This window comes from Homarus americanus, unplaced genomic scaffold, assembly GCF_018991925.1.
Source record: "Homarus americanus isolate GMGI-L3 unplaced genomic scaffold, GMGI_Hamer_2.0 scaffold46583, whole genome shotgun sequence".
Lineage (NCBI taxonomy): Eukaryota > Metazoa > Arthropoda > Malacostraca > Decapoda > Nephropidae > Homarus > Homarus americanus.
Genome location: NW_024731675.1, coordinates 1,219,752 through 1,275,631, shown reverse-complemented (window position 1 = coordinate 1,275,631; position 55,880 = coordinate 1,219,752). Strand labels below are relative to the sequence as shown.

Here is a 55,880-nt window from a genome sequence, read left to right as displayed (position 1 = left end):
AAAAATGATTGATTTTGTGATTGGTTGAGTGATTGTGATTTTGTGAAGTGATTGTGGCAAAATGATTATGGTAAAGTGATTGTGGGTGAAGTGTTTAAGGGGTGAAAGGAATCAAAGAGGGAGGATATTATTCTGTTATAATATCGAACAGATGGGACTTGTAGCAACGGGTTTAAATTTTGGATAAGTTTGGGTTGGGAGAAGGAACTGGTTCACAAACAGGGTAGTGGGACGAGTGGTCAAGCTTACAATCTTTTGTAGTGTTAAGTCACTGAAAGTTGTAAATTCGAGGCTAGATTTGTTCATGGATGATAGAGGTGGTAGTATTTCTGGTGAGCTATGTACAGGTCCTTGCTTGTTGCAGACTCTTGTTCTTGTGGTGGAAGTGATTGTGGTGGGGTGTTGTGGTGATGGTGGTGAATTGTTCTTTTAAATTAAATAAATTCAAATGAATAACACCAAATTATTCACTAGTTATTAAACAATGACTTGGTAGTTGTTTCACGTTGTCGTGGTTCAAACTCTGTAGATCTGTTAGTCACTTGACTAATCAAAACACGCCTCTGCTCACGCTCCTGAGGAGAGGGGCCGGTCTACCAGTTAAGGGGTGAACATGTAACTTAAGTGTTCATTATATAAGGAACCTTGGAGATAATTCACAATACATTCTCTCCCCAAACTAAGTACTGTGTATATAATTTCCAACAATAAAGAAAAAGAGTGTTTTATCTCTGAGCTCCCAGTTAGGTTCCAGTAACTTATTTAAAACAATTAGGATCCTCCTTGAACTTTCCAGCATTCCAGCACTTACTACAAAGTTGCTAAGCTTGTTCCACTCGTCAACCACCCTGTTTGTGATCCAGTTCCTTCCTATCTCCCTCCTAAACCTAAACTTATCCAACTTAAATCCGTTGCTACAAGTCTTATCTTGCTCGGATACTGTAAGAACTTTATCTATATCTCTTTTATTGATTCCTTTCACCCACTTAAATACTTCTATCATATCTCCCCGCACTCTTCGTCTTTCTAGGGAATGCAAGTTTAGTTTATTTAACCTTTCCTGATACGGAAGGTTTCTAAGTCCCGAAATCATTTTCGGCATTCTTCGCTGCACCGACCTCAGTGAATTTATATCCATTCTATAATAAGGGCACCAGAACTGAACCGCATAATGGAGATGCGGCCTGACTAGCGCAAGATATAGTTGCAATAAGACCTCTGCACTCTTATTACTTACACTTCTAGATATAAAACCTAATACCCTGATTGTAATGGCCCATGTTTCATAAACATAAGAATTTTATAAATGGGTTAATTACATTTGATTTATATACTGATTCACCCCCTGTAACTTTCCACTGGCTATGAGGTGACATGTTCAATGCACGTGATAAGGTGTGCCCACGGGAAGCTGCGTCATACTATGCTGAGTAAAGGCATAAAGTAGCCGGCTCCTGGCCACCTAAAGCGGGCAGTAGCTTGATATCCTGACTAGAGGAAGACGTTATTTGAGAGCCGCAGTGGATGGCTCGTCTTCCCTCGAGGGAGGTCGAGGTGTCTATTCCGTTCTCCCTCGATGGGTCACTACTCAGAGTCTCACAACATACAAGTTGATAAAGGTATAAAAAGTAGCACATTATTTATAGAGCATCATAATTGATAAACAATGAAATTATGCTTTGAAAACGAAGCTAAAAGTTCTTAATATACTGGACTGAACTTTAGAGAACAACAAAAATAAAGAGACATTAAAAATTCTGTATGGGATGGAAAACGTGAATCTGGGCCATATTTTTGAGATGTCACGTACCACCGACACATTGGGACATGACTTACGACACAAGCATTGACATAAATGCCCACTTTTACATGATTACTGTTCTAGTGCACCTAAATACTAGTACTGTAATAGACTCAGCTTGTACACCTAATGACATGATGTGAAGTAACAGTTAGTCAGTCTTACCTCCCACAGGTCAGCAGTGTTTCACCAGTTGCCGTCATGTACCTGTATGAGCCTGGACAGTCTGTATAATCGAATCTCAACTTGTCACACAGAGATATGCTGTTGGCCCTTGAAGCATCCTGGAAAACACTGTAAAACTACTGTATTATATTATAGGCAGGGGTTATTAGATCAGTATCTGCCAGAATAACCACTGGTTATTTGACCGGGATCTGAAACTAAATATTTTTGGCCACAGAAAATTCTACAATTAAATAACAGTGTAATGACTAGTTTAATGTCCACAACCATCCTGACTAGAACCCCATTAAAATCATAGACAATCCCCGAGGAAAACCTATTTTTGTTATTTCACTCGTTGCCACAAAACGAATCTCGGGAATTTTATAGTTACAATCTTCAATGACATTTCTGGCACAAATAATGTATAAGCGAGATATTTAACACTTTACTGTATTGTTTGTTCGTACATGGCGGTACACACCCAGGTAAGTTTAGTTTAGTTTACGTTACATTAGGTTAGGTTAAATATAAAACATTTCCCGATAGTTTTTATTTTATTTTTACCTTGATTCTTTTAGCTCTGGTTTATATGAGGAGGAGAGGGAGGGTTTACAAGTGGACAACCAGGTTTATTTAAGTCATTTGAGAGAGAAACGTCATGGAGGAAAAGAGTCTTCATATTATTAATGTTAACTGATATAATACTATGAATAAATGTCTTACCAATGCTTCAGGAGGTTATTTTCAGGGCTGTCAGTCAGATCGTCGTATACTTGATCCTTCCTCTATCTTGGTTCTTTGTCTAGTGGCTGCTGGTGATGGATCCAGAACCACCAGACGAGAAACTCTCCCCTGTACCCCGTGATGAGGGTTTGGTATTGCTGTTAACTCATAGATGGCGCTCACTTCCATATCATTCCTTATTATTTTACATTGAAATTTTAAAACAGTCATTTGAATAATCATCTATTACCATCTGAGTAAGCTATATTAGCATTTAATAGAGTTTTTGATGTGAACTAACTGAAAAATCAGATTCTGTGTTCTATTTGGGACGACTACAGGCTGTTTCAGCGGCGGGATGAAATCACTCTCGGTGAAAGTGGTCAAATCTAGCTTCAGTTGGTAAAACTCCACACCTACGTTGGTCATATGGGCAGCTAAGGATGAACCCGACCGAAGTGGAAAGATTCGGATGAGTTTTGATTGCGAGTTTGGTTAAATAATACACGTATTTGTATAATAAAACCTTAAAGCCCCATTTCTTCCCTCTTCTCGACTTGTCCATGTTCTCATGAACACAAAACTTACATATGGGAAAGATAGGAGTAGGTGCCAAGATTCAGTGTATATGAGATTAGGATATAATTATTATAGGGAACTTGGAGCTGAGAGAAGTGAACAGGATAAAGAATGTAGAGTTTGTAGAACATCCAGATCCCATAACCTGCCACATTATATACTGGAATGCCCATTGCTTAATGTATATAGAAATGTCCATATAAATAATGTCCCCAAGCAAATAGAGTGGATGTATAAAAATAGGAAAATAGATGAAATATTAAAGAAATATATAAATTTTGCATCTAGAATATAACTATGTACTATAACTGATTATATGAAATATTAGGGATTTATGCGAGTCATGAGAGGGACATTCCTGTCCTGGGGTGGGGATGACTGATGTCACTTCATCCCTTTGAGATGTATTAATGTTTTTTTGTATCAATAAACGTATCGATCAATTCTCGACTTTAGACCAACCACGGCTGTAGAGTTTGACCATTCATTTTCTGGGTGTGATTTGAACAATTTTTATAACTTTATTTGGCACTTCCCTCATAACTTTTTTACTGGCATAAATAATTAAGGTTAACTTACGACCTGAATATTGGCAAATACTTTTTCTCTCTAATGAACTTGGGGGACAACTACGTGTTCTCGTTAGATGATCCTTAACCTAACCTCCCAACTAGCTGCTTACACCTACTCGGTAGTTTTGAGTACTGCAAATCTTTCATCTATTTTGTAACTTCCCACCTTGAACGAGGCTTAATTTTAACTGGTTATTGGTTCCCTGCCAAGGAAGTAACACTGAACTTGATATACCTTGCCATGAGGATAATGTACCGTTACCCCACACTAGTTCACCTGGTCCTGTGTGTCCAGGGGCTGTGTTAGGCCACCAGGAACTGTTTGTGGCTACTTGAGATTAAGAGCTATTTGTTCTGAGGGGCTGCATGATGCTCCATGGGGGCTAGTGGGAGACTAGCAGGGGCTGGATAAAGTTGCTAGTAGGGGCTTTTGATGTTATTTGTTGATGCTAGTGACATCCTTTACTCACTAGAGACTGTTACTGGTAGCTGTCATGGGGCTGGTTGAGGCTTGTCTGGTTGAACACTTTACTTAGTAGTGATTGCTGAGACGTGTCGACCAGGTTGGTAGCCTTAGTTAGGTCGCCATTATGACACCTGTGTACAAACCGGTGCCATAAAGGGGGGGGAGGGATCTAACGTAAGGCAGCCTCTCGTGTCATCAATAAATCCTGCAAGAACTTAATTTACACCAAGTAGATATAAAATAAACAATGAAAAATAATTGTTTATTATACATCCAAAGAGCCTCCTAGAGCTATTAAGAGCATATAGAGCCAATGATATGGAGGAAATGATAGTAAAATGAGGGAAAGAATGGAAAATTATTGATAATAGAAGGATAAGGGAGGGAATTGAGGTATAAAGAGTGGCAAAATATAGGGAAGGAAGAGGGGTAAATGGAGCTCGGGTTTGCACCAGGTAACTACTATAATAGTCGTCGTCTCCTTTCAACACAAGCAGTAAAGGTCATAAAGAACAAATTAACTACAGACAGTACAGAGATGTGTGTGTCAGCCGGAACAATTAGTACAGAGCTCTTTCGGGAATGACAGATTTACGGGTAACGAAACGACTCCCCCCACCCCGGGATTTCCTGGGTATCAGAGTTTTGGGTTTGAGGGATTCCGGCTAATGGAGATATTACTGATTTTCAATATGGGTCAATTAATACAAAATAAATTACAATCACTTTATTAAATTCAACAGAGCAGTTCCCTTCAGTACATTAAGATCTTATTTCAACTGATTATCTACACCTGTTGTAATAAATCCTATTTTATTATAAATGTTGCAATAAATTATTCTTTACAGGTTTGGTACAGACAGTCCCTGAGTTACGACCGCTCCAGCGACTTATCAACCACACTTATCAACGGGATCCCAATACATTCATTTAAAAAAAATTTAATTAAAATCCCCCCCTTTTTTTTTTACATAATTTTCATTATTCTATACTGTTTACCATCACTTTATTTACAATATTTATGTCTGGGATGTTTTGTATGGGCAAGGTTGTGCTTTAAACTAACCTAAAACTGTGGAATTAATGCTCTTGTGAACAGATCAAGTTACTATCAGGGCCCAGGAACGTATCCGTGTTGTAAGCCTGTATTTACAACTGACTCGGGCAACACACCATAACTAAAGCTTAGGTCTATTGGAACCCTTGAAGAGATCACGATATTTGCCCACTCCAAGGCGCTGTCTCTTCAAGTCCCGCCTCTCCCACGATGACAGGTCTCGGTGGATAGGCTGGGCGGCAGGGAAGGGGACCACGGGGGGTTCCGGCTCCAAGGGGTTTAATCCTTTAAGTCGCTGGAGTAAGATTTCTTTACTGATTTCTTTAGGGTCGCGGTGTAAGTCCAGGTACCTGTAGGATGGGGGTTCATGATAGACCCATTTATTTGTGTGGAGAATCTAGAGTTAAAGATCACATGAAGAACAGACACCCGAGCTTATTTCACCTGATAACGGAGTGTACGCTAGACCCTCTCTTTATGCGGCGACCCGATTTCTACCCACAATAACGACATTCTGAGTTAAGCTCTGAAGATTTATGCTCGTCTGTGTAACGAAGAATGTGGTGCTGAAATTGTTAGTGAATCTTTTAATGCCAGTAAAGGCTGGTTTGTTATATGTCACAATCTACATAACTGTACGTTGGGAACGAGAGTGCCGACCACGTTGCAGCTTCCAAATATCCAGAGGAACTTGAGAACATTACTAAAGAATATGGTTTCACTCCTAAGCAAATCTTTAATGCTGATGAAACAAAACTTTTTTGGGAAGAGTATGTCTAAGAGGACATACATCAGCAAAGAGGAGAACACTGTCCCAGGGTGTAAGGCAGCAAAGTACAGGCCGACACAGCTGCTGCTGTGTGGCAACGCAGACAAAGATTGCAAGATGAAGCCTCTACTACTTTACCACTCACCTAACCTACGTGCTCTGAAGAGTCTCGGCAAAAAAGGTTAAACGTTACTGGGCTGCTAACAAGAAAGCCTGGGTGACCAGACAAATGTTTGAGAGTTGGTTCACCGATCACTTGGCCGTGGAAGCTGAACGTTATTGCCGGGAACCTAACCTGACGTTCAAGGTCCTTCTACCACTGATCCTGGCCATCTGGACATGATCCATCCCAACGGTACCGTCCGTCACCTAACACTACGCCTCTGATCCAGCGAGTGATTCCCACGTTTAAGGTTGTCTACCTACGCAGGACCATCTCACAGGTGATCGAGACTACAGACGACTTGAAATATCCAGGGAGTAAGCCAACAACATGAGAATGGTGGAAATCATTCAATGTTAAATGTGTCAATAACAACATTGACAAAATCTTGGAAAGAAATTAAGTCATCAACTCTCAATGCATCCTGGCAGTCACTCTGGCTGGAGTGTGTGTACACCTTCACTGGATTCCCTTCCTTTGGTGCAACTGTGCAAGACTGTGTGGGTGGTGAAGGGCACAGGAGATGATGAAGCAGATGGAGGACGACATTATTCTGGAGGTGAGGGAGATGATGAAGCAGATGGAGGACGACATTATTCTGGAGGTGAGGGAGATGATGAAGCAGATGGAGGACGACATTATTCTGGAGGTGAGGGAGATGATGAAGCAGATGGAGGACGACATTATTCTGGAGGTGAGGGAGATGATGAAGCAGATGGATTATTCTGGAGGTGAGGGAGATGATGAAGCAGATGGATGAAGGTGAGGGAGATGATGAAGCAGATGGATGAAGGTGAGGGAGATGATGAAGCAGATGGATGAATTTGTCAAGTTTGCTGATCAACTCACACAGTGTGACCCGGACCATAGTTTAGTCAACACTTCAGCCGTAGGTCTGTCCTTACACCCTACAAACAACTTTATGCTCAGGAACAACTAGCTGCAAAACAGACCACTGTCACCCAGTACTTCAGGCCCTCGTCAACCACTCCACGCCGGGAGCATCACCTTCACCTGCTCTGAGTTTTGAGGATGACATGAACCGACCTGAGAGTTGTGTTACCTTACCCGACCTTCCTTCGGCACCACAACAACCTACACTGAGGAAAACATCTCCGACGACCACCCAGATGATCCACACCGTTAACATCATCTTTGTAGCTCCACCACGTCTGCCTTTGTGAGAATATCTCTTTGCCGTATCTCTTAATAAATGGTTTTGAAGAGAGTGGACTCCTCAATTATCAGGAGGCTCAAGACCACAGCCACCACCACAAACACACGTACACCCCTTTACATCCTCACACACACACACACTTATGTTCTATATTCGTCTTATTTTATATTATCATTATTTCTAACCCACATTAGAATATTTTAATTATTTTTCCACAATTTTATAGCATTAATGTTGACTTTTAGTAGTTGTGGAACATATCCTAATTTTCCCCATCAGATTAAGTATTAGTGTGGATTCCCATTTTGCTGTGTAATCGCAGAACACAACAAAAGGCATAAAGCGAGGGTCGGGTATTGCTAGCCCAATCTAACACTTAACCTAATGTAATCTAACATAACCTAATCTAATGTACCAATAACCAACAATAACTTAACCTAATGTAATATACTCAAACACACAAAGGGAAAAGTTAACATTACATACAAATATAATTACCTAGACAAGAAGTTTACACACAAGCAAATACTATACAGGGTGTGTCATAGGTCATGCACACACACACACACACACATATACAGGGTGTGTCATAAGTCATACACACACACATACGACACGAAAATACGTACGTGTTGAATTGTCTTCTGTGGGGGAAGTGCTTCTGGGGTGCTAGATAGGGCTCGGGGAATTGATACTCGTAAACCGGTTCCCTCATATCTGAAACGAAGACAATGATAAGACGAAGAAGAAACAGAACTAAACGTCATAATTTTGAGGGTTTCAGGAACAATATGGCTGCCTACTGTCAAAAATCAAGGGAGGGGAGGGGGAGCTATGAAGGGGTTGGTTGGTACTTCAATTCCCTGTTTACAAATGGTTTAAGACTGAAAAGGTATGTGATCTGAAGATTAAGCCCCCCACGTGCTCACCTGAAGATTAGGCCCCCCCCAAGTGCTCACCTGAAGATTAGGCCCAGTGTCATCAAAGAGTGATAACACTGGCTCAGACGACATAGTGCTGACTGGCTCTACAAAATTCCGTGCAGAAAGCTACATTCCATAAGTCAACCGTCTATCCAAAACTAATGAAGACCGATGCAGTCCTCACACAGATGTTACTAAAACCTCCAGGTGCATATTTCTGCTTCCATCAAACGATTCTCTGCCAGAATGATCAGTTGCAGATCTCATGGCTGCCTAACGAGTGATTTGGCAGAAGACTTATGCAGAATTTGAACAGTTTTGTCACTTTCCTATTGACTTGATAAAAATATTCCGAGTCCTGCCCCAAGGAGAGTCAGCACTACTGCCCTCCTTCAGGTTGTCTAAACATTCCACAGTACCTGATCTACAGTTAATCTATATGTTGACTCTATGTTTCTTATGTTTCTGTATTGAGAGCTTTTATCAATCAAGTGACCCACTCCACTATTTCACCATATGTAACCATTAATTATTATTATTATTATTAATACAGGTAAAGGAAATTACTGTCTAGAACAAATGGCTCCCTGTCCCAGCCGCCAAAATGCCGGCAACTTTAAAACTACCCGCAGACATTCTTGGGTACATCCAGGGTGTCATCCGTGAATGATAGTCAGTGAAATAAAAATCCGCAAATTATCCGGTCGTACTGTACAACTTTACTGATTATGGCAGGTTATTGTGGCCCAAAAGTTGGGTATTGAGGTGAGACATAAGACAGGGGGCATACTGCCTCTATAACTGGGGAGGGTTAGTGCCCCACATACTCCAAGTGATCAAGGTTTACTGGAGTTCTCCATGGTCACTAAATGAACCTTCTCTCTACAGCACTAACTAACTGTAGAAATAATTAACTGTACAACTCACTAACTAACTGTATAACCAACTAACTGTACAAACAACTAAGAACTTACTCAGAGTGTGATGAAAGAAGTGAGTGAGGGAAGAGTCCCAGTCTGTCTGGTACCACGAGAGGCCGGCCGGTGTGAGGTGGTCCTGCTGCTCCCTGTAGAAGGTGGACGTGGAGAAGCTTCTGTCCTTCAGCGACACACTGTCAGGGAGGATGAAGGAGCTTGTGAAGGTTCAGTGTGATTTATTTGTACATAATATTAGCCTCTGCTGTCCATTACGGGAACTAGTTGAGGATATTACTATTAAAATACAAGACGGAAAAAATATTTGGGTGGATTCTTTAAAAACAATGGCTAGTCGTACAAGAACACATAAACTATTTGACAAAATGACAGGTCACGTACACAGACAAAATATCTCTCCTGCAAAAATCCTTGTAGTCAGAACAAACAAATGTTTACCAAGATCATCCGAGAAAGTGATGCTACTGTAACACTATGTTTTGTGAGGAGTCAGATCATTACAAAGAGCCTTAAACCTTTTATTGATGGTGAGATGATACAAGAACACTTGACTGTAGTATCTGAAATATTGTGTCCTGAGAAAATTAAACAGAGAAAATATAATTGTCTCTCTGTTTACCGTTGGTCGGGGAACTGACAGTTTTAGGGATGATTCTGAGCAGTTAATAGCCAAGCAAACATCTGCTACTTGGGTTTACTCAGTGGCACCTGATGAAAGCGACATCTGTGTTAGCTGGGAAATTACCGATGCAGCTCCGGCAATGGCTGGGTTAAGCAACGGCCCGGTCGACTGGTTTAGTTAAAGGTCAAATTAAATCTCAGAATATTGATTCACCTTCACTAACTGTTTGCCATTTTATCATACATCAAGAAACTTTATATGCAAAAACACCCAAGCATCAACACGTAAAAACAATCAACTTTATCAAGTCGAAAGGTCTTAATCTCCATCAGCTTCAACAGTTGCTGGTGGACACTGAAGCAGTTTGGTGATGTGGAATACTTTTGTCAGGTCCAGTGACTAAGTAGAGCTGGAATGCTGAGGAGAGATTATGATCTTTTGGGGAAATTGTTTTGTTTTTAGATATAAAGGATAAGTGTGTCCCAGAACTGACCAATAAGGAATGAATCTGTGATGTAGCATTTCTGGTGGACATCACTCAATATCTCTGGGAGTCACAAATCATAAAGCACAATACAGCCCATTTCCCAACTCTCAACAAGTATGAAATTAAGGATGAGCAGTTTTAAAAGTACATTGATAAATTGACAGTGTTGCAGAATGAGCTCTCAGGACATGATACACCCATGCACTAGCAATGGAATTATCCGCTACACCTTTCACTGTGGATGAAGAAACTGTTCCAGAGATGCATCAGATGGGCGTGATCAACCTCCAACGGAACAATGAACCAAAGACGAAATATATTGAAGTTACCGCCCCACAGGAAGTTGATAAGAATTATTTACCAAGTGCACATTATCCACAACTTTCTGCCCCCACACACGAAATTTTTTACAAGTGTTTGGAAGTCCAGTACAGAGTAAGGTCGTCTATTACTGACGTACACCCACTAAACTCCCCCCCCGCCCCCGCCTTCATGTTGCTAAGTCTTTCCTCCAGCCAATCAAGTCACCCATCCCATTAACAACTCATCATAGTCAACACACAGTAAGTATTTTGTCTTTTGGGCTTTAAATTTATCGTTAATTTTGAATAATAAAATCAATATAATGAGCGTATGGCCCATCATGCACCAGATGATTTTATCGTGGCCCTATATTATGGCCTTCTATTATGGTCTTATATTATGGCCTTCTGTGCAAAAAAGTTAACTCTCCTCTGCTCTAGACTACATAGTGAGGATAATAGTGAGGATAGTGAGGATAACAGTGAGGATAGTAACCCACAGCCTCGACGTACACAAGACCTCCTAAGCCATCGCCAACCTACATGACATAATCCACCTTCTATACACTCACCACGGCTGTTCTCTGGTGTACCGGCTGTAGTCAATGTGTCTCTCTTGTTTATAGAGCACGAACACAAGGCGGTGATATCCAGTACCTCTCGGGGGGAAGGGCTGCAGGTAGTTACACACGACGTCTCCCGAAGTGAGGTCATTGCCTTGGATATTCCCACTGTGAAGTATAGGACATTATCTATGTGTGTAGTTCAATGCTAATACTTATTTAATTAACTGTATTTCTCTGTATTTGTGGTGAGGTGAATTGTATTTCTTGAAGTATTAAATCTTCTGTGAGTTATTTTTGTATAGAAATTCAACAGCCGTGAAATATTGAACTGATTATTTACAATTATGTGTGTTGGTGAGTTCTGTTACCTGGTGATATGGTGAGGCTGGTGAGGATGGTAAAGTCTGATCAGTTGTATGAGTCACTAGTGGCTGGAGGAAGTATAGGGACCTGCTGCCTTTATTGGTAGCAAGAGGACCTTCTCTCTGAGTGAATGGAAAGATCTACGTGGCTGGTGTGAGGAGTGTAAGGTTGTGTGGCAGTGAAACATAAGCAGTTAAAGAGGATGATGTACACAGACTTGAACAATCTGAAATAGGAATAGTGAGGTGGATGTGTGATGTAACACTGTGAGAGGAGGTCCTGTTGAGAGTGGCTGAGTACTGAGAGTGTTGGTGAAGCTCTGAGTAGAGGCAGACTGAGATGGTTGAGGAGACTAACTGGGTCAAGGGATGCAGGAGTAGGAGAGCCAGGGGCAGGTCAACAAGTACAGGGGGAGAGGTTGTAAGAAGAGTTAGGAGCCTGACAAGAGAGACTACAAGAGCCACGAAGAGCTGCCATCAGTAAAACAACAACACTTAGACTCACATAAACCAGTGGAGACATTCTGCTTCATTATCCAACAAGTTACCATCAGGGTTTGAGAGGATTAGCGTCCACAGGTCACCCGGCTCACTCCTAAACTGCACACTGGGTTCGCGAGCTGCCTGAAACACCACAAACACACACTAGTCATACTCTACTGTACGTGTCATCACTATCTACACGGGAGGACTTTAATCCTATCTAAATAGACTTGAAATATTGATCAAATGAGATAGTCTGTACAGTGCTTAACCCTTAACAGTGGCTAAAGATTCCCAGACCTTCCCTCTTAGGTACAGAAATGAAACACAAGAAGCAAGAAACTTCCACTGATGATGACCACCGTCCCTACAGTTAACTACCACTGATGATGACCACCGTCCCTACAGCTAACTACCACTGATGATGACCACCGTCCCTACAGCTAACTACTACTGATGATGACCACCGTCCCTACAGCTATCTACTACTGATGATGACCACCGTCCCTACAGCTAACTACCACTGATGATGACCACCGTCCCTACAGCTAACTACCACTGATGATGACCACCGTCCCTACAGCTAACCTAACCCCAGACCAAGATAATACCGCACCTCTCCCGGCTTGATGGTGTTTCCCCTGTGGACCGGAGACACAGTGTGATCGTCTAAGTCGTAGGTTATCCCGAGGGCGACGTACGGTACAAAGTATGCACTGCCGTAGAGGTCCCTGAAGATCCCGTAGTGTTCCGCCAGCGTCTTAACGTGGTGAGGGCCGGATGACGCCTCCCAGACCTCCTTCACCTTGTCTATATCTACGGTCACTGGAAAATTAATCGTTATTGATTTATTACCTTACCTAACTTGACCTAACCTGACCTTACTTGACCTAACACTACCTAAGGGGGGGGGGGGGTTAAGTTAGGGTGTATAATCCATCAAGTGAAATAAGCAAGGGTTCCTAATCTACTTAAGATCCTAAAAAAAAGTATCAGCCAATGAAAGATTTTTTTTTTTTTAATAGATAATAAACTGTACATTAAAGTCCGTAAGATTAAACCTGACATTTCCCGCAGCAAGTAAACAAAAAGTTCGGGGAATAACACATCAACGACTCAGACAAGTGTGATAAGCAACATGACTGATATTATTATTATTATTCTAAAATTTGCAGTGTCCATATTATCTCAGAATTTATGAGCAGAGAGCCACCCAGGTGTTATTCCGAGTTACCTTGTGTTCGTATGTCTGTTTGGGTGACGTATATCGTGACTTTCAGCAGCCAATAGACGAACAGTATGGCCAACGAAACTTGACTACATCCGTCAATTAGATTTCAATATTAATCTTCGGTGAATTAACAAATATATCGAACTTACAGTTAAGTCTCCCATGGTAGTCCTGTGTGCTGGCTGTACCATTATTAAATTAAAATTCAGAACCTATTAAAATTTTCTAATTATAAAAAAAGCTTCCTGTGAACTCTCAAAAAATGAACTTATCGCTGGGGTGTCAAATGTGACGCTGGCAACGAAGAAATGGACTCGGATTATCAAGGAAGACGGGCTGAAAAAATCAACAGGGGTAGGAAGGTTAAAATTTCTGACATACTTGAATCCTCACAGTCACAGGTCAGTGGAATTTTCTTTGCAAATACAAATGCAAATCGACCAGTGCCGGCAAATAAAGTGAGGAAAATGTGTCTGACTGCCAATATGAAAGAAAGGAACCATGAGGAATTAACAAAGACTGCCAGACTGAGGGAAGTTATGCATACCATGATTACTCTGACTCAGGAATAGGAATCAGTGGTGAGTTCTCAGCTAGACTTGTAATATTACTGAAGGGAACCCTGACGTACAGAGGTGCTAGTTAATGAACACTGTGTTGTGGACGTCCCCGGGCAAGAAACTCGTGAGGAAGGAGAAAGTGTTTCATTCAGTCCACAGAATTTAACTTTGAGCATTGACAAAGATGAATCTGATAAGTCTACAAATTACTCACAAAATATGAAATCTTGTAACAAGGATTCATCCACAATGACTTTAGATAAACCCAAACAACCGATACTTAACCAATACGATCCAGAGAAATTTGGAAAACGAGACATTTTATAGAGATTTCAAACCTGACTTGTCCCAATGGCATCCTTGGATCAAGCTATGACGGTGAGAAAAAATGGAAGAAAACTGACATGCACAGGGTCGGCATCAATGACAAAAGTGGGTAAATATCAAAAGAAATAAAAAGCAACGAACTTCAGCGATCCTTGAGCCAGCTGATGAGCAGTAAGTGGTGCAGAACAGAGAGCACCTTCAGGTAACTACTGGATGAGTTATGTATATTGCTCTTAAAGATCATGAGGAGAATACATAAAACATAGGGGAAACTTCTGACATAAATAGAGGTAACTTCTTAGAATTGCTACACTTCCCAGATGTAATAAGCTACCTTAGTTAAATATAAAAGTCATCTGGAGGAACACACCTGTGGACAACACCTGTTAGCCAAAATTAGTCGCTAGAAATCATGGCAAGTCTTGTTCTTGAACCAATTACATCTGATGAACAAAGTAGTGGACAATATGCAGTTATGTTGGATGAAATATAACACATTACCAGGACAGTGTTAGTGTTTGAGGTACTGTATGTGTTTTAAGAGTCACCTATGGAAACCTTTGCTGGGCTCTATCCATCTGCGTACTGAAGGTGAAACTCTATATGAATTACCAAAGTGAAAGGTGGCATCAAAAAACTTAATTTGGAGATGAAGAACATTGTTGGTGAATGTTTTGCCAGCTATGAGATGTAAGATAAAAGAATTTCCTGTATGGATGAAGACTTGCCAGCTATGAGAGGTAAGATAAAAGAATTTCCTGTATAGATGAAGACTTGCTCTCCACTTGGTAATTAAATCATTACTATGGGTCATCTCCTCAACCTGCCAAGCCATGATACAATGACAGATACTGAACCTCTCCCACTTGGAACAACATAGAGTCTGGCATTGAGGTTAAGGATAATGACGTCAACCTCAAGCTGAAATTAGTAAGTGTGACTAGATGATTGTGTCCCTGAGAGATATCACTGATCAAATGCCTAAAATCACCAGGAGTCTTGTTACCTTATAAGATGATTGCAGCCCCAGCACCTATTCAAAAGCTCTACTACAGACAGTATGTGACTATGAATTTGTATTCGATCTAACTTCACTGAACGTTATCTTACTAAATACAACCAGTCTGTGTAAGTATCCACAGGGTGAGAACATTGACGGTGGTGAAGCTCGGAGGACTGCTATGTCAACAATAAAAACAGTGAATGTCGAGATCAAGAAGGAAATAGATGACACAAAGAGCCGGGCCCTGCAAGCACTCATCGGGGAGTCACCGGACGTTCCCTAAGTTCAGAGTGCCGAGGACTACTGCCACGTCACAATTTATTATCGAACCCTTGACAAAGTTATTGGGGAGATGAACCTGTGTTTGACCAGGAGGTTCTGTGTGCTCTTAGTGGTTTTATATTGAGCTCTTTATTACCTTACCCTTTAGCCTTGATATTATCTGCATAGTCTACTCACCAGACACAGAAATTCTTGATACTGGGAAAAAGACATTTAATAATTTTCTGCCTGAGAACCTCGGAAAAAGATATTTAATAATTTTCTGCCTGAGAACCTCGGAAAAAGATATTTAATAATTTTCTGCCTGAGAACCTCGGAAAAAGATATTTAATAATTTTCTGCCCGAGAACCTCGGAAAATGATATTTAATAATTTTCTGCCCGAGAACCTCGGAAAAAGATATTTAATAATTTTCTGCCCGAGAACCTCGGAAAAAGATATTTAATAATTTTCTGCCTGAAAACCTATAAGGAAATGCTGATGCCAGTATAGAGTTTATGTACCAACACCAACTGAATGACACAGCTGTACAGAACTGCTACAATCCCAGACACCAGAGATGACCCGTATAGTAACATCACCATCTTGAACAGTGAGCGTACCTCTACCACAGAGTAACTAACAATAACATGAACAGGATTATTGTTATATTTACCCAAAGGAAGAACAGGTTATCACGCTTAAGTTGTCTTTACTGTCACATGTAAATAATTAAGGATTTTATTTTTTTATGAAGAATTGTTTGTTTTCTTGTTAAATAAAGTTGTCAGTAAAACATTATGGATTTCTTACTAGTCTAATTCTTCACATAACAGAAGGTAACTGACTATAATATTAATATACTGTAGTGCATTACCATAAAAAGTGAAGGGGGCTTAATCTTCATGGGGGGCACTGGGGGGATAATCTACAGGTAATCCAAAAAGGTCAAAATTACAAATGACCTCGTTTGAGTGCTGAACTACACCCCTGATCGTTATTATATGAAACGATCAGTAAACTACATTACTCGTGGGCAATCTCTAAGTAAAGTCAAGAATTTAATAGAGTTTTTCAATAAGATAAATATTACCCCAAACAAAGTCACTTACGGTCGCCTCTACGGGATCGCTGTTGTAATGATTCATTTTCTTTTAGTGATTTTCTGTGCTGGAGTCTCGTGTGCAGCTGCTCTCTGCGGGACGGTTTAGGGCGTGTGAAGCCAATGTTAACGGGAGCGTACAGCCCGGGGTCGTCTCTGGTCTGGTCCAACTCTGTAAGATATATAATCATGTTAAAACTGTATGAATGTTGTATGAGAGGATGAACACACTACACTTGGATGATCACTAACAGGGTGATCGGCTGTTTTATGAGATTTAACTTAACCTAAACATAATCTAACTTAATCTAACCTATACATAACATAACCAAATCTAACCTAAGCATAATCTGACTTAATGTACCCTAACATAAACTAACCTAACTTAAACTATCCTATACATAACCTGACCTGACCTGAACCTGACCTGACCTGACCTAACCTAACCCAAACTCACCAAACAATCCCCCCAAAATGATAACACCGAGAGGTAGAGCGGCAATGTGCGTACCTCTCACCAATATGTCATGCGTCCAAGCCTCGGCCCAGACACATAGGGGTGTTATCCAGTATGACTCACTACCAAACATCACAGGTTTCCCACACTCTAGTTCCCTCCTGTACTAACACTAGATAGACCACCGACCCAAATGTCTCTTAACTGATAAATGGTAAAAAAATTATAAAAAATAACTTATATATTAATGAAAAATAAAAATAATTAGGTAAACAAATAATTTTTTCCAATTTACATTTTGTCTTTAAGTTTTCCCATATATAATAAAGTTCCACGTCACCAGCCTACACGAGGATGCCATCTACTGTGCCAGGAGAGTCGGAATGTTTCTTAGACATTAATGATACTGTTATGTTTCATTCACACTAAGAAATAATGCTGTTACGATAGTGTGCAGTCTACCAAGAGTTAAGTTAGGTTAGGTTAGGTTAGGTTAGGTCAGGTTAGGTTAGGTTAGGTTAGGTTAGGTTAGGTTAGGTTAGGTCAGGTTCAAGTAAATGTCGTCTCTTTTATAACACTAACGAACATCTGTGGGAAACATGAACAAAATGGAACAACTTCTGGTGGTACCTTAGAGATGTTCTCAGACATTACCGACAATTTTACTGAATATTCACCTACTGTACCTCCCAACTTCTCTACGGTAATATTGCAGTAAATAACAACCACACAATCCCGGCAATTTACAACACGAAGTCGATAGAGCTATTTTTTCTATGATCATTTTCTTATATTACGCTTCTGTCACAAATTGATAATAAGGAGGTCATAGAATTTTATAAAGAATAAAATCATATCACCTGTTGCCCCTACGCTGTTGCTCAAATTGTGTGTGTTCGTACGTTCGCTTACCTCCCGCGCATGTGCCGGGGGGCCGCAGCCAATCAAATCCACCTAAAAATCTTAACTTTTGATTCAACCAATAAGCATTCAATTTTCAGCGTGGGTGCCAGGATGCGAAACATTTTTAATCAGTTACGACATGGAGCCATAACTTGCTGGGTGTGATTTCGATTATTGGAAGTTTATTGTATTATTTCATTCTAAAAATAAGGAAACTTTAGAGAACAGAGGAACCCATAATTCATTCTGATCCCTGACTCACTCTAACCCTGACCCTTGTGGAGGCTGACCACGCGACACTAGGGTGACTACATAGCATTTGAGGGTCTGGGGGGCTAGGGAAGGTTTAGTTTGATTATATTGCATAAGTTAACAAGCACAGAGTACCGGGAATTCAGAACACACAATCGATAGAACTATTATAAGAGGAGGGTGGTGGTGAGGGGGGTAAATTTAAAACGAGTGATTTCCAATAAAAACCATCAGAAAAAAACAAATATTTCTAATCATATTCTTTGGTTACTGTAATGTACAATTTTACTTTCTCTACTACCTATCTATAAACATAAGAATGGAGGAAACAGCAGCGGGTCTATACTGGTCAGTCCCGTTTACACCCAACCCCTATCACCATAAGACATCCCCCATTGACCCTCTTACCTTCAAGCCGTTCCCTAAGAGATGGATAAACGTTCACTTTAATCTTATTCTGCCAGACAGATCTAAATGGCTGGAAAAGAGGAGTTTTATGGCTGGTTAAGAGGAGACGGGTCATCCTCACCACCGCCATCTTTGTTTATGTCTGACATGTAAACAAACCCACCAACCGAGTCCTTATAAAGGGGTCTCAACACGGCCTATTTCCTTATAAAGGGGTCTGAACACGGCCTATTTCCTATAAAGGGGTCTGAACACGGCCTATTTCCTTATAAAGGGGTCTGAACACGGCCTATTTCCTTATAAAGGGGTCTGAACACAACCCTAACTTTCCTGTAAAGGGGTCTGGAGCAAAGCCTATTTCCTGTAAAGGGGTTTGAACACAACCTATTTCCTTGCCAAAGAGTTCTAGACTGACTTCTTTTCATATAAGAGGGGTCTAGACACGGCCTATTTCTATGAGGGGTCTGAACACAGCCTATTTCCTGTAAATTCTGAACACAGCCTATTTCGCCCATAAAGGGTCTGAACACAGCCTAGCTATAGGGGTCTGGCAGCCCTATTTCACTACTTAGGGGTTTGAACAGCCTATTCCTTGTAAGGGGTCTGAACCTGACCTATTTCCTTATAAAGGGGTTCTGAACACGGCCTATTTCCTATAAAGGGGTCTGAACACGGCCTATTTCCTATAAAGGGGTCTGAACACGGCCTATTTCCTATAAAGGGGTCTCAACACGGCCTATTTCCCTTATATATTTGAATTAATTTTTTTTTAAGATTATTCTATATTATTCTGGTATATTAGTATTATTTATTTTATTTGTTTGTTAGGCATGGGATAGATTTGTATGAGGTTTACATATTACACGGCCTATATATTATAATTCCTTATATATCTTTTGTTGGGCAAGTGAGATATTTGTTTTTTTAATTTTCTAACGAAGATATAGATTTATTCTGGCTATTCCTCTAAAATAATATACTTTTAGTACCAGAAATATGAAACCTAATATTATAAGGATGATCCACTGTTAAGGGCTAACCTAACTTGCCCTAATTACCACTCGTTTTAACACCATCCACGACTTTTTTGGAGGAAGTTATGTGTTTTTTCCCGTTTATTTTGATGTGTGTTGAATGGACTTCATATTAATATAAAGAGTAAGTTCATGAAAACCTCGCCAACCTAAATTGTATAATAGAAACTCAAAACAAGAACCAATCCAAACCTATTGAGCTACACTATACTGCACTACACTGCTACACTATACTGCACTACACTGCTACACCATACTTCACTACACTGCTACACTATACTGCACTACACTGCTACACCATACTTCACTATACTGCACTACACTGCTACACTATACTGCACTACACTGCTACACTATACTGTACTACACTGCTACACTATACTGCACTACACTGCTACACCATACTTCACTACACTGCTACACTATACTGCACCATACTCACACTGCTACACTATACCACACTGCTACACACTACACACACACACACACTGCACACACCATATACACACCCTGCACTACACTGCTGCCTTCTACACTACACTGCTACACTATACGGCACTACACTGCTACACTATACTGTACTACACTGCTACACCATACTGCACTACACTGCTACACCATACTGCACTACACTGCTACACCATACTGCACTACACTGCTACACCATACTGCACTACACTGCTACACCATACTGCACTACATTAATTTAACAAAAATCTTTATATATAAAAAAATATAAAAATTCTCCCACAAATTCTTCAAAAAATTAAATATGAGCTAAATTGTTATAAAATACATTATATTGAATTCCACCAATTGGTAATATATTGATTAATGTTAAGTCAGCAGTCATACACTCAGACAAATAGAGCAACACTTGATCACTATGAAAATATTAATATAAAATACTGATTATACTTTTGCTTCCACTATTCACAAGTTATTTATTAATAATTTCTTAATATATACCTACAACAACTTTATAAGCTATAAAACGATAAACTCGCCATATTAACTAAATATAATTATATTATTAATTAATAGTATATACCTTCTTAACTAAGTGTCCAGTACCACTATTATACTTCACAATAAGTCAGTGTGTGTACTATAATAATGCTTCATAGTCAGTGTGTGTACTATAATAATGCTTCACAATAAGTCAGTGTGTATACTATAATGCTTCATAGTAAAGTCAGTGTACTCGTATAATGAAGACACAACTACTTACCACAACTTCCCATCACAACCAGACCTACAGCCTCACCAAATGATAACTTATCTAAATTGTAAGATATTGTTCATAAATGTCTCGCCGCTGAGTTTGGTTTATGTTATCGTGAATATTTATATTACTGGATGTACTTTGTATCTTATACGATAATTATAACGATATATAATTTATTGGTGGTTTATTAAATAGTTAATATACGAGTGTAAGTGGTGTAATAGTTCCCAGTTCTAATAGGCCTCAGTACTAGCTCTAATAGGCCTCAGTACTAGCTCTAATAGGCCTCAGTACTAGCTCTAATAGGCCTCAATACTAGCTCTAATAGGCCCCAGTTCTAATAGGTTTAGTAGGAGGGCCAAGTCTTAATAAACGCAAGATATAACACACACACACACACACACACACTGTTAACTGATTGGACTTGGCATAGCGACATAATTTTGCTTACGACACCTGAGGATTTTGAGGAGGGAGGGAGGGAGGGGGGATATGGAAGCAAGAAGGAAGGGAGGGAAGGAGGAAGAGAGGGAACCATCCTTATCAACAACAATGAGTCAGACAAACACAGATAACGACCCTTGATACTAATACCGTACTGTTATTGGTTAGAGTAGTTAGATTATGTTACACTTCCCCTCCTACCCACCCAACCTCTCCTGACATATTTATATAAGCAACATGCTATCTTCACTTGTTAGGGTCACTGGATGGACTCTCATTAACATTATCATACCCTGAATGATTTCATAAATGCTTCGTCTGTTGTTTCATAAGTCAAGAGGTGTATATATAGGCGTGGTAGATCAGCAAATCGACATTCTGTGTACTGAGGACTTCATCTTACCTCCCAACCGTGGACTACCTTCACTATCATCCTATTTACAAGTTCAACTGAGACTTTCAAAGTAAGTTTTATACATAATTTCTTTTATAACTAAATATTTTCCAAGAAACTTTTATAGGAAAATATTACGTAGAAAACTCTAGTATTTGTTATTTTATCAAGTTACTTAATTCATCTAACTTGTTAACATACTACCATTACTACTACTACATGTGATCCAAAACCATGATAATTTCAATTAAGTTATTTTGGAACACATACAACACAACACCACACTTTTAATTATTTTTTTTTTTACATTTACTTTTATCCTCTTCGCCACTGATCGGCTCAAGGGTCGTTAGACACTTGGGCGGGCGGTCACGTCTCTGTTACACACTGTTGGCAAGTATTGGGCATGTACTGGCTCTGTTACTCACTGTTGGCAAGTATTGGGCATGTACTGGCTCTGTTACTCACTGTTGGCAAGTATTGGGCATGTACTGGCTCTGTTACTCACTGTTGACAAGTACTGGGCATGTACTGGCTCTGTTACTCACTGTTGACAAGTACTGGGCATGTACTGGCTCTGAATGTACCTGAACCTGCTCCAGTGTTGGTCAAGTCTGGTCTTGAAACAGCTCACACTCGGTGCCGTCACAACACTCTCTGGCAGGTTGTTCCAACAGTTCACAATTCTCACTCCGAAAAAGTTTGCCCTCACAGTTTTCTGGACTTGTGGCTTCTTCAACCTTGAGCTGTGACCCCTTGTGGGGCGAGCGTCCGCCAGCTCCAGGTCAGGACACTCGACCGAGTAGTGCCCTTTGAGATGTTTATACACCTCAACTAGGTTCCCCCTTGCCCGTCTGTAGTATAAGCTAGGCAAGTTGCAGGCGTTCCAATCTCTCACCAGGATGGTTCCTGCACTATTGCACCTCGGTTACCTTTGTACATTTTCAATCAAGTGACAGTCCCTAGCATATGTCGGGGACCAGACGGGGAAGCACCTCACCCTTGAAGAGCATTACGACCTCTTCACAAGATCTACTGGTTTAATTGCTCGAGTCACCTCATCACACAAGACACCTTACAACATAATTCACGTACTTTTATCAAGGGAGAATTTCCTTACCTGGTATCTCACACAGTAACCGTAGGCTGTATAACTGATGTCTTCCTCCCACTGAAGTATATTGGTTACTAAATAACACCCAAATATATAGATTTACATGACTTAGCTAAACGTCTCCTCCATCACGACTGAAAAGATGTTTGGATGTACTGTCAACGGTTAGTCTCCCGCGTCAGGTTTTCGTTTTCTTTAATTAGAATCACTATAAAGTATATCTATATATAATTTTGTTTGTACCAATGTTAAATTAATTTAGTTTTTATACTGATTTAGGAGACGAATGAATTGTTTAACCAGGTTTATCTATCGTAATCATGTTTATATAGTATGGGAACCACATGGATATTTCGCCTTAAGATTAAACACCTAAGTTAACCTCAAAAAAGTCAACCTAACCTATCATGTTAACCTAACCCCCAGGAAGGCTATCATGTTATCCTAAAGTCCGTATAATTGTGTGTTAACAGGATGCGTTGGCTGGCCTTCTGCATCCTAGTGGTGGTAGGGGTGACAGCCGCACATGCTAATTTTGTAAGTATTTTAACCTAACCTAACCAAATCTAATCTATTTATCCATTTTGTGGTTAAATTCTCTAATATTTATATAGAAAATTCTTAGAGATTTATATAATGAATTCTTAAATGTATCGACTTAACACATACTGACACACAATAGCATACCTGTAACCATCATGACACACCTGTAACCATCATGACACACCTGTTGCCATCATGACACACCTGTAACCATCATGACACACCTGTAATCTATATAATTTTCCTTAACAGATAGACAGCATTGTGAGTCAGATCAGCAACATCTTTACCAGTCATGAAGAGGCTACTTATAACATTTCCAGGACAGCTCCTGTAAGTCGGTGGTGAGAGAGAGAGAGAGAGTTCAATGATACAACAGGCATCTTGTATATACCTAGATAGTGCAGGTATACAATGTACCTAGACAGTGCAGGTATACAATGTACTTCGGTATACATGACCAGTTAAACAGAGGAAGCAATAAATTTTGGCTATCACAGAGGTACAGAGATATGAGGGAGGAGGCAGAGGGGGGGGGGAGGATGTGCCCTGTAATATAGTTTTTTTTTACAGGGGTACGAGGAGAGGGAGTACCCAGCATCACAGTGGGCATGTACAGAAGAGAGAGGTGACAGTGATGAACATACGGACATCCTGTTCTGGCGGCTGTTCAAATACATCAGCGGAGAGAACAGAGGAAGTGAGTTTTCTGTAGCGTTGTTTTAATTCCGTGTTTATCACCTTTGGATTAGTACCCCTAGCTTAAAATTAGTAACCCTTAGCTTATTTCACCTTAAAATTAGTACTCTTAGATTATTTCACCTGAAGATTTGAACCCCTAGCTTAAAATTAGTAGCCCTAAGCTTATTTCACCTTAAAATTAGTACTCTTAGATTATTTCACCTGAAGATTTGAACCCCTAGCTTATTTCACCCTAAAAGTAACCATCCCATCGCTAACCTAACCTTACCTGGCCCGTAAATTCTGCCATAAACATTATGTCATTAGTAATTTATACCTTGAATGTAGTATTTAATAGTCACTCCTCAAAACTATCCATAGACAATTGTGTTGAGAAAATATGATACAAGGCATGAAAGATTTTGACAACCCTACCGAGACAGCAGGAGTCATATTCATTCTGGAATTCAGTGATCACCCCAAGTGTTTTATTTTTTTTTGGTGTATGTTTAATATAAAGAACAATTTAACCCTCTTTTTCTTGTGGTATTTGTGTCTATAGAGGAAGAGATGTCCATGACCATACCAGTAACAACAGAGTTCACGTTAAGAAGCCCAACTGACAAGTCCTACACTATGTGCTTCTATCTCGGACGCCAACACCAGACTAACCCACCAACACCTACCAATGCCCAAGTCTTCATCCAGAACCGCCCATTTCTTAAAGTCTTCACCAGGTAAAGTCTTCTTGATGTGACTTTAAAGAGCTATGTTATTTGGGAAACATTTCTGCAAGTAAATCACTGTAGGTGCGCGTGATCTAGGTATATGCTGATAACCACAAGGAAAAAGAAAACACGAAGTTCCCAAGCGCTTTCGTGTAATTCACATCTTCAGGGGCGAGTACAGACTAGTCTGTACTCGCCCCTGAAGATGTGGAAAACTTTCCTTAATTATCAACAGATCACATAATGATTTTATTGATATATTGGATGACTGAAATCACACAACACACACACTGCATTCCTTCACTCCTTACCTGTATAAACAAGTCAAATGAAATGTTATCAATTCAATTTCAATTTCAATTGTTTATTCCTTGATAGAGGAAGCGGGATCCTAGTGCTGTCACGAGGTACAATAACACCAGAAGCATCTGGCAAGTGTGACAAGTATATACAGTATAAATATTATAAAGGGGCTTAAGCCTAAGGAAGGAAGGATATTCCTTCAACACATTATTAATATTATTTACATAATATCTGGCCAGTATGGGGAGGATCATCGTCAGGGGGTCGTGGTCCAGCAGGCGTCACGGAAGCGTTGTGTGTGGGGACATCTTAGGAGGTAGTGGATAAGGGTGCGGCTGTCGGGTCTTCTGCATAATGCACAGGAGCGTTGCTCAGGGGATGCGGGGGATACCAATCTCCCAAGCAAAGTCATACCCAATGATGATACGGGCAGCAATCAGGTCCCCTTTCCGCGACCCTTTCCCATAGACATACGAGAGGTCAGGAAGTTTACGGAGGACATCGTACCAGGTGGGCGGGGAGTCCAGGGGGATGGCTGCTTCCCGAGCTTCTCTCAGTTTGCGGCGAATTTGGGTCGTAAGCTGTAAAAGTGTTCGAGGAACAACGTAGTCAGGTGTGGCCTTGTTGCAGCCTGTCTTGGCAAGGCCATCTGCTGCCTCATTCCCCAAGATACCGACATGACTGGGTATCCATAGGAATGTCACAGGACGGCCTGCATCCTGAAGTGTGGATGTTAACCCTCGTATTCAGAGGATGAGGTCCTTATTTTCCCCTGATCCAAATGCGATCCCGTCAAGAGCAGACCTGTAATCGCAGCAGACAAGCAAGGGGCAGAAACCATCTGCTTCTTCCTCAGCAAGAAGGGAAGCAAGGAGGGCTATTAGTTCAGCCTGAGTGAAGGATGCCCCGTCAGAAACTCTGAGAGACAGTTTGATAGGCTCAGGGGCATCAGGACGGGAGATGTAGACACCAGCCCCGGCCCTACCTGTAGCGGGGTCAACAGAACCATCAGTTTAGAGGACGACCCTACCTGGGGACCAGTGGGTGATCCTGGAGAGGTGGTATTTGCAGAGAATAACAGGGTTCACCTGGGATTTTGGGAGCAGTCCACCGAGGGCAATCACTTCAGGTTGAAAATCCAGCCAGGGAGAAGGAGACGAACCAACAGCAGGGGTGACAACAATATCAGGCAGGAGGTCGTGTTCCTGAAGGGCTCGGATGAGTGACCCTCGCCAGTCTTCTAGATGGAGGTCGGTCTCGGACAGGAGTCAAGTTGGATTGGACATAGTTGCCCCGAGGATCCCGTAGAATGGAAACAGCAGTTTTTAGGTAAAACTCCTGGACACGATCCTGTAAGGGGGAAAGACCAACTTCGGTATATAGAGAAGTAGAGCGTGTCCACTGAGGAGCCCCAAGGATGATACGAGCAGCTTTCCTCTGGATAACTTCGAGACGGTTGACAGCAGTCCGATTAATGTTGGCGAGAGCAGGGGCGGCGTAGTCGACACAGGAACGGACAAAGGACTTGTACATGGTGAGAAGTACAGGGATGGTGGCGCCAAGGGAACCCCTGCACATGGTAGAGAAGGGAGCGAGACGCCGAAAGCATATGTCTCGAAGATAGCGGACTTCAGGGATCTGACAACGTGTGCGAGTTACATACACACCCAGGTATTTTGTCTCATTAACCCAGCCCAAGGGCGTTCCTAATACGAGAAGGGGTGGAGGTACAACACGACCGTGCCACATGGCTTTTGTTTTCGCAGTTGAAAGAAGGAAACCAAGTGAATCACACTCTCTGGAGACCAGATCAAGGGCTTCCTGCATGCTGAGGTAGTCAGGAGCTTGGAGGAGGACATCGTCGGCATATCCTGAGTGGACAACTTCTGTCGGCCACGGGAGAGATGCAATGGAGTGCTTGAGTGTTAAACAAGGGAAATGTTATCTATAATTTTCATCTGTATGTGTAGACCCTAATCATGATAAAACAAAAAAGACATTAAAATCACTTAAAATTCTCTCTTAATAATGTTATAATAGATATAAATATAAAGCCTCAATTATATGGAAGTTTGCCCCTTGTGACAGTCCCTTTATGAGAACCAGTAATTAACTAACCAACAGAAGATATACCTGTATGGGGGTATGAGAGCATGTATAGTTAGGATTGTGTTAGAAACCATATTCTGGGGTTGAAACCTATCAAACTGTGTGTGTCTGTGTGTGTGTGTGTGTGTTTGTAATAATACTAACTAATGGTTTATTGAAAAAGTTTGGCAGCCCGAAGACTGAAAATATACATTGGACAAAAATGACTTATTACATACAAAGACATGGGGTGGGTGGGTCGCTTAACAAAAGCTTTCATTACTGAAAGGAGAAGGAACAATGATTGAACATACAAGTTATTATAGTTTACAGTTAATGGTCCGGGCCTGGGCTGGTCATGGAGACACCGGGTGGTGTGGTGTTCACGTGGTGTAGTAACTCGTCCTCGGGTGTTGATATGAAGGACCTCACGTGGTCGTGGGGACACCGGGTGGTGAGGTGTATGTGTATGCATCATGTCAATAGGCTTAAATACAATGACCTAACCTAACTTACCCTAACAGGACCGTCGGAGGATACGTGGAGAGCGAGAGCGAGTGGATGGATGAGGCAGGAAGGTTGGCAGCCATCATCCAAGAAAATGGTCAGACAGTTTCACTCAACCACATGTATTGGTAAGTGACCGTGCTGAACCTAACCTAGCTTAAACAATTTTAACCTCATTAACCCTATCTAACCTTAACTATCGTCTCCCCAGGGTTGGCTACGATGCACCTCTCAAATTCTGGTACCGCCGTAACGAGGTGTGGTTCCCTGTCAACTAACAAGACTACTGAGGCTGCGAGGGACAACCGTGTGTTTATTAACTTTATTTACCAACAAGGCCCTGCACTGAGCATAATATTCAGACTGGAGGGCCCTGACCAGAGCATATTCTTCACCATTCAGAGATGTCAAAAGTTATATTTCAGCAAAAACACAATGATGTATAATGTATCACAACAAATAATCGGGTTAAATTAGTTACAATGTAAAAATTTTCAATAAAGTGTCTGAATTAGTTACTATGTATGTGGTGACACCTGTGGGCAGTAAACTGGGGAAGTATTTAATGTGTTAAATTAATGTTCTCAAACCTGGTGGGTCTCTCTCTAGGGTCCTGCAACATAAGACGTTTTTGATCTTCCTTAAAAGTTACATAATTCCCTCAAATTAAACTGACAGATGTAAAAATAACTTAGTACAGTGGCAGAGCTTGTGGTCAACCAGTACTTTTTGCTGCACAACAAACCCATGAAGGCATCACAAGGATAATGGGTTCAGACCGCTCCATGGGCAACAACCTAACCTAACCTACTTCACTTCCTATAACAGCAGTTCCCAAGCACAGTCACGACCCCATTTTGTATCATAAGAGGTCACATAGAGCTCATGGGGTCGCTGGAGTCATCTGGGTTTTGTAGAGGTCACATGACAGACGTGGCCGACACGTGCCGTCTCGTAAAGTCTGGATCATAAATTATGGTCAAGGGATTAACACAGTTACTCTCCTTGGTCAGGTCAGGTAATTTATGAAATAACAATGTACACGTCACATGAATTTTGACCCATGTAACTTGTATTGAAAATTAATTAGATACACACATACTGTACACACTTCACACAAGCACATCACACTTCACACACACATACAGTATGAAACATGACAAGAGTTGTAACTATGAAAATTGTATGTTGTCACAAACACGTCACACTGGATAAGACAGCACTAGATGGCGAGGCACTGGAACATCCTTGAGATCTTGTCCTATAATATTAAAATCAGTGTATACAAACAAGGGTACAGTACTCAAGGGGTTAAGTCATCATACTTATGTGGTTAAGGATTCATTCTCAAGGGGTTAAATCATCATACTTAAGGGGTTAATTCACTGTACCCAAGATGTTGTCATCATATTCAAGTAAAGTCATCATACTCAGGGGGTTAAGTCTCATACTCAAGAGGTTGTCATCATACACAAGGTGTTAAGTCATCATACTCAAGGGGTTAAATCATCATACTTAAGTGATTAAGGATTCATTCTCAAGGGGTTAATTCACTGTACCCAAGATGTTAAGTCATCATAATCAAGAAGTAAAGTCATCATACTCAAGGGGTTAAGTCATTATACTTGAGGGGTTAACTCCATACTCTAGGGGTTGAAAGACCTTTATCAATGGACTAACTCATTTGTACCCCATAAGTTAACATCACCTATAACCAAGAGATTAACGCTATAATTTCGTTTCATTAGTGACAAAGTTAACAGCATTATCCACAGTTAACTTTAGTTATTAACTCTACTCAAAACTCAATCATTATATCAATATTTTTTTTTTCCAATTTAAATATTCAACGTAATTCTTTATTTTTTTCATATTTCGTCCTTAGTGTATTGTATATATTCATTTTACTTATTTTTCCCTATAAAATAAACTATCATAGATTGTTTTATTTTATTCAATACAAATACAAATTACAAGGTACTGTACAGTTAGTTTATTAACATTAGAAGTATAGTAGACATAATTTTCTTACAGCAGACAACTTGTTTATCATATTGGTAATGTATATTTACATGTCTAACAAACAAGTGTACTATGGTATTTAAACAATCTTTAATTTGTTATGGTATTTCCTATGACTTCTAATCAAGTTTTCTATTATCTTCAACTTAGTTTTAATCTTTCTCTGTTTTTGGTAAATATTTTGTTTACCCTTACATCCAAAACAGCACTAAATTAACAATGTTAAATCAAGGTGACACTAGTTTGATCCTGTTGTCACTTCGTTATTTATGACATTGAATGAAGTGCAGTTTTACTATCCCTAAGATATTACATCGAAACTTTTATTTAGCGGACAACACGGCGAGGAAAGTCCCTTTATATCGAGGTTCCACTACCGTACTCTGCCACAGAGGTTAGATTCTTGTACTACAGCATCACATTCTAAGTACAGAGAACCTGTACTGTAAAATATCACCTTACTGCACAGGTTAAATGGAGGAAGAAATTGTACCAGCAGAGGTCGTCGGTGTACGGTCTTCTGAAGCTCTGCCGTCAACGCATGGGTAATTGACGACAAACATTCAGTACATATGAGTTTGTAATTAATTTCTTAGATTTTTTATTCCCGGGAGATTACCAGTTTACTTGGCTATGCAGCGAAGACAGTCCGACACATTAGGAGCTTCAGTTTTAATAGTGTGTTATAATGACCTAACTTCAGTCTTAATAGTGTGTTATAATGACCTAACTTCAGTCTTAATAGTGTGTTATAATGACCTAACTTCAGTCTTAATAGTGTGTTATAATGACCTAACTTCAGTCTTAATAGTGTGTTATGACCTAACTTCAGTCTTAATAGTGTGTTATAATGACCTAACTTCAGTCTTAATAGTGTGTTATAATGACCTAACTTCAGTCTTAATAGTGTGTTATAATGACCTAACTTCAGTCTTAATAGTGTGTTATAATGACCTAACTTCAGTCTTAATAGTGTGTTATAATGACCTAACTTCAGTCTTAATAGTGTGTTATAATGACCTAACTTCAGTCTTAATAGTGTTATAATGACCTAATTAGTCTTAGTGTGTTATAATGACCCTATCCTCACACACACACACTGTTATACAATGCCACAGGGTGTTTACCTAACTCAACATTAACCAAGTACTGGAGGCATTATTGTTACCTTGTCTTCTGCATAAATAATAAAAACAATAAATTAATCCTTTATCATCTTGTTTTACTGAATATTTGAAGGAATTTGGATGTTCTTGATAATAATTAACAGTAAGCTTCATAAGGGGGGAAAAATGCTCACACTATATCAAATAAAAAAAATAAATAAAAAGTTTTCCTTATATATACAGATAGATTATATATGAAAAGTCTCCATAAACTCAATGTAAGGTTAAAGACCCAGAAATTAAACCCTACAAAACACGTAACAATACAGCTTACTTTACGGCAGATGGCGAATACCAAGTCGACACAACTGCTACCTACTAACGGAGCTCCTGTAGGCATATAGCTCAACATTATAGCCAATTAATTCCATAATACATTAATAAAAAAAACACACTTGAAATAATATACTCCATAACCTCACTGAGAAGCAATAGTATAGTAATAAATTGAGAATAAATGGAAACACAATAGAGGGAACATTACTTCATGGCTTCAGGCAGGAATAACAGATGCCATCCTTTGCAGTACAAGTACCACCAAAAGACTATATGGTGTAATTATAGTGCCCAAGTCTTGCCAAGCCACACGACAACACAGCGACCACGAAATTAAAACTGCAAGTCGAGAAAAATATACAAGTGGAGAAAACCAAATGGAGCGTCAAGAACCATAGAGGTGATATAGCGTACAGGCGTGACACAGAACGAAGCCAATATCAAATGTAGTTTTTTAAGTCGCCTAAAGTTTAAACGACAGCAAAAAACTATCCAAGAGCGAGTCGTCGTGTTTACAGCCAGAGTTTTAACACTATTGAGTCACTTAAGACAACAACCAGTACAGTACATGACGGAGGTGTGGCCAGTATACAACGGGAGGGGCTAGACATAACGGGGAGGTGTCAGGAGGCCAGGATAATGGGGAGGTGTGGCTACATGCGGGAGGTATGTAAGGATATAGCGGGAGGTGTGGTAGTACATAGGGAGGTGTGGTCAGGATGGGGAGGTGTGGGTAGCATAGTAGGAGGGATAGACATATGGAGGTGGCCAGGAAATGAACCATCCAACACAGTATTAAGATTTCATTTCTGGCCACACTCTGTTATGTCCTGGCCACACCTCCTGTCATGTACTGGCCACACCTACCTGTCATGTACTGCCACATCTCCCTGTCATGTACTGGCCACACCTCCCCTGTTATGTCCTGCCACACCTCCTGTTATGTCCTGGGCCACACCTCCTGTATGTCCTGGCCACACCTCCTGTCATGTCCTGCCACACCTCCTGTTATGTCCTGGCCACACCTCCCTGTTATGTCCTGGCCACACCTCCCGTCATGTCCTGGCCACACCTCCCGTCATGTCCTGGCCACACTCCCCTGTCATGTCTCCACACCTCCCCATGTCCGGCCACACCTCCCCTGTCATGTCCTGGCACACCTCCCTGTCATGTCCTGCCACACCTCCCTGTCATGTCCTGGCCACACCTCCCTGTCATGTCCTGGCCACACCTCCCTGTCATGTCCTGGCCACACCTCCCTGTCATGTACTGGCCACACCTCCTGTCATGTCCAGGCCACACCTCCCTGTCATGTCCTGGTCACACCTCCCTGTCATGTCCTGGCCACACCTCCCTGTCATGTACTGGCCACACCTCCCGTCATGTCCTGGTCACACCTCCCTGTCATGTCCTGGCCACACTTCCCTGTTATGTACTGGTCACACCTCCCTGTCATGTCCAGGCCACACTCCCTGTCATGTCCAGGCCACACCTCCTGTCATGTCCTGGCCACACCTCCTGTCATGTCCTGGCCACACCTCCCTGTCATGTCCAGGCCACACCTCCCTGTCATGTCCTGGCCACACCTCCCTGTCATGTCCTGGCCACACCTCCCTGTCATGTCCTGGCCACACCCTCCCTGTCATGTCCTCCACACCTCCCTGTCATGTCCTGGCCACACCTCCCTGTCATGTACTTGCCACACCTCCCTGTCATGTCCTGGCCACACCTCCCTGTCATGTCCTGGCCACACCTCCCTGTCATGTCCTGGCCACACCTCCCTGTCATGTCCTGGCCACACCTCCCTGTCATGTCCTGGCCACACCTCCCTGTTATGTACTGTAATGTGGTGGTGTCCTAAGTGACTCAATAGTGTTAAAACTCGGGCGTCACAAGGATCATGGGTTCAAGACACCACCATGGGCAGCACACCCAGAGGCATCACAAGGATCATGGGTTCAAGACACCACCATGGGCAGCACACCCAGAGGCATCACAAGGATCATGGGTTCAAGACACCACCATGGGCAGCACACCCAGAGGCATCACAAGGATCATGGGTTCAAGACACCATCATGGGCAGCATTAAACAGTATATCCCACACCCTGAGACGGTCTCTAGGGGCACAAGAGGTAATGGCTCGCTCTCATCCAAGGCTCGACAGGTACAGACAAACACACAGTACAGTTGTTTAATGTGACGGCACCGTTGACTAGGATAGGACACACTTGAATGGTCTCACACTCCCCCAGTATTTAACATAGCCTCTTGCCCTCTGTCACATCTAAGCAGTACTGTACAATACTTAACTTACGTGGATAATTGTTTTTGTTTTTTTAAGAATAATGAGTTTCTATGATGACAAAAATTTTATCATAAAAATTTTTGTCGGAAAAAAAAAAAAATACAATGACCCATCCTTCCCCGTAACTGCCCCAAGACAGTCACTCCACTTAGGACAGAGTGAGTAGAGTTCCTAGGCCATGTTAAATATTGACTGGAGTCGTGTGTCGGTGCAACCATTAAGTCGTAGGATGTTAGAGAGAGACTTACATGGTAAAACACTCTTAAGGCCAACTCAGGTGCTTGGTTGTGTGGTGGATGTGAACAATAACTCTTAGGTGGACGTGAAACAGAGACTCTCCTCCCCGAGAAAAAGGCTGAACTATTTCCCTTACACAATGAGAGCTTATTGGTATTAGTCACATGATGTACTGTGACAACTTTATCCAATATTAAGAGATACCATTCTGTTTTGTGTTTAATTACAAATATAATGGCCAAGCTTAATATAATGGCCAAGCTCAATATAATGGCCAAGTTCAATATAATGGCCAAGCTCAATATAATGGCCAAGTTCAATATAATGGCCAAACTCAAATATAATAGTGTATAGATGGATTTGTTACTCCCTAGCAGTGAAGAATCACTTGAAGAGGAAGGCCTATCATCCAGTTCTTTAAGAGTAGGATGTATTGTTACGGTCTTAGTTACCAAGCTGTGCCTCTTACATGTACTTAATAATTTAGTTTTGGTGTATATCTGAAAGAACGTGTGACAATCAGTATACAAGTTCTTCGATACAATTAATACATTCATACCACCTTGACCCCAAGTCGCTTGACAACAGAAGTGAGTCGCTCCTTGTTCCTGAAAAGTTGTTGAAAAAGAGACAGTTGGCGCTGCAGAGCCTGGTTCTCCTGCCTTAGGGAGTTCCTCTCCTGCAGAAGTTGAGCCACAGATGTTGGGGCCATGATGAGTGGTGCAGTGTTGAGTGACTGTTGTGAGAGTTGGAGGACCAACATAGATCCTGCACCCTGGGTTGATGGTATAGAGACAATGTTGCTGGCATGTGCAGCAACCTGCTGAGGGGTCATGCATATGATGCGGGCCCTCTTGTTCGCCAGTAAGTCCTCTATGTCGGCACGGGAGGGCACTTGACCGCTACTCCCAGAACTGGTGGAGCTGCTGCTCTCCGTGTTGCCGGGCTCCTCGGTGCGTGGTCGTTTGCGAGAAGCTGCTCCCTCCTGGCTGGGCGCGGTGGAGGTTGCAGCACTTACATTTTCACTGGACTTCAGTACTCCAGACTGAACTCCTACACTGCCTCCCAGCTTATTCTTAACACTGGTTTGGTTTTCCTGGGTGTTGGGCTCAGTAGTCTTTGGGGTCCTGGATCCCATCAAGGCAGGGGGTAGAGTCGTCGACACGGGAACGGAGGCGGCAAGAGTAGACGCCCTGGCCAGGTCGCAACAGACAGAGCCGGCCGACCTGTCCGAGCCGCTGCCCGGAACGCGCACCAGAGACCTCACAAGATCACCTGTGTCGTGTGGAGCAACCATAATTATGTACCTGACAACTTAACCCGATACAAAAAGGTGGCTAAATTAATCTGTTATGTACTTGATATTTTGATGACTTGACCAATTGTAGGTCACCCTCAACTGGTCAGTATACTGTATGTGTAATGTTGTGTGAACTGTAACCAATCCAAGCTGGAAATAACCCAACCAGAACAGTACAGTGCAGTATGTGTTGTGATGTGTTAAGCTAACCAGACCAAGATGGGACCACCCCAAATTAGACTGATTGCAGCGTGGGTGAGTGTGGTGTTAATTCGACTAAACAACACGAGCCGTTAAGTCCGTTGGTGTACAATATCTGCAGACCAAAACACTATGTCCAATGTATAGTTCCTCTATTACTGAGAATAAACAACACAACACTTATCAAACACTATGTCTGAGTGAGTAACACTGTTTACACAACACACTCAGTCAACACCAGTAACTCTTCCACTACTGTACTGTGGGGGGGGGGGAAAAGTTTACACCTTACTCTAGTGTGTTTTCAGTACTTCATTTTAATCACCACTACTGCCAGATGGAGGGGGGAGGTATTTACTATCTAGTCACTCATATCAAATGTCTCCAGTAAAGTAGGTCTTCACATGAGGGGGTGAATTCAAAGCCTTTTAGCTCGTCTTACTTCTGACTGGATATTCCACTTTGAGGGTGACGGCCAATCTGAAATATAAAATGTATATAAGAAAGAAGCAATAATATCAAACATTAACACAACTGAAGACTATAAAACAAGTGACATATTAAACAATGACATGTGGGGGTGGGGTGGGGTGGGGTGGGGTGGGGTGGGGTGGGGATGGGTGGGGTGTGACCGTTGCCCTCCAAAAATAAAAAAATGGTCCTACAATGCTGTTCAAAGTTTAGGTGTTGCGTATTGGCATAAATAATACCCACGTGTAATTTTGTGAAGATTCATCATATCTGAGTGAGCTGCAGCAATTTGAAAAAAAGTTCTTTTTCTTATACGTCATACGAGCCTGTACATGAGAGTACACAACCATCATAAGGGATATTAACACAACCATCTGCCTGGCTTAAGTAAAAGCTGTTATCACTGACACAAAAAAGTTAATTATTCTTATTCTCTCATGGTACATTAAGGGGTTTTATCATATATTCACAAGGTATTATTTCTCTAGAGCAAGAAACCATGATTTGTGTTGGGAAACAGATGATCGTTTGTGCTGATTAGGAAAGCGGAGTCTGTCATTTTCAACTACTGTACTTGAAGGACTTCTTGAAAGCGCTCCTCATCCCTGGCAATAAGAATGATTAACTTTTGCTTTGTGTACTCAACAGGCTCGTATGACGATAAGAAAAATAACTTTCAAATTGAGCTCAGAGACAGCATGATATGCCAATAACATCTTTGAACAGCATTGTAGGACAAAGTTGGGGCAACTGTCACACCCTAGTGGGGATGGGTGGGGATGGGTGGGGTGGGGATGGGTGGGGATGGGTGGGGTGTGGTGGGATGGGTGGGGTGTGGTGGGGATGGATGGAGTGTGGTGGGGATGGGTGGATGGGTGGAGGGGGTGGGGATGGGTGGAGGTGGGGTGGGGATGGGTGGAGTGGGGTGGGGGATGGGTGGATGGGGTGGGGATGGGTGGGTGGGGTGGGGATGGGTGGGTGGGGTGGGGATGGGTGGGGTGTGGTGGGATGGGTGGGTGGGGATGGGTGGGGTGTGGGGGGGATGGGTGGGGTGTGGTGGGGATGGGTGGTGGGATGGGTGGGGATGGGGTGGGTGGGGATGGGTGGGGTGGATGGATGGGTGGGATGGTGGGGTGGTGGGGATGGGTGGGTGGGTGGGATGGGTGGAGGGGTGGGGATGGGTGGGGATGGGATGGGTGGGGATGGATGGGTGGGGTGGGGATGGGTGGGGTGTGGTGGGGATGGGTGGGGTGTGGTGGGGATGGATGGGTGTGGTGGGGATGGGTGGAGTGTGGGGGGATGGGTGGAGTGGGGTGGGGATGGGTGGGTGGGGATGGGTGGGGATGGATGGGTGGGGTGGGTGGGTGGGTGGGGATGGATGGTGTGGTGGGATGGGTGGGTGTGGATGGGTGGGTGTGGTGGGGATGGAGTGGAGATGGGTGGTGGGATGGGTGGGGTGTGGTGGGGATGGGTGGGGTGTGGTGGGGATGGGTGGGGTGTGGTGGGGATGGGTGGGTGTGGTGGGATGGGTGGGGGGGTGGGGATGGGTGGAGTGGGGATGGGTGGAGGGGGTGGGGATGGTGGGAGGTGGGGATGGGTGGGGTGTGGTGGGGATGGGTGGGGTGTGGTGGGGATGGGTGGGGTGGGATGGGTGGGGTGGTGGTGGGGATGGGTGGGGTGTGGTGGGGATGGGTGGGGTGGTGGGATGGGTGGGGTGGTGGGGATGGGTGTGGGTGGGATGGGTGGGTGGGGTGGGGATGGGTGGGTGGGGTGGGGATGGGTGGAGTGGGGTGGGGATGGGTGGTGTGGTGGGGATGGGTGGGTGGGGTGGGATGGGTGGGTGGTGGTGGTGGGATGGGTGGGTGTGGTGGGTGGGTGGGTGGGGTGGGGATGGGTGGGTGGGGATGGTGGGGATGGGTGGAGTGGGGTGGGGATGGGTGGAGGGTGGGGTGGGGATGGGTGGGTGGGGTGGGGATGGGTGGATGGGTGGATGGGTGGTGGGTGGGGTGGGTGGATGGGGTGGGTGGGTGGGGTGGTGGGTGGAGGGGGTGGGGATGGGTGGAGTGTGGTGGGGATGGGTGGGTGGGGTGGATGGGTGGGATGGGTGGAGTGTGGTGGGGATGGGTGGAGTGTGGTTAATTTAATAAGGATTTTTTTTTGTCCATATATTTGGTTATGCTAAGTACTGCATTAACCAGGGTGTCATCCAAGGTGTGCGCCAAACAAAATTTTCTAAAAACTTACTTTTCATTAAAGTTTAGAGTTTTCAGTTTATTTACATGACTAAGACCAACGATTAGTTATATAAAAATGCAGTGATATAACGTGTATGTGATTGGTATTGCATATTTACATGAATAAGGCCGATAGGTTGTTTGAAAATGCAAATTAATTATTTGTGAAATTGTGTACAGTGTACACCTTGATCATCATCTGATCTTGGCAGGATGCTATTTGCTACCTATGGTATACAGTACTATTGTATAGTTTTTGGATTCGTTTAATACTTTCTGTCTTTTCGTACAGTAAATAAAGATTATAAAGTGTATGTTGAAACTTGAATGTAAACTAATGTTTAATTTCATTTGTTCATTTAATTATTTGTGTACACCTTGATTATCATCTGATCTTGGCATGCTATACCTTCTTGGGAAGCTCTACGTCTCAGGCACAAGACAACATATGAAAATTTCAGCTCTAGGTCTGTTTTAAGGGTTTTAGAGCCACAAAAAAAAGCTAAATTCATATAATAAAAGTTAGCGGTTAGCTCCAGCTGTTTTTTAGCTGTTTAGCATTAGCGAAATTAACTTTTTAGTTAGCGGATTAGCGGTTAGCGAAGCTAACTTTTCGTTTAGCTGTGCCCACCACTGCAAATTAATTCCCTTTACTGTACTGTGTTACGTCAACAACCTCTTAATAAAACAACACCGCCAAACATAACAAAGATCAACATCGACTGCTTCAGGACCTATTAGTAAATGTACCCAACTGTGATGCACCGATGAGTACACTTAAGAGCAGTGATGGGGGTCAACACACTACAGTGTTCGAGAAGACTGTGTTAACAAAGGAGATGTTTTGTAAATATACTTAATTAATTTATATATTTAAACAATTCAATGTACTGTATACACAAGGTTACAATACAGTACCTCATGCTATGTAAAGGTTAGGTTAGGTGGTTCTTTAGTATACTGCAGAGAGCCTCAAACAATTACAGTGTGGGGGTCGGAAGTATTTAAATCCAACTACAGTACTGAAGAGAAAGACAGGGACCACAGTCTTCAACTCCAGGCAGTGACAGAGGACTTTCTTCTATATAAACAGGACAACCACAAGAAAATAGGTGTTGACAGCATCCCAGCCAGGTTATTGAGAGATAGTGCCACTATATTAAACACCAATAACACCTCTAATTAATCTATCCATTACCACAAAAAATTTTAAAAAAGAAAAGAAAAAGGTTGTATTAATCTACACCACGAAGATGCCGGAAAACCATCTTTTTAAAGTGAGACAGATTGTAAGAGCATGGAAACACAGAAGAAGGCAGAGCATTCCACAGTTTGGCTGTGTGAGGAAAGAAGGAGGTACTGTAACGGGTTATTATAGTGTGACCGACAGCCACACAGAAACTGTGGGCACTGTGGGCAAGACGAGTGTTACGTGCCAACGGCCTTGCCGGCGGTACACAGGATGCCAAATGCACCGAACATTGCCCGTTTAAGTACCTGTAAAAGAGAGAGAGTTAAGCAACATTGTGGTGAAGAGAAAGGGAAGAAAGATTATCAACTAAAGGAGGAGAGTTAATAAGACGAAATGCCTTTGATTCCACCCTATGTAACAGTTGAAGAGCCACCCCAGATATGAGAGCAGTACTCCACGTTAGGACGAATGAATCCCTTATAAACTTGGAGCAACTGCATTCCCAGCTTTTGGGAGGCAGCTTTAGCAATGTTGAGGATGTGTGGCTTCCATGACATATTAGAGGAAATGGTGAGGCCTAGCATATCTATTTTAGAACTCGGCAGAATGAATGCATCCTGAAATGTGATTGGTGGGAGATCATCAAATTTGGAAAGAGTAATTGGTAAATATCGAGTTTTATTTCTATTAAACTTAACCAAGTTCCACCTCCCCATTCAGAGATACTGCACAGATCAGCAGTGGTAGATGTACTGTAGTGATATCAGCTCTAGTTTGAGTGGACGAGTTGACGGTTCTGGGTAAACACAAGAAATACAGTACACTATGCCACGTTCATAGTGATACGGTATATATATATAATTTGGAATAAAAGTTTATAAGTCCTGCTATAATAGTAGAGATAAGTTTATTTCTCAAGAAACAGGACCGCCATTTGCAATGATGTCACTACCTTCAAACTCACAGCTACAGTCTGAGGTAGTAGAAAGGGTGGCCTCTTCAGACCCCAAATGCCACGTTCAGTAAGTTTTAAGGGTGTTTTTTTATGGTCTAAGTCACGGACATTTGGTAAGTGAAGTAATGTGCCGTTAAGAGCAGCTTCAAACATAGGCTGGATGGGTATATGAGTGATAGGGGTTGGGTGTAAATGGGACTGACCAGTATGGCCCACTGCAGGTTCCTCCAGTCTTATGTTCTTATGGACATAAAAAACTCGCATGTTCACACCAGCTCAGCTGTCATGTACTCTTACCTGGGAGACTTTCTCGTTTTTCTTCAGTTCATTTACAGACTATATGAGTACTAGATGGAGATACAAGTCAACTTAGAAGCAATGATATTGTCTGGACTTTGTTTTAATAATGCCTGATGCTAGTTAACATGACAACATAGTGCTGTTATTGTTTTGATAAAGCCTGATGCTAGTTAACATGACAACATAGTGCTGTTATTGTTTTGATAAAGCCTGATGCTAGTTAACATGACAACATAGTGCTGTTATTGTTTTGATAAAGCCTGATGCTAGTTAACATGACAACATAGTGCTGTTATTGTTTTGATAAGCCTGATGCTAGTTAACATGACAACATAGTGCTGTTATTGTTTTGATTGATGCCTGATGCTGCTAGTTAACATGACAACATAGTGCTGTTATTGTTTTGATAAAGCCTGATGCTAGTTAACATGACAACATAGTGCTGTTATTGTTGATAAAAGCCTGATGCTAGTTAACATGACAACAAATTGATAGTGCTGTTTATTGTTTTTGACCTGAAAAGCTGATGCTAGTTAACATGACAACATAGTGCTGTTATTGTTTTGATAAAGCCTGATGCTAGTTAACATGACAACATAGTGCTGTTATTGTTTTGATAAAGCCTGATGCTAGTTAACATGACAACATAGTGCTGTTATTGTTTTAATAAAGCCTGATGCTAGTTAACATGACAACATAGTGCTGTTATTGTTTTGATAAAGCCTGATGCTAGTTAACATGACAACATAGTGCTGTTATTGTTTTGATAAAGCCTGATGCTAGTTAACATGACAACATAGTGCTGTTATTGTTTTGATAAAGCCTGATGCTAGTTAACATGACAACATAGTGCTGTTATTGTTTTGATAAAGCCTGATGCTAGTTAACATGACAACATAGTGCTGTTATTGTTTTGATAAAGCCTGATGCTAGTTAACATGACAACATAGTGCTGTTATTGTTTTGATAATGCCTGATGCTAGTTAACATGACAACATAGTGCTGTTATTGTTTTGATAAAGCCTGATGCTAGTTAACATGACAACATAGTGCTGTTATTGTTTTGATAAAGCCTGATGCTAGTTAACATGACAACATAGTGCTGTTATTGTTTTAATAATGCCTGATGCTAGTTAACATGACAACATAGTGCTGTTATTGTTTTGATAAAGCCTGATGCTAGTTAACATGACAACATAGTGCTGTTATTGTTTTGATAAACCTGATGCTAGTTAACATGACAACATAGTGCTGTTATTGTTTTGATAAAGCCTGATGCTAGTTAACATGACAACATAGTGCTGTTATTGTTTTGATAAAGCCTGATGCTAGTTAACATGACAACATAGTGCTGTTATTGTTTTGATAATGCCTGATGCTAGTTAACATGACAACATAGTGCTGTTATTGTTTGATAATGCCTGATGTAGTTAACATGCTGATGCTAGTTAACATGCCAGTGATAATGCCTGATGACAACATAGTGCTGTTATTGTTTTGATAAAGCCTGATGCTAGTTAACATGACAACATAGTGCTGTTATTGTTTTGATAATGCCTGATGCTAGTTAACATGACAACATAGTGCTGTTATTGTTTTAATAAAGCCTGATGCTAGTTAACATGACAACATAGTGCTGTTATTGTTTTGGTGATTCACTAATGAACCACTGGGATATATCATAATTTATATTAATTAATGGGTAAAGTTGACTTAATCTACCATGAGTATTTGGATGTTTAGAATCAAGATAGACTGTACAGTGGTCCCTCGATTAACGAACAAAACTTCGATTAACAAAATCCTTACAACAATCACGATTTGTTGTGAGCATCAGCGGATTGGCTAGTTCGCCAATACAGTAATTGGTTCTATGTTTACATTCATTTCCAGTGCTCTTTAATATTTTTGCATTTTTTTATATTAAAATTATTAGTCATTTTAAAATTTAGTTAACATATTAATAATATACAGTCCAAAAATCCGGATGCCAGAAATCCGGACCACCAGGCAATCCGGACTTTTCGAAAATTCAAACTTTTTTTTAGCTGGCTTTTGTGTGTATGTGCGCATGCGTGAGCGCCACAGCTGCACAGCAACAAGCGACCACGCGGTCGCCACTTTAAAACGAGCGACCAAACTGTGACAACGTATGTAATTTTGAGTCCTACTCTTTCCATTTACAGAGTACTGTACAAGCCCATAATAATGGCTCCTATAGTAGATAAACTTCGTTGTGTGAAGAGAAAGAAGAACAAGTTGAAATTAAGTGACAAACTTGAAATAATTAAGAAACTAGAACGCGGTGTGAGCAATACTGTTCTAATGGAAACATACGACATTGGAAAGTCTACAATTTATGATATAGAAAAGGCAAAGAATAAAATTCTAGAATTCACAGCATTTTCTTTAAAACTGCTCGTTTTGATAAATGAAGCATGCTATATTTGCTAATGAATAAACTATCAAAATGTACCTGTTCATCTCTTCTTTATTCCTCCTTAAATTTGAATTTATAAGTACTGCCAGAGAATCCGGAAAATCCGGACCGACCCAATCCCCAAGCAGTCCGGATTTTTGGACTTCTACTGCAGTACAGGGAACTAGTTTTTTGTGCGCCCAACAGCCACCTGACTCACCCGCCAAAGCGTCTCTGTTTAACTTTGTTTACAGTGGAGTGAACATCGTGTTTGTTGGTCTCCTGAATATTTCTAAGTTTTTACATTAAAATTATTAGTCAATATCTTGAATGTAGATCCAAAGTTATGGTGACTTCCACCATATTTACCATGACAAATGTGGCCCAGAGGCTGGGGGCCACTGGTGTACTAACTGACCATATCAGGTCCCCAAATAACTCATTAAAATAACACAGGAATAGTGATGTTAGTGTTGCATAAAGTGTTCAACACAGTGAATCATGATGTACTGTACTGTAGGCTCTTGGAATGGTCCTGTTGACTGGTTTAAACCTAATCTTAACAACAGGAAACAAATAACAGCAAGCCAACAGCCCAAGGAGTCCCACAAGGGCGTGCAGTATCCTTGAGCCCACCTCTGTTCTTCCTGGTTCATTAGTATTAATTGGCTGCAGGTTGATACAGCAGTTATCACCTGCAAACAGTGGCTCATAGACAACAAATTATCCCTATATCTGGTTAACACTGAAACAATATTATTATGATCAGAAACAAAACTCAAAGGTTAATGAATTCACTGTACTGTGTGTGTGTGGATGAACCATCTCACCTGTAGGCTCAGTGACATACCTGGGACTAACTCTTGACTCTTGTTGGTCTGGTGAATTAATAAAAGTAATGCTAGGATCAAATGTTTCTATAGATGTGCTACATGACTTTGATCTGATGCCTGATAACCCTTTGGTTGGCACTCATACAGTGTCACTTGGGACTATTCCTACTCATCATGGTACAGCACTCAGCCCTAACACACAAGCTACAAACCAGGCGGCGAGGACATGATAGCAGGAGATCACGTTGGCCAATCAGTGAACATGTTAAGTGTGGCAGATAGAGTGAAGCAACTGACTGTGGCCAGAGGTCTAACAATAAACTTTGTACGGGTTGTTGGTCTGGTGAATTAATAAAAGTAATGCTAGGATCAAATGTTTCTATAGATGTGCTACATGACTTTGATCTGATGCCTGATAACCCTTTGGTTGGCACTCATACAGTGTCACTTGGGACTATTCCTACTCATCATGGTACAGCACTCAGCCCTAACACACAAGCTACAAACCAGGCGGCGAGGACATGATAGCAGGAGATCACGTTGGCCAATCAGTGAACATGTTAAGTGTGGCAGATAGAGTGAAGCAACTGACTGTGGCCAGAGGTCTAACAATAAACTTTGTACGGGTTACCAGAGGGAGAATTGGTGGGGAGGAATTGGTGGAAATTGGTGGGGAGGGTGTGAATGGGGAGGGGGTGGTGGGGGTTGAGGAGGGTGGTGCAGGGGGTTGTGAGGGGAGGGGGAGGGTGGTGGGGGTTGAGGGGAGAGGGAGGGGTGGTGGGAGGTTGGGGGGAGGGGGAGGGGTGGTGGGGGGTTGAGGGGAGGAGGAGGGTGGTGCAGGGGTTGGGGGAGGGAGGTGGTGGGGTTGAGGGGGGTGGGGGTTGAGGAGGTGGTGCAGGGGTTGGGGGCGGAGGGTGTGTGGTGGGGAGGTTGAGGGGAGGAGGGGTGGGGTGGTGGGGGTGGAGGGTGGTGGGGAGGTTGAGGGGTGGGGTGGTGGGGTTGAGGGTGGGGCAGTGGGGGTTGAGGAGGGTGGTAGGGGGGGTTGAGGGGGAGGGTGGTGGGGTTGAGGGGAGGGGGTGTGGTGGGGGATGGAGGAGGTGGGGTTGGGGGAGGAGGTGGTGGGGGTTGGGGGAGGTGGAGGTGGGGGTTGAGGGGGAGGAGGGTGGTGGGGTTGTGAGGGAGGGAGGTGGAGGTGGGGGTTGTGAGGGGGGTGGTGGGGGTTGGGGGAGGGGGAGGGTGGTGGGGGTTGAGGGAGGGGTGGTGGGGGTTGAGGGAGGTGGTGGGGTTGGGGAGGGGGGTGGGGGGTTGGGGGAGGGGTGGTGGGGAGGTTGGGGGGAGGGAGGGGGTGGTGGGGTTGAGGGGAGGGGGTGGTGGGGTTGAGGGAGGTGGTGGGGGGTGGAGGGAGGTGGAGGTGGGGGTGGAGGGAGGGGTGTGGTGGGGGTGAGGTGGAGGGGTGATGGGGGTTGAGGGAGGTGGTGGGGGGTTGAGGGAGGTGGTGGGGTTGAGGGGAGGGTGGTGGGGTTGAGGGAGGTGGGGTGAGAACCAGAGTGGAGGGTGGGGTGATGGGGGTTGAGGGAGGGGGTGGTGGGGAGGTTGAGGGAGGAGGGGTGGTGGGGGTTGAGGGTGGGTTGAGGGGAGGGGGGATGAGGAAGGGGAAAGGAGGGGGAAAGGAGGGGGAAAGGAAGGAGGGGGAAAGGAAGGAGGGGGAAGGGGGTTGAGGAAGGGGAGGGGGAAAGGAGGGTGGAGGGGCCGGTTAATAGAGAGGGTTAAGGGGGTGGGAAAGACGTACAATTACCACTATCAAAGGTGAAAAACCAGATCCCATATAAAGTTAATACCAAAACACTAATATTCCAGCCACATGATTCGTGCTGAACACATCACAATAACAAAAGTATTTCAACACACACTTACAGTATACCTACAGTTCTAGGAGACGGCGGCACCATGACTGCAACACCACACTCCCGCTCACAGCTAGGCAATACACTGGATGTACAATGGCATCTGTGGGGTTCATATATGCCTGAGCAACTAAACCAGCACACCTCCCACCCCGCACCCCCCCCACTGGTCGATCCACTCAAAACGATTTCATACTCAAGGACTCTGTCACACGCTTACACTCACTCTTTCTCTGATGCAGCGAATCACTTGTTTGTCTACTTCCTACATTTAATTTATAACAAGGACTCGTGTGTGTATATATATATGTATATGTGCATGTATATATGTATATGTATGTATATGTGTGTTTACATATTTGTATATGTACTGTCAATGAATATGATGCATCTCTTCGTGTACGAACCTCTGTCCTGCATGGCAGTGAACAGTGACATTACCCATATGAATCTGACCTCTATACATTTATAGTTGTTAATGAATATGATGTATTTCTTTGTGTATGAACCTCTGTCCTGCGTGGCAGTGAGAAGTGATACCACCCTCAGTGTCAAGACCTGACTGAATTACTCAGAATAGGCAAACTGTACTACAAGCTCTGCCAATAAATTTGTTAAACTAAATTAAAGTGTACATATGAACCCGAATCGTTCTACAGTAGCCTAGTAAACATTATAAACGGTCCAAGTAAGTTATAAACGGACCAATCTATTTATACATCGCCTAATAGTTAGTCAAAAGTCATACATGTATATGCGTGTGTGAGGAGTGTTGCCTACAATAAATATTTTGATTTAGTATTGAAGGGATAACTTTTTGTTCACTTTTAACTTCGCCGCTGATTGGCTTATTAGGTATCTGTGTATTTGCTCGAAACAAGGCTAACAAAGTACTTGGGTTCATACAAAGGATTATTAGTTACAAGACTAGCGAGGTCATCCTAAAACTATATCTAGCGCTTGTTAGACCTCACTTAGATTACGCAGTTCATTTCTGGTCACCGTACTACAGAATTCAGGGGAGAATGACAAGATTAATCCCGGGCATTAGGAACCTTGAGTACAGAGACAGCTTTAGGCATCTTAATTTGCACTTTCTCGAGAAACGTAGAGTGAGGGGCGACATGATCGAGGTGTATAAATGGAAGTCAGGGCTAAACAAAGTGATATAACAAAGGTACTCAAACTATCTAACCAGGAGCGAACTCGTAACAATGGTTTTACATTAGACAAATTTAGATTTAGGCACGAGATAGGTAAACACTGGTTTGGAAATAGAGTAGTGGATAAGTGGAACAAGTTACCAAACATCATCATTAACTCTAATACGCTGGATAGCTTCAAACAGAGGCTGGATGGATATATGAGCGATAGGGGTTGGGTGTAAATAGGACTGCTCAGTATGGGCCAATAGGCCCACTGCAGTTTCCCCCATTCTTATGTTCTTAACAACATATGAATGGAGGTAACAGCAGCGGGTCTATACTGGTCAGTCCCGTTTACACCCAACCCCTATCGCTCATATATCCATCCAGCCTCTGTTTGAAGCTATCCAGCGTATTAGAGTTAATGATGATATTTGGTAACTTGTTCCACTCATCCACTACTCTGTTTCCAAACCAGTTGGCACACTGTTGGCAAGTACTGACTTTCTGTTAGGCACTGTTGACAAGAACTGGCTCTCTGTTACACACTGTTGGCAAGTACTGGACACGTACTGGGTCTCTGTTACACACTGTTGGCAAGTACTGGGCATGTACTGGCTCCTGAATGTACCTGAACCTGCTCCAGTGTTGGTCAAGTCTGGTCTTGAAACAGCTCACACTCGGTGCCGTCACAACACTCTCTGGCAGGTTCCATGGAATATTAAATTTTGTTCAAGGTGAAATTTTTACTATAGTATAAGTAAATCAACTAATAAATTTATATATACAAGCTCCGGAATCACCAAAATGGCTATGGTGAGACAGAAGGAAGAGTTTTATTTCCCAGGGAGATATTTAGAAACTTCTCGTTCACAATGGCGTCATGACCATGGCTGAATCATGTTGTAACAAATACCACTAACTAGAATTTCCCGTTAGATACAAGTACACGTCACAATACGATCCATAATCACCCTATTATCGGTGAAGGTTCGTTTAGTATTGGGAATAGTTTGGTTTATCCTTCCTGAATTAAAGAACATCCACACGACACAGGGATCCGTAGATACTTTTCAACATTGGATCTGTCGACACGTAGTAAAACCAAAACACTTTTCCTTATTATTAAGAAAAATCTACTTCACTATTGATTAAACTCAACGATGAACACATTTCTCACCTGTATAGAACGTGGATAAGGATTTAATACGGTATTTGTGACGCTCTGGTACACGAAATAACCGATATTCCCAAGATATCCTCACGCCACAGGCTCTCTATACGTCTGTTCAATAACCCGGTCGACGGGACGGGGGCCACCACACGCCTCACACAGCCACCACCTCCTACCGTCCAATTCGGGATTTTAACCATTTAATTCTCCTTTACAACATCATTATATCAATTCTATACATCCTATCTTATGTGGTGATATAAAACATATATATTTTTTTTTATCTTCCTTAGGGTATATACTGTCGTTAGGTAATAAGTAATGATATAAGTTATGAGGTTTTGTGGCAATCATGTAGCCCTAAGATGGACAAAACGTTTCGTCCCCAGAGAAGGGACGCTTTTACTCGTCTCACTCAAGAATTTCTACTTCCTAAACTGAATTACACCATAACTAAACACTGTGAAACAAGTCTTCCCTTTAAGAAACCCTGAGTTAATTAGATATATGAAATAACTATAGAAATAGACCCACATTGACTTTCACTTCTAACTCGGCGAGGCTTCTAGGCCGTAATTTAAACCTGTATTTCAAACTTCAGTATAATATACAATATTATCGATACTTAATCACTTCTACAGAATATTAGTTAGTTATGGGGTTTATCTCCAATATTTCATTCATGATAGAATAGTTAACTAACTACCCTCGTTACGTGCTTAAAGACCTTGAAGTTCAGTATATATATTTTTTCACATAATAACAACATATACACTAGAGCAAATGTGAACTAATATAATGCATAAATGTGAATCAATACACGCGTGTGAGGCAGCGTCAACACCCATCACATCCAACTGCTCATGGTAACTAGCCACCTACGTTCAGTGATCTTGTAAATACGTCTAAAACGTATTGAAACGTAAATGATGGTGCAATAGTTCTCCTCAACCTAATGCGGGACATCACGTGTTCTCAGAATGTTACTGAAGGTTGGTTAACAATCCAGTGTTCAAAATGGAGTGGAAATAATACTTAGAGTAATTATTATTCAACATATTGTACTTTATTTACCTACGTGGGTCATGCCGAAGTTTCTTTGTTGGGATATATCAACTGTCTATGGCTATGTACGATGTATACTCATTCTATAGTTTACTCATCATTCTAGTTTACTCATTCTAGTTTACTCATTCTAGTTTATTCATCCTAGTTTACTCATACTAGTTTACTCATTCTAGTTTACTCATCATTCTAGTTTACTCATACTAGTTTACTCATTCTAGTTTACTCATCATTCTAGTTTATTCATCCTAGTCTACTCATTCTAGTTTACTCATCATTCTAGTTTATTCATCCTAGTTTACTCATTCTAGTTTACTCATCGTTGTAAACCGCTGATTACGGGATAAGTGTTCCAGCTAATATGAACTCAGTCACTTTCCGGTTTTGAAACAATATAATACCCAGAAATATTATATAAAAATTTTAACTCAGCACCGTACCTAAGTGACCAAAACGTATCATGCAAGTTAAACCATGATTGTTAATGTTAGATTGGCTTGTAAAGGTTAGGTTATGTTAATTTTTTAGTTGGTGTAATTAAACTAAGGTAGATTCTTAAGTTAGGTTAACCTTTACAAGCCTAAGTTAACCTAATCTCCCAGGTTCGATAACTTACATTGGATCTATCATGTTAGCTTTGGAGAGAAATATTAACAAGATTTAAGATATCCTGTTGGCAATGATACAGGCACTTGGGCTCTGAATTCTACGTCCATAACGTTTTAAGAACGTTTTAAAACACTACCTACGTCTCTCCCTCCACCATGCAAGATACGAAGCTGATGATACGTACAATAAACCACACAAGAATATACACGACTTGCACCTCAGACAAAGAACAGCAGAGTACGATCAATAAAACTCTCTACACATATGGATATAAACTAAAAGGTACAATAATTAGTTTATATACAGTACGATAGTGTGATAGTCGATAAGTTCTTTGTTTACTGAGATACGAGGAGCGACTGCGGAAATAATGCGCTTGTTTTAAATAGCTTAAAATTATTATCCACAAAACCTTTTATTAATCCTAACCACATTACAAAATATTATTACTACTACTACTACTAATAATACGTACACTCAAACTACCATCACCCAGTTCATCAACACACGGGACATTTGAGAAATTTCCATGTATTAAACCGCTAACAAAAGAACTTTATCTATCTATCTATGTATTATTATTATTATTATTATCACGTTTAAACAAAGAACACATACTTTCTCTAAATATTGTCCGTATAAATGTTTCGGCAGCTGGTATTTATGGAACGATACAAAGAACACGTATTAACAAAACGTTTCAGAGAGGTGAAATAGTGCTGCCTCATTTCCGGAGAACTGTTACCTGTACGACTGTTTGGGGTCTAATGCACACACAAAACGAGCATACAAACATACGTATCGAAGTCTTTAAACTGCTAGGAGAACATATGAGCACGGGGGTGGAGGAGAATGCAGTGGGAGCGGGTAAACAAAGTGAAAGGTTACAGGGAAATAGCAGGAATTATGACAAAACTAAATTAGGCAGGGAGTTAAAACCTATACGCGACAAAAAGAGGACTCAGAACACAACTAACTTAAATGTCTACTACGCTAACAGTAGGAGTATGAGAAACAAAATGTATGAAATTAGGGCGTTAGTTACAAGACTAGCGAGGTCATCCTAAACTATATCTTGCGCTTGTGAGACCTCACTTGGATTACGCAGTTCAAGTCTATAAATGGAAGTCAGGGCTAAACAAGGGGACATGACAAAGGTACTCAATCATCCAACCAGGAGCGAACTCGTAACAATGGTTTGGAATAGAGTAGTGGATGAATACACCAAACATCATCATTAACTCTAATACGCTGGATAGCTTCAAACAGAGGCTGGATGGATATATGAGCAATAGGGGTTGGGTGTAAACGGGACTGACCAGTATAGACCCGCTGCTGTTTCCTCCATTCTTATGTTCTTATGTGTATGTTTCTACAGGTTTTTGTGTTTAAACTTTATTTCTATTCATACATACAGTCTTGTAGCTTAATAGAAGTTAATAAACATCTCAAAATACTCAGTCGAGTGTCCTGACCTGGAGCTGGCGGACGCTCGCCCCACAAGGGGTCACAGCTCAAGGTTGAAGAAGCCACAAGTCCAGAAAACTGTGAGGGGCAAACTTTTTCGGAGGAGAATTGGAACTGTTGGAACAACCTGCCAGAGAGTGGTGTGACGGCACTGAGTGTGAGCTGTTTCAAGACCAGACTTGACCAACACTGGAGCAGGTTCAGGTATATTCAGGCCAGTACATGTCCAGTACTTGCCAACAGTGTGTAACAGAGTCAGTACATGCCCAGTACTTGTCAACAGTGTGTAACAGAGCCAGTACATGCCCAGTACTTGTTAACAGTGTGTAACAGAGAGTCAGTACATGCCCAGTACTGCCAAGTATAACAGAGAGCCAGTACTGCCAAGTGTGTAAGAGAGCCAGTACATGTCTAGTACCTGCCAACAGTAATTTCACTAGTACATCAACAATAAAAAAAATAGTTACTTAATTTACAACTCTAATGAACTCTCAGCGTCATCTTGTTAAACTATCGTCCACTGCTAGACGAATAATCACGTATCTTAAATTTTTCATTTATTTCTAAAATATAATTCCCAAATCAAAGTTTACCGCAGTATGCATCATATTGGTGAAAATATTTTAACTCCAGGTTGCAATGTAGCGCTGATGATACGGCAATAAATTCAACTTGTGTCACAATAAAGAAATAGCCAAGAGGAACCGTTGATTTGTCAGGAATACAAGGGCAGTCACGTGATTCAGCTGACGCGATATGACAAGACTAACAGGAAGTCATTCTTACACGCTATGAGAATTTGATACCATTATCCTCCATGCAGGTGAGGACGGAGAGAGAACTACGAAGGAAGTAAGATAAGATAAAGAGATAGAGAAATATGGAGGGCGAAGAGGATAAAGATAACAAAATTAACAGGATATTCTTTTGTTATGCCTTTCCCTGGCTCTCCTACCATCACCTTTACCCATTAATACTTACCATTATCCCCTGGCTCTCCTACCATCACCTTTACCCATTAATATCTCTACCATTATCCCCGGCTCTCCTACCTCATCACCTTTACCCATTAATATCTCTTACCATTATCCCTTGGCCTCCTCTACCATCACTCCTTTACTCCATTAATATCTCTACTCATTATCCCCCTGGCCTCCCACCATCACCTTTACTCCATTAATATCTCTACCATTATCCCTGGCTCTCCTACCCTTACCTTTTACTCCATTAATATCTCTCACTATTATCCCCTGGCTCTCCCACCATCACCTTTTACCCATTAATATCTCTACCATTATCCCCTGCCTCCTACCATCACCTTTTGGTACTCCATTAATATATCTACCATTATCCCCTGGCTCTCCCACCACCTTTACTCCATTAATATATCTACCATCATCCCTGGCTCTCCAACACCATCAATTTTACTCCATTAATATCTCTACCATTATCCCTGGCTCTCCTACCACTCACCTTTACCCATTAATATCTCTACCATTATCCCTGGCTCTCCCACCATCACCTTTTACCCATTAATATCTCTACCATTATCCCCTGGCTCTCCCACCATCACCTTTACTCATTAATATCTCTACCATTATCCCCTGGCTCTCCTACCATCACCTTTACCCATTAATATCTCTACCATTATCCCCCTGGCTCTCCTACCATCACCTTGGCTTCCATTAATATATATCTACCATCATCCCCTGGCTCTCCTACCATCACCTTTACCCATTAATATTCTACCATTATCCCTGGCTCTCCTACCATCAATTACCCATTAATATCTCTACCATTATCCCTGGCTCTCCTACCATCACCTTTACCCATTAACATCTCTACCATTATCCCCTGGCTCTCCTACCATCACCTTACCCATTAATATTCTACCATTATCCCCTCGGCCTCCCACCATCAGTCTTTACCCATTAATATCTCTACCATTGTCCTGGCTCTCCTACCATCACCTTTTTACCCCATTAATATATCTACCATTATCCCTGGCCTCCATCACCATCACCTTACCCATTAATATCTCACCATTATCCCCTGGCTCCTGCATCACCTTTACCCATTAATATCTCTACTATTATCCCCTGGCTCTCCTACTCATCACCTTTGCACTTCCATTAATATCTCTCTTACCATTATCCCTGGCTCTCCTACCATCACCTTTACCCATTAATATCTCTAACATTATCCCTGGCTCTCCTACCCCCAATTTTACCATTAATATCTCTACCATTATCCCCTGCCTCTACCATCACCTTTACCCATTAATATCTCTTCTGAATTATCATCCCTGGCCTCCTACCATCACCTTTTACCCATTATTATCTCTACCCCATTATCCCCTGGCTCTCCTACCATCACCTTTACCCATTAAGAGTCTCTACCATTATCCCCTGGCTCTCCTAACCATCACCTTTACCATTGGTTTATCTCTACCATTATCCCCGGTTTCCTACCCTCACCTTTACCCATTAATATCTCTTAATTTATTATCCCCTCATTCTCCTACCATCACCTTTACCCATTATCTCTACCATTATCCCCCTGGCTCTCCTACTCATCACCTTTTACCCATTGAAGGAGTCTCTCTACTATTATCCCCGGGCTCTCCTACCTTTATCAATTTTAACACCATTAATATCTGTACTATTATCCCTGGCTCTCCTACCATCACCTTTACCCATTAATATCTCTACCTGCTTATCCCCTGGCACTTACCATCACCTTTACTCCATTAATATCTCTACCATTATCCCTGGCCTCCTACCATCACCTTACCCATTAAGACGTCTTCTACCATTATCCCTGGCTTCCTACCACCTTTCACTCATCATCTCTCTACCATTATCCCCTGGGTTCTCCTACCATCACCTTTAATTCCATTAATATTCTTACCATTATCCCTTTGGCTCTCCTACCATCACCTTACCCATTAATATCTCTACCATTATCCCCTGGCTCTCCTACCATCATCACCTTTACCCATTAATATCTCTACCATTATCCCCCGGCTCTCCTACCCCTTACCTTTTTACCCATTAATATCTCTACCATTATCCCCTGGCTCTCCCACCATCACCTTTACTCCATTAATATCTCACTATTATCCCCTTGCCTCCTACTCATCACCTTTACCCATTAATATATCTACCATTATCCCTGGCTCCTACCATCACCTTTTACCCATTAATATATCTACCATCCCTGGCTCTCCTACTCATCACCTTTTACTCCATTAATATCTCTACCATTATCCCCTGGCTCTCCTACCATCACTCCTTTTACCCATTAATATCTCTCTTTACCTATTATCCCTGGGCTCTCCTACCATCAATCTCACCCATTAATATCTCTACCATTATCCCTGGCTCTCCCACCACCTTTACCCATTAATATTTCTACCATTATCCCCCTGGCTCTCCTACCATCACCTTTACTCCCCATTACTATATCTACCATTATCCCCCGGCTCTCCTACCACCATCACCTTTACCCATTATATTTCTCCGCTATCATCCTCGGCTCTCCTCACCATCAATTTTTAATACCCATTATCTCTACCATTATCCCTGCTCTCCTACCATCACCTTTACCCATTAATATATCTACCATCATCCCCTGGCCTCCTACCACATCACCTTCACCCATTAATATCTCTACCATTATCCCCTGGCTCCCCCACCATCACCTTTACCCATTAATATCTCTACCATTATCCCCTGGCCTCCTACCATCACCTTTACCCATTAATATCTCTACCATTATCCCTCATTCTACCATCACCCCACCCAATAATATCTCTACCATTATCCCTGGCCTCCTACCATCAATCTTTACCCTTTAATATCTCTACCATTACTCTGCCTCCCACCATCACCTTTACCCATTAATATTCTACTATTATCCCTGGCTCTCCCACCTCTCCTTCACCCATTAATATCTCTACCATTATCCCTGGCTCCCCTACCACTACCTTTTACCCATTAATATCTCTTCTACCATTATCCCTGACTCTCCCACCACCTTTTACCCATTAATATCTCTACCATTATCCCTGGCTCTCCTACCATCACCTTTTACCCATTAATATCTCTCACCATTATCCTTGGCCTCTCCTACCATCACCTTTTACCCATTAATATTCCTACCATTATCCCCCTGGCCTCCTACCACGCTCTTGTAATTCTTATTGGTTATCTCTACCATTATCCCTGGCTCTCTACCCTTTAATACCTTTTACCCATTAATATCTCTTACCATTATCCCTGGCTCTCCCACCATCACCTTTTTACCCATTAATATCATCTCACCATTATCCTCATTCTCCTACCATCACCTTTACCCATTAATATATCTACCATTATCCCCTTGGCTCTCCTACCATCACCTTTACCCATTAATATATCTACCATCATCCCTGGCTCTCCTACCATCACCTTTTACCCATTAATATCTCTACCATTATCCCCAAGTCTACCATCACCTTTACCCATTAATATCTCTACCATTATCCCTGGCTCTCCCAATTCATCACCTTTTTGCACTCCATTACATTCTACCATTATCCCCTGGCTCTCCACCATCACCTTTGCACTCCATTAATATCTCTACCCATTATCCCTGGCTCTCCCTAACACTACCTTTACCCATTAATATCTCTACCATTATCCCCTTCTGGCTCTCCTACCATCTCTTTTACCTTATTAATATCTCTACCATTATCCCCTGGCCTTCCTACCATCAATTCTTTACCCATTAACATCTCACCAGTCCCTGGCTCTCCCACCACCACCTCTTTTTACCAGATGAATATCTCTACCATTATCCCTGGCTCTCCACCACGCCTTACTCATTAATATCTCTATC

The 55,880-nt window shown here is 41.9% G+C and overlaps 3 protein-coding genes and 1 long non-coding RNA gene across 13 annotated transcripts; 1 reads left to right on the top strand and 3 right to left on the bottom strand.

Moving 5' to 3' along the window:
• Positions 1–5,021: 5,021 nt before the first annotated feature.
• LOC121867724 (39S ribosomal protein L38, mitochondrial-like) lies at positions 5,022–20,958 on the bottom strand. 2 transcript variants are annotated; one of them, XM_042367777.1, is made up of 8 exons: positions 20,925–20,958; positions 16,650–16,811; positions 12,772–12,980; positions 12,178–12,296; positions 11,317–11,475; positions 9,373–9,509; positions 8,105–8,192; positions 5,022–5,716 (listed from the first exon to the last, which is right to left on the bottom strand). In XM_042367777.1, the coding sequence occupies exons 1-8, from the start codon at positions 20,935–20,937 to the stop codon at positions 5,488–5,490; spliced, it is 1,116 nt and encodes a 371-aa protein (XP_042223711.1). In that variant the 5' UTR covers positions 20,938–20,958; the 3' UTR covers positions 5,022–5,487. The 2 variants fall into 2 exon arrangements, with proteins under 2 accessions (XP_042223711.1, XP_042223710.1); XM_042367776.1 differs by lacking the exon at positions 20,925–20,958 and adding an exon at positions 18,660–18,815.
• A 603-nt stretch (positions 20,959–21,561) lies between these two features.
• On the top strand, positions 21,562–28,239 carry LOC121867725 (heme-binding protein 1-like). The gene is made up of 7 exons (XM_042367778.1): positions 21,562–21,829; positions 23,347–23,410; positions 23,669–23,749; positions 23,990–24,116; positions 24,660–24,834; positions 27,741–27,851; positions 27,935–28,239. Exons 1-7 carry the CDS (start codon positions 21,675–21,677, stop codon positions 27,999–28,001), a joined length of 780 nt encoding a protein of 259 aa, XP_042223712.1. The 5' UTR covers positions 21,562–21,674; the 3' UTR covers positions 28,002–28,239.
• Positions 28,240–29,661: 1,422 nt separating this feature from the next.
• LOC121867726 lies at positions 29,662–31,785 on the bottom strand. Its single transcript, XR_006089226.1, has 2 exons — positions 30,568–31,785; positions 29,662–30,537 (listed from the first exon to the last, which is right to left on the bottom strand). It is a non-coding gene; the product is annotated as an uncharacterized LOC121867726 (long non-coding RNA).
• A 770-nt stretch (positions 31,786–32,555) lies between these two features.
• On the bottom strand, positions 32,556–48,021 carry LOC121867722 (putative protein TPRXL). Of its 9 annotated transcripts, none has more exons than XM_042367773.1 (5): positions 47,865–48,003; positions 47,316–47,385; positions 32,845–35,711; positions 32,726–32,797; positions 32,556–32,679 (listed from the first exon to the last, which is right to left on the bottom strand). In XM_042367773.1, exon 3 carries the CDS (start codon positions 34,567–34,569, stop codon positions 33,562–33,564), a length of 1,008 nt encoding a protein of 335 aa, XP_042223707.1. In that variant the 5' UTR covers positions 34,570–35,711; positions 47,316–47,385; positions 47,865–48,003; the 3' UTR covers positions 32,556–32,679; positions 32,726–32,797; positions 32,845–33,561. The 9 variants fall into 9 exon arrangements, with proteins under 9 accessions (XP_042223707.1, XP_042223704.1, XP_042223706.1 ...); XM_042367770.1 differs by lacking the exon at positions 47,316–47,385 and adding an exon at positions 45,550–45,642 and having other exon boundaries at positions 47,865–47,999; XM_042367772.1 differs by lacking the exon at positions 47,316–47,385 and adding an exon at positions 45,561–45,642 and having other exon boundaries at positions 47,865–47,999.
• Between the last annotated feature and the right edge of the window lie 7,859 nt (positions 48,022–55,880).

Excerpts from the sequence above, each read along its gene's own strand:
- LOC121867724 (XM_042367776.1), bottom strand. The coding sequence starts at position 18,789 with ATGGCGGTGGTGAGGATGACCCGTCTCCTCTTAACCAGCCATAAAACT. Across the intron at positions 12,297-12,771 it reads ACACCATCAAGCCGGGAGAG|GCAGCTCGCGAACCCAGTGT; the intron begins GTGCGGTATTAT and ends GTGGTGTTTCAG. Across the intron at positions 11,476-12,177 it reads GAATGTCTCCACTGGTTTAT|TGGGAATATCCAAGGCAATG; the intron begins GTGAGTCTAAGT and ends TATACTTCACAG.
- LOC121867725 (XM_042367778.1), top strand. The coding sequence starts at position 21,675 with ATGCTTCGTCTGTTGTTTCATAAGTCAAGAGGTGTATATATAGGCGTG. Across the intron at positions 23,750-23,989 it reads ACATTTCCAGGACAGCTCCT|GGGTACGAGGAGAGGGAGTA; the intron begins GTAAGTCGGTGG and ends TTTTTTTTACAG. Across the intron at positions 24,117-24,659 it reads CAGCGGAGAGAACAGAGGAA|AGGAAGAGATGTCCATGACC; the intron begins GTGAGTTTTCTG and ends TTGTGTCTATAG.
- LOC121867722 (XM_042367766.1), bottom strand. The coding sequence starts at position 34,569 with ATGCATGACCCCTCAGCAGGTTGCTGCACATGCCAGCAACATTGTCTC.